The sequence below is a fragment of the Haematobia irritans genome, chromosome 1 (genome assembly GCF_050003625.1).
Source record: "Haematobia irritans isolate KBUSLIRL chromosome 1, ASM5000362v1, whole genome shotgun sequence".
In the NCBI taxonomy this organism is placed as follows: domain Eukaryota; kingdom Metazoa; phylum Arthropoda; class Insecta; order Diptera; family Muscidae; genus Haematobia; species Haematobia irritans.
This window is the reverse complement of record NC_134397.1, coordinates 223,932,512-224,004,600: the sequence shown is the minus strand read 5'-3', so window position 1 is coordinate 224,004,600 and position 72,089 is coordinate 223,932,512. Positions and strand designations below refer to the sequence as shown.

General features: G+C 36.2%; 1 protein-coding gene across 1 annotated transcript; it reads left to right on the top strand.

The window, feature by feature from the left end:
* Nucleotides 1-39,074: 39,074 nt before the first annotated feature.
* Nucleotides 39,075-44,107, top strand: LOC142235098 (uncharacterized). The gene is made up of 4 exons (XM_075306331.1): nt 39,075-40,070; nt 40,140-40,251; nt 40,325-42,552; nt 42,818-44,107. Exons 1-4 carry the CDS (start codon nt 39,075-39,077, stop codon nt 44,105-44,107), a joined length of 4,626 nt encoding a protein of 1,541 aa, XP_075162446.1.
* The last annotated feature ends 27,982 nt before the right edge of the window (nt 44,108-72,089 follow it).

Genomic DNA, 72,089 nt, shown 5'->3' with positions numbered 1-72,089 from the left:
AGCCAAATCTGGGGATCGGTTTATATGGGGGCTATATATAATTATCGACCGATGTGGACCAATTTTTGCATAATTGTTAGAGATCATATAACAACACCATATACCAAATTTCAGCCGGATCGGATGAAATATGCTTCTTTTAGAGGCTCCACAAGCCAAATCTGAGGGTCCCTTTATATGGGGGCTATACGTAAAAGTGGACCGATATGGCCCATTTTCAATACCATCCGACCTACATCGATAACAACTACTTGTGCCAAGTTGCAAGTCGATAGCGTGTTTCGTTCGGAAGTTAGCGTGATTTCAACAGACGGACGGACGGACGGACGGACATGCTTAGATCGACTCAGAATTTCACCACGACCCAGAATATATATACTTTATGGGGTCTCAGAGCAATATTTCGATGTGTTACAAACGGAATGACAAAGTTAATATACCCCCATCCTATGATGGAGGGTATAATAATTGGAAATTGTTCTAAAGGTACAACTTTAAAAGCACTACCAAAGATGTCCTCCCAAAGATGTTTTTTATTTTAATTGCACATAATGTTCTTTAACTGCAATATTTATACCCTGCGCCACACTGTGGAACAGGGTATTATAAGTTAGTGCATATGTTTATAACACCCAGAAGGAGACGAGATAGACACATGGTGTCTTTGGCAATAATGCTCAGGGTGGGTCCCTGAGTCGATATAACCATGTCCGTCTGTCCGTCCGTCCGTCTGTGAACACATTTTTGTCGCAATTTAAGTCCAATCGCTTTCAAATTTGACACATGTTCCTAATTTCGGTCAGAATAGAACTCTATTGATTTTGGTAGAAATCGGTTCAGATTTAGATATAGCTCCCATATATATCTTTCGCCCGATATGCACTAATATGGACCCAGTAGCCAGAGTTTTATACTGATTTGCTTGAAATTTTGTACAAACATAACACTTAGTCGTATAGTCAAGTGTGCAAAATTTTATTGAAATCGGTTCAGATTTAGATATAGCTCCCATATATATCTTTCGCCCGATATGGACTAATGTGGTCCTAAAAGCCAGAGTTTTGGCCCAATTTGTTTGAAATTTTGCACAGGGAGTAGATTTAGCATTGTAGCTATGCGTGCTAAATTTGGTTGAAATCGATTCAGATTTAGATATAGCTCCCATATATATCTTTCGCCCGATATGCACTTATATGGACCCAGAAGCCAGAGTTTTATCCCGATTAGCTTGAAATTTTGCACAAGGAGTACAATTTGTAGTATAGTCATGTGTGCCAAATTTGATTGAAATCGGTTCAGATTTAGATATAGCTTCCATATATATTTTTCGCCCGATATGGACTTATATGGCCCCAGAAACCAGAGTTTTGGCCCAATTTGGTTGAAATTTTGCACTAGGAGTACAATTAGTAATATAGTTATGTGTGCCAAATTTGATTGAAATCGCTTCAGATTTAGATATAGCTCCCATATATATGTTTTTCTGATTTCGACAAAAATGGTCAAAATACCAACATTTTCCTTGTTAAATCACCACTGCTTAGTCAAAAAGTTGTACAAATGACTCTAATTTTCCTAAACTTCTAATACATATATATCGAGCGATAAATCATAAATAAACTTTTGCGAAGTTTCCATAAAATAGCTTCAGATTTAAATGTTTCCCATATTTTTTTTACTAAAATTGTGTTCCACCCTAGTGCATTGGCCAACTTAAATTTTGAGTCTATAGATTTTGTAAAAGTCTATCAAATTCTGTCCAAATCGAGTGATATTTAAATGTATGTGTTTGGGACAAACCTTTATATATAGCACCCAACACATTTGACGGATTGGATATGGTATCGAAAATTTAGATCTCCAAAGTGGTGCAGGGTATAATATAGTCGGCCCCGCCCGACTTTAGACTTTCCTTACTTGTTTATAACTCGCTTTTTTTCATATTTGTAAAGGGTAATTTAAACTTTTTTGTTTCAAACATTTATTTGACAAAGGATCACAAATTCTGTGCAACGGCGGTTAAAATGATGGACATCAGTCCTATGACAAGTCCATGTTAAATCAATCGCTTCTGCGCCAATTATGCACCATATCCGAATCCAAAAAGAACATTTGAACTACTTTTTTGACGACGCTTCTTTTGCTGGGTAATTGAATCAGTAAAAGCAATGATTTAATTTTGAATAAAATATATTTTGTTATATCTAATTAACTCTGTGGTTGATAATGCCATTTTTATGATTGATGCATTTCAATTTGAAACATTAATTTTTTCTGTGTATATTACCCGGAAGACCAAATAAAATTTTTGGAAAAACAAAAACTTTAATATTTTCAATTAATTTTTAAACAAATACTTAATTCACACTCTATTGCAAATGTTTGTTTTCGTTCACACGCATACGCTCTCAAACACACATATCACCACACTCACCGATGGCATTACTGAATGCAAAACTTTCAGCTGCTGCTACTGCTACTGCTTTTCACTCACTCATCGGATATGTTCACTGGAAAAGTTCTTCCGTTTTGAGCGAGTAATGGAGAAATTTTTAAATTATGTTCACACAACATTGAGTGTCAAAAGATTTGTTCAAACTTTCTGTTACAATGTACAACAAAAGCAACAACAGCAACAACATTAACCAGTATTGGGGCCAAGAATGAAAACGCTGAACAAGTCAAAAGTTATTCTTTAGCTTTTTGTGTTGAAAACTGCAAATATTCGATGGACTTTTGATGACAGCAGCAGCAGCAGCTCTCGCTCTTGCTGCGACTAAGTCTGCCACGAAAAGTAAGTGCGTTGAAAGTGAATAAGATTTCGGTGGAAAATATTACATGACATTATGTATAATTTGCAAAGTTCTTTCTGTTTTGTATTTTTAGTAAAAAACAAAAAGCCAAACGAAACAAAAATAACGAAAATCAAGAAACTTTTTCGATTATTTACAGAATTCGCATAGTACGTAATAAAGTTTTCACTTAATTTGAGGGTGTGAAATGAATGCCATAATGAAGTGAAGTGTTGTTTTGAAGTATTAGCTAAAGCTGTCACGTTTCGCTATGCCTTGTTAAGTGATTCGCGGAATGGAATTTTATTTAAATTTTGTTTTCGTAAGAAGGCATACTATAGATGGTAGCAATATTCAGTTTTTGGACCGAAAACTACCTCGCTTTCAAAAAATTGAAATAGAGCCAAAGAAAATTTTTTCCATTGACATCGTAACGCTTTTTATTTTGGGAATGAAAGTAATACAAAAATCCCCCTAATAATAAAAAGTTTCATTGCATTTATGAAATAAACATACAGGATTGCTGATATGTATTGCTATAATTTCTAAGCCTTACCTCTGATTTAATCCAGTGATACATCGTTTTATGGCTTATGACCATACAAAAGCATTTGGGTTTATTGCATTCAGAAACAAAACTATTCCTGATGAAATTCAAGTGTGATAGAGTGATTGCTTTATATTTTGGCTCATTAGAGGCCTCCACCATTCACCCCCTCTTTCATGAAGTGCTGCGTTAGCTAACGAAACCATACTATGGACTTATCCGCCACCTTAACATACCTATGATTCGTGTCAAAATTTGACGTCTGTAAGTCAATTAGTTTGTGAGATAGAGCGTCTTTTGTGAAGCAACTTTTGTTATTGTGAAAAAAAAAAAATGGAAAAAAGGAATTTCGTGTTTTGATAAAATACTGTTTTCTGAAGGGACAAAATACGGTGGAAGCAAAAACTTGGCTTGATAATGAGTTTCCGGACTCTGCCCCAGGGAAATCAACAATAATTGATTGGTATGCAAAATTCAAGCGTGGTGAAACGAGCACGGAGGACGGTGAACGCAGTGGACGCCCGAAAGAGGTGGTGGAATCACCGTAAAATGAAGTTGATCGAGATAGCAGAGGCCTTAAAGATATCAAGGAACCTGTTGGTCATATCATTCATCAATATTTGGATATGCGGAAGCTCTGTGCAAAATGGGTGCCGCGCGAGCTAACATTTGACCAAAAACAACAATGTGTTGATGATTCTGAGCAATGTTTGCAGTTGATAACTCCTAATACACCCGAGTTTTTCCGTCGATATGTGACAATGACAACTTTTGTTATTGTGAAAAAAAAAAATGGAAAAAAGGAATTTCGTGTTTTGGAAATGGGTGCCGCGCGAGCTAACATTTGACCAAAAACAACAACGTGTTGATGATTCTGAGCGATGTTTGCAGTTGATAACTCCTAATACACCCGAGTTTTTCCGTCGATATGTGACAATAGATGAAACATGGCTCCATCACTACACTCCTGAGTCCAATCGACAGTCGGCTGAGTGGACAGCGATCGGTGAACCGTCTCCGAAGCGTGGAAAGACTCAAAAGTCCGCTGTCAAAGTAATGGCCTCTGTTTTTTGGGATGAGCATGGAATAATTTTTATCGATTATCTTGAGAAGGGAAAAACCATCAACAGTGACTATTATATGGCGTTATTGGAGCGTTTGAAGGTCGAAATCGCGGCAAAACGGCCCCATATGAAGAAGAAAAAAGTGTTGTTCCACCAAGACAACGCATCGTGCCACAAGTTATTGAGAACAATGGCAAAACTACATGAATTGGGCTTCGAATTGCTTCCCCACCCACCGTATTCTCCAGATCTGGCCCCAGCGACTTTTTCTTGTTCTCAGACCTCAAAAGGATGCTCGCAGGGAAAAATTTGGCTGCAATGAAAAGGTGATCGCCGAAACTGAGGCTTATTTTGAGGCAAAACCGAAGGAGTACTACCAAAATGGTATAAAAAAATTGGAAGGTCGTTATAATCGTTGTATCGCTCTTGAAGGGAACTACACGCAAAGAAAAAAAAACGTTTGGAAAACGTGTACCGAAAACATTTTTCTTTTGTTAGAGTTTTTTGAATTTCTTCAAAAGTTTATCAAAGTTTATCACCAAAAAAATCGTTTGTTACAAAATGTTTATTTTTTTAATAAAAAAAGTTATTTTTGAACCAAGAACACAGTCCATTTCGTTTAAATCAAACACTGTTCTTTTTTGACTTTAGGTTTTTAATAAGACACAGTTTACAGTTTATAGTAAAAATTTAATATAGTAGAATGTAATGTTGAACATTTTTTCGGAATCTTCCGACCATATCTGGAATATATGTACAAAAAATTTTTGGTCGAAACAGGGATCGAACCCACGACCCTTGGCATGCAAGTCGGACGTAGCAACCACTGCTCCACGGTGCCCAACTAAATTTATTTTTCTGTTAAACAAACTTTGTTTAATCGGCTCGTGGGCGCCGCAAGCTATGCTATATATATGTGTAATTGTCTATTGATGACAATAACGGCTACATAGCTCAGTGGCTAGTGTGTTGGCTTACAAATTGCATGGTCCGCGGTTCGATTCTCCGTCCAGGCGAAAGTTAAAAAAAATTTTAAAAATTTATAAAATCCTATAATTTCTTCTACATTGTTTGTATTACAGAAAAAGGTGCTAATAACTAAAAAACTTCGTGGAAGTGAGAAAGATGTGAGAGAAAATGCAATTAGCCAGAAAAAAATTTTTTTTTTGAGCTAGGCTTTATGAAATTGTTTTTATATCCTGGAAAAGAATAAACGTTTATCACAAAAAGTATATACTTTTCTTCCAAATACACTTCCTTTCAACGAAAAGCAAATGAGAAACGAACTTTGTTTGTCTAAAATTTCGTTTAGGAGGAAAGAATTATTTTTTGCGTGTATGTTAAATAATAAAAACGAATTTTGACAAAAAATGTGTTTTTCTTTGTTAGACCGGGGACTTATCAGCCAACCTATTACACCGAAAGAATTCTCTTCGTTAATTTTACGAAGAATTCTTCATTAACTATTCTTCCTAAATTCTTCATTAAAATAACGAAATTTTCATTCATTTTCATAAATTTTACGAAGAACATTTTACGAATGTACGAAACTTCTACGAAACATTCTACATTAACTTTTCTTCGTAAAAAGTTCGTACTTTTAACGAAACTTTCTTCATATTTCATGAATTTTGTGAAGAAGTTTTTACGAATATTTTACGAAACATTCTGCATTAAAATTTCTTCATAAAAAGTACGAAACATTTTCTTTGAAATAACGAAGAAGTTTCATTGAAATTGTAAAATTTCCGTTCGCGGCATTAAATTGTCTTTTATAATGTGCGTGAGTGTATTCCTTTATTCTTTTTTTTATGCAAGTCTATGCTACTTCTCATGTGGGTGATAGCGCGCTATGAATAAAAGTGAAGCAATAAAACTAAAAATTATTCAAAAACTTAAGATGTAAAGTAGTGATGTCATTTTTCACACTTGCAACTACAACCAAATGCACTTTCGACTATAAATTTTTTTTTCTAAAAGTTCGAACATTTTTCAGGAAAAAGTACGAAAGCTTTTCATAAAAAGTACGAACATTTTTCATAAAAACTACGAAAATTTTTCATAAAAAGTACGAAACATTTTCATAAAAAGAACGAAATTGTTTCATAAAAAGTACGAAGATTTTTCATAAAAAGTACGAAGATTCTTCATAAAAAGTACGATTTTTTTTCTTACAAACTACGAAAATTTTGGAAGAACTTTTCTTCGTAAAAAGTACGAAATATTTCGTACTTTTAATGAAAAGTTTCTTTGGTTGTAAAACAATGACAAATTTCGTACTTTTAACGAAATTTTTCGTTCTTTTTACGAAGAAAATTCTTTCGGTGTAGAATATCAACACTGCTCTCTATGCAAAATTTCACGAAAATCGGTAGTAGTAATGACCACAGAGGCCAAAGTCGTATGAGTCTAAATCGGACGAAAGATATATATGGGAGCTATATCTAAATCTGAACCGATTTGGCTGATATTTTGCAAATTTTTCGACATTCATAAAATATTCGGATGTACGGAATTTGAAGAAAATCGGTTCATAAACACGCCAACTATGACCAGATCGGGGATAAATATATATGGCAGCTATATCTAAATCTGAACCAATTTTTTTCCAAAACCAATAGCGATTGTTTCTGTCCCAAGAAATGGTCCTATGCCAATTTGGAGGACGATCGGACTTAAACTGCGACCTGTACTTTGCACACAAAAATACATGAACAGACAGACAGACAGACAGACAAGGCCGTATTCAGGGGGTGGGGATGGGGGGGATCAACCCCCTCCCCCCCCCCGAAATGAATGAATATTTTAATATAAATAAATATATATTTTTAGCTGCATAGAAAAATCTTATCGAAGATGTTGAAGAAAAGCTGGAGGTTTTATTTTGAAAAACGCTTACCTATAAAACTTGAACAAATCATAGAATACTAGTTGAAAAGCCCGTCAAACGACGGTCGAAAAAAACAAATAGTTTTTGTTCTCGCACCAGAAATTCCATTTTTGGAAAATGTCTTTCTGCTTTTTATTTGTATTTGTTGTTCTTTTTGTGAACATGACTCGCGAAACAGCCAAACACACATGTGTAAATGAAATGGCGCAAAACCTGCGAAAAGAACCTGCCTAATTCAGCGATGGAAGCACTTGGAGAGTGCAATAAAGAGATATTTCCAAACATGCATATTCTTTTAAAAATTTTGGTCACTTTGCCAGTTACTCAGGGATGGAAAATACAATTTTTAAGAAAGTACAAAAGAGGTATTTTTTGAGCGGAAAGGTACTTTTTACTAAATTTCAACAAAAGTTTCACTGGAAAATTATTGTCAAGAGACTAAATTTTAAAGAAAATAAAATTTTGACAAAATTTTCTATATAAATAAAATTTTGCAAAAATTGTCTATAGAAATAAAATTTTGCAAAAAAAATCTGTAGAAAAAAAATGTTGCAAACTTTTTTCTATAGAAATAAAATTTTGCAAAAATTTCCTATAGAAATAAAATTTGTACAAAATTTTCAATTGAAATAAATTTTTGACAAAATTTTCTATAAAAATAAAATTTTGCAAAAATTCTATATAGAAATAAAATTTTGACAACATTTTCTACCGAAATAAAAAATCGATAATATAGAATCACATTCTTTTTTCGACCAAAACATTCTTGAAGTTCAATAAAATCCGGTTTTTGACTATGTCTTTTACAAAATCGAGATTTTCTTCCCACATGAACATGTTTGTTTTGCCATATTTGTAAAAGACTATTAGCAAATAAGGTTGATAAAGACTTTCTCAAAATATTAAAATATTTTGTCAAAGCTATTGTACCATAAATCCGATATCGACTCAAAAATGTCTACACAAAAGGTACTAAATCATTCGCGGGGGTACTACGGTACTGACCGGGGTGAAAAAGTATTGAAAAAAGTACTATAGTACTGCATTTTCCATCCCTGCAGTTACTACGTACTCATCCGAACTTTCATTTTCAACAATGAAGAGATTAAAGACGTATCTTAGAAATTCGACTAGCGAGAGTAGACTCAATGGATTGGCATTAATGTCGGTTCATCGCCGAATAAATGTGCCGACTGAAGAAGTCATTGATTTATTTGCTGCCCAAAAAGCCCGTCGGCTCAATTTAATATTATAAAACAAGTAGGGAAAGTCTAAAGTCGGGCGGGGCCGACTATATTATACCCTGCACCACTTTGTAGATCTCAATTTTCGATACCATATCACATCCGTCAAATGTTTGTCCCAAATACATACATTTAAATATCACTCGATCTAGACAGAATTTGATAGACTTCTACAAATCTATAGACTCAAAATTTAAGTCGGCTAATGCACTAGGGTGGAACACAATATTAGTAAAAAAATATGTGAAACATTTAAATCTGAAGCAATTTTAAGGAAACTTCGCAAAAGTTTATTTGTGATTTATCGCTCGATATATATGTATTGGAAGTTTAGGAAAATTAGAGTCATTTTAACAACTTTTGGACTAAGCAGTGGCAATTTTACAAGGAAAATGTTGGTATTTTGACCATTTTTGTCGAAATCAGAAAAACATATATATGGGAGCTATATCTAAATTTGAACCGATTTCAACCAAATTTGGCACGCATAGCTATAATGATAATTCTACTCCCTGTGCAAAATTTCAACTAAATCGGAGTTAAAAATTGGCCTGTGTGGTCATATGAGTGTAAATCGGGCGAAAGCTATATATGGGAGATATATCCAAATCTGAACCGATTTCAACCAAATTTGGCACGCATAGTTACAATGCTAATTCTACTCCCTATGCAAAATTTCAACTAAATCGGAGCAAACAATTGGCCTCTGTGAGCAAATGAGTGTAAATCAGGCGAAAGCTATATATGGGAGCTATATCTAAATCTGAACCGATTTGGCTGATATTTTGCAAGTTTTTCGAGACCCATAAAATATTCGGATGTACAGAATTTGAGGAAGATCGGTTGATATACACGCCAATTATGACCAGATCGGTGAAAAATATATATGGCAGTTATATCTAAATCTGAACCGATTTTTTCCAAAATCAATAGGGATCGTCTTTGAGCCAAAACAGGACCCTATACCAAATTTTAGGACAATCGGACTAAAACTGCGAGCTGTACTTTGCTCACAAAAATACATCAACAGACAGACAGACGGACAGACAGACAGACAGACAGACAGACAGACAGACAGACAGACGTACATCGCAAAATCGACTCAGAATTTAATTCTAAGCCGATCCGTATACTAAAAGGTTGGTGTACGATTACTCCTTCTTGGCGTTACATACAAATGCACAAACTTATTATACCCTGTACCACAGTAGTGGTGAAGGGTATAAATATTGTATACATACCTATGCATAAATAAAATTTTCTACACATGAGATTATATGAATATTTTTTTTAAGTTGAACCCCCCCCCCACCCACGAATTAAAATCCTGGCTACGGCCTTGCAGACAGAAATCGCTAAATCGACTCAGAATTTAATTCTAAGACGATCGGTATACTAAACGATGGGTCTCAGACTTTTCCTTCATGGCGTTACATACAAATGCACAAACTTATTATACTCTGTACCACAGTAGTGGTGAAGGGTATAAATACATAGCACTTTAGAGTTTAACATTAAATATCAGCCACCTTGTCTATGTGCCACCAACATTTTATAGTAATTTATGAACATATCACCCAATCATTTCAAATTCATGTGATTTTAATATTCTCTTCATTTACCATAAATCCCTAGTCCAAAATAAAACCCAACTTGTAACCACAATCAATTCCTAATTCATTTTCGGCAATTTTCCTTTACTCATTTTATTATCGATAAAGATGTGGGCTTGCTACATTTAAATCCAACAAATCATTTTCTAAATGCTTTTTTTCGTTTTTGTTTGTTACTAAATATGTAAGTCAATTTACTTACCATTAGATTTGTTTCTTGCCTGCATTTCAGTTTTTTTTTCTCCATTGTTTGGTTTGTCCAACTTACAATGGGAATAAAATGGACCAAATGAAAAATCACAGAGTCAACTGGCATTAGCAGCCATCAATATTTGATATATTTGTATTGTGAGCAATCTTTTTCGGCTCCAATGGATAGCTAAAAGTCCAAGTCCAAGAAAGAAATATGAAACAGGACACAAGCCAAGTGCTAGTGAAAAAACGAAGGATATGTGAAAAAATGAACAATACCAACAACAGACCTAAAAAGAAATGAAACGAATCGGAAGGGAAAAATGTCACAACAAAATTGTTTACGATACCAAAAGTCAATTACTTGAAAGACAATAACAAAACAAAAAAATATACATTAGTTGTGTTCCTTTACGTACTACTAGTTACTACTTTTACTAGTTTTTACTAGAAACCGTTCCTCAACCCCAAAAAATAGTAAAAGTAGTAAACAATTTTAAGAGAACAATGTCAAAATGCATGTCTCTTTTAAAATTTTTTTACTACAAGTTACTCGACAAATTCTTTCGAGTAAAAGTTGTAGATATGTCATGACAAAAATAATTATTTGTTTTCAAATTTTCCAAACTAAAGTAGTTCCAAATCGCTTTTTTTGGAAATAATTCTGTAACTTTTTAATGGATTAAGATATCATAATAATTTTTTCTTTGTGCCAAAGCTGAAATGTTTTTCTCTATATTTAGAAGTTTGTAGGTCCCTAGTGGATTCACGGGCTGGTCTATAGACGTTGGAAGTTGGACACCTCGGATGTATGAAATTTAGTGTTACTTGGCAAACGCGCAATTATGCACCGATTTTCATGATTTTTGCTTTGCTGGATAGAACTTATAAACTAACATGAAAAGATTGTGTATGTGTGCGAATATATCTAATATATGCGAGATAGGGCCTTACAATCTATTTTTTTGCAAAATTTGAACAAAGAGGGGTCTGTATTTTGAGTCTAGAAGGACTACATTCCTTCTAAAATTCTACGTATTCTGGAGGAGAATTTTGTGCACCTTGTGCTTTAGATTTAACGTGTAGACTCCACAATTTGGAATTTCAAAACAATGCCGAACCAATACCACTTGTTTCGAAAAAAGTACCAAAATATTGACCGACTCACACCAAATTCGGCACACCCTTTAATGGACCAAAAGTACCTCTATGTTTTGAATTTCATGCAAATCGGATAAAAGTTTTAATGTCTATGTCATGAAGACCCCAATTGGGGGGTCGGTTCATATGGAAGCAAAATCGAAACTTAGGCCGAAGTAGTCCCATCTTCAAAATTGACCTGCATGTAGAAGAAAAACGTGTCTGGTAAAATTTCAGCACTATAGGTTCATTATTTAAGGAAGTAGCCTGATTACAACAGATAGCCAGACAGAGAGACATCGTCTTATAATTTCTCCCTGATCAAGACTATATATACTTTCTATAGTCAGAATTCGTTATTTGTATGTGTTACAAACGGAATGAAAAACCCCACCTTATAAGATACTGATAATATGCGCTATTACTCTACTTTATGGCCCAGAAGCCAGAGTTTTACTTTGATTAAAAATTTTGCAAAAGGAGTACTTTTTATAACAAAGTAAAAACCATAGCTTCTTTCTATCGTAATAAGGATTTCGAAGTTTCCTGCAAAAAATCTGCCATTTGTCAAAAAAATGTCGATATAAAAGTATTTAATTTACCTACATGTTTTGCAAATATTTATTCAAATCACAATGCTTCTTTTGTTTTTTATTTGACATTTTTACAAATTTTACTATATTTTCGTTCCTGTACATTTAACAAATATAGAAATCTGAGAGGATTTTCAATATTTCTCTCTTTTACTACTTTTTACTACGAGTAAAGTAAAGGAACACACCTATTATTATGTTACATTGCGAATATTTACAGATGTAGTAGTTTTGTATTTTTGTATACACTAGGGTGGATTGTAGCAATACCATATCCAAATATATGGGGTAATCGCCAATAGATGTGGTATTTTGTCAATAGATGTCGTTGGAATAGTTTATCATCACACTAATAGAAACAAGTATATACGGCCGTAAGTTCGGCCAGGCCGAATCTTATGTACCCTCCACCATGGATTGCGTAGAAACTTCTACGAAAGACTGTCATCCACAATCGAATTAATTGGGTTGTAAAGGGTGATACGGTCAAAATTTGGTCAAGGGAAAACGCGTGTAAATCGGTGAAATCGTTTATTTAAAAAATCAAATTAAATTTCTTTTTCAAGTTCAATTAGTATAAAATTCAGGAAAAATATTCAGTTAGGCTTTCGCTTTTCCAAATCCGAATTGCCGGGCCTCACGCTTGACACCTGCCATCAGATTTTGTACAGCCACCTTGTCCACCTTCTTTGCCGCAGAAAGCCAGTTTGCCTTGAACTGCTGCTCGTCCTTAGCAGTTTTTTTTGTCTTCTTTAGGTTCCGCTTGACAATAGTCCAGTATTTCTCAATTGGGCGGAGTTCTGGCGTGTTGGGAGGGTTCTTGTCCTTGGGAACCACCTGCACGTTGTTGGCGGCGTACCACTCCATGGCCTTTTTACCGTAATGACAAGATGCCAAATCCGGCCAAAACAGTACGGAAAAACCGTGTTTCTTAAGGAAAGGCAGCAGACGTTTATTCAAACACTCTTTCACGTAAATTTCTTGGTTGACAGTCCCGGAAGCTATGAAAATGCTGCTTTTCAAGCCACAGGTACAGATGGCTTGCCAAACCAGATATTTCTTTGCGAACTTTGACAGTTTTATGTGCTACCTTTCCCCTTCCTTTTGCCGTATAAAACTCCTGTCCGGAAGCTGCTTGTAGTCGGCTTTGACGTAGGTTTCGCCGTCCATTACCACGCAGTCAAACTTCGTCAGCATCGTCGTGTACAGCCTCCGGGATCGCGATTTGGCCGTCGTATTTTGTTTATCATCGTGATTTGGAGTCACTACCTTCTTGTAAGTCGATAGTACGGCTCGTTTTTTGGCTCGATGCACGGTTGTAGACGATACACCCAGCTTATTTGCGGCATCTCGGAGAGAGAGGTTAGGGTTTCGCTTGAAACTACCGGCAACTCTCTTTGTCGTCTCAGCGGCTTCTGGTTTTCGATTTCCCCCTATCCAGACTTCCTGGCTGTCGACAAACGTTCGCCAAACACTTTAATTACATTTGTAACGGTTGATTTGGCAACTTTTAGCGATTTTGCCAGCTTTGCGTGCGAGTAGCTCGGATTTTCGCGATGCGCGACCAAATTTTGATACGCTGCTCTTCTTGCTTGGACGGCATTTTGACAACTGAAGAGTGAATTCCAAAATCAAAATAGGAGCAACATTCTACATACACACACCTTCAAAAAGAGGGGTGTTCAGGTTTTTTAAATGCAAAATTGAAAGAAATACGTCAAGTTTATTTTGACCAAATTTTGACCGTATCACCCTTTATGTGGGCTATATACAATTATGAACTTGATATGGACCAATTTTGCTTCTCTTAGAGGATCGGCAAACCAATCAGTCCATAATTAAATATGTTATAGCCCCCATATAAACCGATCCCCAGATTTGACCTCCGGTGCCTTTTGAAGAAACAAAATTCTTCCGATCTATTTGAAATGTGGTACGTGGTGGTAGTATATGATATTTAACAACCATGCCAAAAGTGGTCCATATCAGTCCATAATCATATATAGCCCCCATATAAACCGATCCTGAGATTTGGTTTTGGAGCCACTTGGAGGAGCGAATTTCATCCGAGACAGTTGAAATTTGGTACATTGTGCTAGTATATGGGCGTTAAAAACCATGCCTAACTAAGTCCACATCGGTCTATAGTTATATATAGCCCTCAGATAAATCGATCCCCAATCACACAAAAATTGGTCCATATCAAGTTCATAATTGTATATAGCCCACATATAAGCGACCCCCATATTTCAATTCTGGCTCTCTACGTACCGTGCAAGTCTATATCGATTCGTAATTATTTGTAGGTTGTAGTACCAAATTTCAACCAGATCGGATGAATTTTGCTTCTCCAAGAGGAACCGGAGGTCAACACTGGGAATCGGTTTATATGGGGGCTATATATAATTATTGAACGATTTCGATTAATTTTTGCATGGGTGTTTGAGGCCATATATTAACACCACGTACCGAATATCAACTGAATCAGATGAATTTTGGTCTTTCATGAGGCTCCGGAGGTCAAATCTGGTGATCGGTTTATATGGGGGCTATATAGAATTATGTACCGATGTGGACCAATTTGTGCATGGTCATTAGAGACCGTATACTAAAAATATGTACCGAATTTCAGCCGGATCGGATGAAATTTGCTTCTCTTAGACGCTCCGCAAAACAAAAGGGGGGGGTTGTCGGTTTATATGGGGCTATATATAATTATTGACCGATTTGGACCAATTTTTGCATAGTTGTTAGAGACCATATACTAACACCATGTTCCAAATTTCAACCGGATCGTATGAAATTTTCTTCTCTTAGAGGCTCCGCATGCCAAATCTGGAGATCGGTTTATATGGGGGCTATATATAATTATGGACCGATGTGAACCAATTTTTGCTTGGTCATTAGAGAACATATACTAACACCATGTACAAAAGTTCAGCCAGATCGGATAAAATTTGCTCCTCCAAGAGGCTCCGAAAGCCAAATCTGGGAATCGGTTTTTATGGGGGCTATATATAATTATGAACCGATGTACACCAATTTTTGCATGGTTGTTAGAGACCATATACTAACACCGGATCGTATGAAATTTGCTTCTCTTAGAGCGTCTCCAAGCCAAATTTGGGGGTCCGTTTATATGGGGGCTATACGTAAAAGTGGACCGATATGGCCCATTTGCCAAGTTTCAAGTCGATAGCTTTTTTCGTTCGGAAGTTAGTGTGATTTCAACAGACGGACGGACGGACATGCTCAGATCAACTCAGAATTTCACCACGACCCAGAATATATATACTTTATGGGGTCTTAGAGCAATATTTCGATGTGTTACAAACGGAATGACAAAGTTTATATACCCCCATCCTATGGTGGAGGGTATAAAAAGTTAAAATTACCCATTAAAAGTATGCAAAAACCAAGTTATAAAAAATTGAATTAAAATAACTTTCTGGGTAGTTAAAATAAAGAACATCATTGGGAGTGCATCTTCTGGAGGTGCCTTTAAAGTTGTGCCTTTGGAAGAACTTCCAAATTTTTTTTTACTGGGTAATGATACTTTTAAGACACAATTCTCTTTTAAATTTGGGTTTTGTGTACTTTCTTCTAGGCAGAAATTTTTAATTTTTCGCTTTTTCAGCTTTATTTCTTCATATGTTATCAAAGTCCTTTAAAAACGAGTTAACGACATTTTTATTTTCCAAATTAAGTGTTGAAAAACATGTCCTATTTTTGAACGATTTTTTGCTTTGTAGTCAAGATGCAAAAAGACAATTTCATTAATTTTAAAGATTTTTTTCTGAATTTATAAAGTCAAGTTGACCTTACCCCAAAAAATTTTTCTTTCATGTTATGATATCCAGTTTTAAGTCAAATCACCTAAATATAAGGACAATACGACATCTTTGAAAAGTTTATCGACTTTTGGACAAAGAAAATAAATTTATATTAGAGAAATGCGTCTTTTATGTTAAGCAAAATTTGCATTCGTATTTTAAGGACATGAAATCTTTGACCTCATGACAATATTTTTTCAGGTAAAGAAAAAAAAAAGTTAAAGATATTATATATTTTAACGTAGTTCACCTTTGTAAGAGAATTTAAGGGTATGAGCCCGAAAGCAAACAGCATTCGACTGTTCGACATCTGAAAATTTGGTTGATATGTTCAGAATCCATATTTTTGAGCAACTCATTGAACATTGCTATGATAACTACGCCAAATACTACGAAACAGGGTGTAGTTTTTTTCGATTTTATTGATCAGTGTCATTCATTATCCTTAACGTTATGCCTTTCCAAGTTCTTCTAGCATATCGTTTCAAATGAATATATTTATTTATAGATACACATATGAATAAAAATGTCGTTGGGTTTATGCCTCTGTGACTGCAATGTAGAGCATTTTCATTTCAGTAATAATGGATGAATTGTAGCTGTATTGTAACACATTCACAGTAACGATTGCATGCATGTCGGTTTATACACACAATCTTACAATAAATATAAATCACTGATGTGGATTTGTAAACTCGAGCAAAATTTAAGTAAGGTCCCAAAAAAATTTTAAAAGAGATTCGTTGGCTCATCTTTAATAACACATTTCGTTGATATAACGAAATTTTTTCTATCAATGCGTCAACGATTGTGGACTTTAAACCTAGATATGCAGAGGTTATGAGCGGGGCCGCAATGAGAAATGATAATAGATTACAGAAAAGATAAGAAATAGACTGGAACGGTGGGTCGGTTTGTATTTTGCTTCAAGCATATACATTTTTGGGTATTGCCCAAACATTTATATGTTTGATTTCTTCCAATATATAATATGTTTGAAAGCATATTGGTCTAAACAATATAGTATGTTTGGGTAGTCTAAGTTCCAAACATTTTGTATTTTTCCATCCAAATTCAATAATGTTGTCTTCCAAAAAACTATATGTTCTTATGTGAACATATAATATGTTTGGAAACATTTTGAACCCAAAAATATTATATGCTTAGAAGAATTTTCTCCCAAAGAAGATTGATCTCAAATTTTTTTTCTGCCTAATTGTATATTCCCTCACATTTTTCTCACTTCCACGGGTTTTTTTAGTTTTTAGCACCTTTTTCTGTAATACAAACATTTTAGAAGAAATTATTATATTTTATAATTTTTTTTTTTAATTTTACCTTTTGCCGGACGGGGATTCGAACAGCGGACTACACAGTTTGTAAGCCAGCACACTAACCACTGGCCTACGTAGCTGTTATGGTCATCAAGAGATAATTATCGTTATAAGTTATATTTATATAGCATAGCTTGCGGCGCCCACAAGCCGATGCAAACATAACATTGTTTAACAACATAACATTGTTAAACATACATTTGTTGGCAGCGTGGATCAGTGGTTGGTCGTCCGCCTTGCGTGACAGGGGTCCTGGGTTCGATCCCTGCTTCGACCAACACCATTTTTTTATTTATTATTATTATTTTTTTTTTTTTTTTGATATATTTTAACATATATTCCAGATACGTTCGGAAGTTCCCGAAAAGGTGTTCAGCATTACATACTATTATATTAAATTTTTACTACGAAATTTTAAAGTGTGTTTTATAAAAGACTTAAAGTCAGAAAAGAAAAGTGCTTGATATAAACGAAATGGACTGAGTTCAAATCAAATATTATTTTTTTATTGCAAAAATAAAAATTGTGTAACAAATAAAGGTTTTTGTGTGTATACAAAAGATTTGAATTCTTTTAAACAAATCGGACTACTTTATTTTTCGTTTATAGGTACAAATACGGCGGGAGAGGGTGTGCCTTCTTCTATATTACTTGTGAATTTTAAGTGTGGTTTGTCAAGTAAAGGTATCCTTCTCCTCAACATATCTGAAAATTAAGCACTATATTATAATAACATACAAAGAATTACTGTTTCCCATCCAATAAATCGGAAAAAGCAAAAATAGTAAAAAAAATTTACCACATTAACATTTGCTAAAATGCTAGAAAATGATGCAACCTCTACGTTTGCTGCCAATTCCATGTAAATTTAAGTTCTTTACTAAAAAGAAGCCTGTGCAAAAATCATAAAATTATGTACCGAGTTCCCATTTACGGACAACCCTCTACTTTCAATTTAAGAAAAAAAAACGGACAAAAGGGAACCCTCCCCCACCTTCGCTCCACTCCGACCTGATATCGGACTATCACGTACCCTATATTAATTTAACAACTACTCAATTGTCCCTACAAATTCTATCGAAGTAAATCGACAAAGTTTATTTAAATTTTCCCCTTCCCCAACCAGATATCGAAAAATCATCTACTAATTTAAAAATCGAGTATAAATTTAATCACCTCTTCCCACGTTCCCTGTAAATTTCATGTAGATCGACGATGTTTAAATTTTGCTCTATTGTTTTAAAGGGACGTCACTTTCCCCGATACAATATCGACAAACACCGTAGTGAATAGCACCCCTAACCTTCCCTGAAAATTCTTGAAACTTTCCTTCAAGTGTGGGGGGGGGGGGGAAGGAAGTGTCCTCTTCGTTCATAACCTTCCCCCACTGCCTATGTAAATTTCAAGAGAACTTAAGAATTGTTTTTTTTTTTCAGTTTTAGAGGAGGACCTCCTCCCCGACTAAATATTGAAAAGTGATGTAGCGTATCTTTTGTAAACGCCCCAGAAAATGTCAAGCAAATTATAAGCCTAAAAGGGCGGCCTCTCTTCCGTCCAAATATCACAAAATCAAGTATCAACTATTAATATCGTAACCTCTCCCCAGTCCTCTGTAAATTTCAAGTAATTCGGTAAAAGTTTAATTGTTTCTCTGTATGTACTTAAGAGAAGCGGATTTCTCCCTATGCCCTTTTATTTTTATTAAAAAATCAAGAACCTGATATAAATTTCAAAACCCATTTTTTCCGTAAAATTTCAATCGGGGAGTTTAGTTTTGTTTGTACTTTCAAACAAAAAAATTCGGGCTAAGGGGTGGTCCCCTCCCCGACCAAATATCGAAAAATAATGTAGGGGATTTTTGTCTAGATGCCCACCCCAACATTCAATGAAAATTTCAAGCAAATCGCATAATTTTGTTTCAAGTTTCAAAAAGTAGGGCAAGGGGGAGGTCCCCCTCCCCATCCACATATGAAATCATCGGATACCCCATATTTATTCCATATCCTCATCACAAGTTCTCTGTAAATCGCAAATAATTTAGAGAATTTTAGTTTTTTCACTGTACTTAAAAAAAAAGTCGAACAAAGGGGAGGCCCCCCTCCGCCGCCAAATATCGAAATAAAAAGTAGCGGATCTCTGTCTAGATGCAAACCCCAATTTTCTATGAAAATTTCAAGAAAATCGGTCAACTTTGGTCTAATTTTCAAAAAGTCGGACAAAGGGGAGGTTCCTCTCCGCGACCATATGTCAAAAAATGAGGTACCCTATTTTCAGCACATGTGTGCACCCCACGATCTCTGAAAGTTTAAAGTAAATCAGTTCAGCCGTTTTCGCGCCAACCCGGAACATACAAATAAACAAATAAACAAACATAATTTGAATTTTATATATATATATATATATATATATATATATATATATATATATATATATATATATATATATATATATATATATATATATATATATATATATATATATATATATATATATATATATATATATATATATATATATATATATATATATATATATATATATATATATATATATATATATATATATATTTATTTATTTATTTATTCTGGGTCGTGGTGAAATTCTGAGTCGATCTTAGCATGTCCGTCCGTCTGTTGAAATCACGCTAACTTCCGAACGAAACAAGCTATCGCCTTGAAACCTGGCACAAGTAGTTGTTATTGATGTAGGTCGGATGGTATTGCAAATGGGCCTTATCGGCCCACTTTTACGTATAGCCCCCATATAAACGGACCCCCAGATTTGGTTTGCGGAGCCTCTAAGAGAAGCCTATTTCATCCGATCTGGCTGAAATTTGGTACATGACGTTGGTATATGGTCTCCAACAACTATGCAAGAATTGGTCCACATCGATTCAAAATTATATATAGCCCCCATATAAACCGATCCCCAGATTTGACCTCCGGAGCCTCTTGAAAGACCAAAATTCATCGGATCCGGTTGAAATTTGGAACATTTCGCTAGTATATGGCCGAGAACAACCATGCCAAAATTGGCTCGCATCGATCTATTATGTATAGCCCCCAAATAAACTGATCCCCAATCACAGAAAAATCACGATTGCCACTCGAGCCAAAACTAATCTACCAAAATTTTAATGTCTTAGAAAATGTTGTCAAAATTTTATATTTCTATAGAAAATTTTGTCAAAATTTTATATTTCTAAGGAAATTTTATCAACACTTTATTTCTTTAGGAAATTTTGTCAAAATATAATTTCTATACAAAATTTTGTAACAATTTTATTTCTATAGAAAATTTTTGCAAAATTTTATTATACCCTGCGCCACACTGTGGAACAGGGTATTATAAGTTAGTGCATATGTTTTTAACACCAATAATGTTCGGGGTGGTTCCCTGAGTCGATATAACCATGTCCGTCTGTCCGTCCGTCTGTCTGTGAACACATTTTTGTGATCAAAGTCTAGGTCACAGCTTCAGTCCAATCGACTTCAAATTCGGCACATGTTCCTGTTTTGGGTCAGAATAAAGCCCTATTGATTTTGGAAGAAATCGGTTCAGATTTAGATATAGCTCCCATATATATCTTTCGCCCGATATGCACTTATATGGATCCAGAAGCCAGAGTTTTATCCCGATTTGCTTGAAATTTTGCACGAGTAGTACAATTGAGAGTATAGACGAGTGTGCAAAATTTGATTGAAATCGGTTCAGATTTAGATATAGCTCCCATATATATCTTTCGCCCGATATTGACTAATATGGTCCTAGAAGCCAGTGTTTTGGCCCAATTTGGTTTAAATTTTGCACTAGAAGTACAATTTGTAGTGTAGTCATGTGTCCCAAATTTGGTTGAAATCGGTTCAGATTTAGATATAGGTCCCATATATATCTTTCGCCCGATATGGACTAATATGGTCCTAGAAGCCAGAGGTTTGGCCCTATTTGATTTAAATTTTGCACTAGGAGTACAACTAGTAGTGTAGTCAAGTAAGCTAAATTTGATTGAAATCGGTTCAGATTTAGATATATCCCCCATATATAGCTTTCGCCCGATTTACACTCATATGACCACAGAGGGCAATTTTTTACTGCGATTTAGTTGAAATTGTGCAAAGGGAGTATAATAAGCATTGTTGCTATGCGTGCCAAATTTGGTTGAAATCGGTTCAGATTTAGGTATAGCTCCCATATATATGTTTTTCTGATTTCGACAAAAATGGTTAAAATACGAACATTTCCCTTTTAAAATCGCCTCTGCTTAGTCGAAAAGTTGTAAAAATTAATCTAATTTTCCTCTACTTCTAATACATATATATCGAGCGATAAATCATAAATAAAAGTTTGTGAAGTTTCCTTAAAATTGCTTCATATTTACATCTTTCCCATATTTATACCCTGCGCCACATTGTGGAACAGGGTATTATTAGTGCATATGTTTGTAACACCCAGAAGGAGACGAGATAGACACATGGTGTCTTTGGCAATAATGCTCAGGGTGGGCCCCTAAGTCGATATAACCATGTCCGTCTGTCCGTCCGTCCGTCCGTCTGTCTGTGAAAACATTTTTGTGATCAAAGTCTAGGTCCCAATTTAAGTCCAATCGCCTTCAAATTTGGCACATGTTCCTAATTTGGGTCAGAATAGCCCCCTATTGATTTTGGAAGAAATCGGTTCAGATTTAGATATAGTTCCCATATATATCTTTCGCCCGATATGCACTAATATGGACCCAGCAGCCAGAGTTTTATACCGATTTGCTTGAAATTTTGTACAAACATAACACTTCGTATAGTCAAGTGTGCCAAATTTGATTGAAATCGGTTCAGATTTAGATATATCTCCCATATATAGCTTTCGCCCGATTTACACTCATATGACCACAGAGGCCAATTTTTTGCTCCGATTTAGTTGAAATTTTGCACAGGGAGTAGAATTAGCATTGTAGCTATGCGTGCCAAATTTGGTTGAAATCAGTTCAGATTTAGATATAGCTCCCATATATAGCTTTCGCCCGATTTACACTCATATGACCACAGAGGCCAATTTTTTGCTCCGATTTAGTTGAAATTTTGCACAGGGAGTAGAATTGGCATTGTAGCTATGGGTGCCAAATTTGGTTGAAATCGGTTCAGATTTAGATCTAGCTCCCATATATATGTTTTTCTGATTTCGACAAAAAAGGCCAAAATACCAACATTTTCCTTGTAAAATCGCCACTGCTTAGTCGAAAAGTTGTAAAAATGACTCTAATTTTCCAAAACTTCTAATACATATATATCGAGCGATAAATCATAAATAAACTTTTGCGAAGTTTCCTTAAAATTGCTTCAGATTTAAATGTTTCCCATATTTTTTTACTAACATTGTGTTCCACCCTAGTGCTTTAGCCGACATAAATTTTGAGTCTATAGATTTTGTAGAAGTCTATCAAATTCTGTCCAGATCGAGTGATATTTAAATGTATGTATTTGGGACAAACCTTTACATATAGTCCCCAACACATTTGACGGATGTGATATGGTATCGAAAATTTAGATCTACAAAGTGGTGCAGGGTATAATATGGTATAGTCGGCCCCTCCCGACTTTAGACTTTCCTTACTTGTTTTTTATTTAAAAATTTTTTAGTTTTTTAAAATCAATATTTCTGGTAGGCACATTTTTTCGCGATAAGCCGACCTCTATATGGTTTAGGGTGCTGTGCCAATTTATGTAGTCGAAAACCGATATTTCGATGTGTTGCAAAGGGAATGACAAAAGTATTCTTCACCCATCACTATCCTATAGTGCTTGACAAATATATACTCAGACAATCAACCTGTAAAATTTCTGAATGAGATGGCTGACCAGTTACCTATTTACCTAATTTGAGCAAGGGAACATGCTCAAACTAAAGTGACTTGCAAATTCAATAAGTTAGCAAGATCTCGAGCACCTCTTTTAAGCGAGGAGCTTACAAGGTTGATGATGTAGTTGGGAGGATTCAAAAGTAAAACTGGCTACATATACACTTTGCATGTATATGTAATACGTACTTTTAGTAAAAGCCATATCATAACCTTAGCCATCGCTTATTTGTTTCATTTCAGTGTTAACTATTTACGGGAATTTCTGTTTTGAGTGTACTAATGATACACCACCAATGTAAGTTTATTTCATTTCCTTTTTGTTTTGGTGTGTTGATATTATGGGTCACATGTAGATATGTTTGTCCACATGTGTATGTACAAAAACACAATAGCAGTAAGAAACATTACCAAAATACATGCAAGAGATTTATGTTATCCACCCCATTCCCCATCATGTCTTTGATATGGGGAGGTGGGGCTAATATAGAGGATAGAGGTGTGATGTATGCCCTCATGTATGTGTGTGTGCATGTTGGTCTGAGCTAAGCTCTCATAAAACAATGCCATGTGATATTTTTACAACACTTTATTATTATTATTATTTCTTAAGCACAATCAACCAAACGAACAACTCTCGAGAAACCAAAAAAGTTATAAAACACTACTCTCACTCTCTCTCTCTCTCTCCATCTCTCAGTGTGGGTACCATACAAACTCACTCACTCACTCACAACATGTATTTCGAAATATGTCGTCTTTGAAAATACACGCAGATATCCAAGGACATGAGTCAATGTTTAATGCTTACACGTACATGGACAGTTCAACAATAAAACCGAATTTATGACTCCTCTCCATAGAGAACACATGTTACTCTTCTTGCATGATTTCAGAGAAATTAGTGACATTAATGTTTTTTCGTGTTGCTATTGTTGCTATCTTTATATTGTTGTTGCAATATACTTTTTTGTTTGCTTCTTCTTGGTAGCTATAATGAAAGAAATTGAGGAGAGTTATAAACCTACAAGAATGTCATTTTACCAAATGCTTTACTGTTGCTGGCCCATAAAACTAACACAACTGTCATTATATTTCCTTCGACATGGGAGAAATTTCTAATTATCTCTTAGTCAAACTAATTGGCTCTTAGGTATGTTTTTAACTGTTGGTTAGTTGGTTGGAATGATGATACCCATTATTTTGGTGTATCTGGAATTAATTGATGTATCACGGATCTATTTCATTTTTATATCTTCAATCATAGGGTGGTTCGACAATTACTAAGCCCTTCGGAAAGGAACAGTTTGAAAAATTGGCGATTTAATTTTTAATTTACACCCCATTTAATTCAATAATTAATAAATATGAACGTCGCGATGCTCTAACTTTTTTCTCAACCCTTGTAAAATAGGCATGGGTGGCCTTCTCATTCGAGTGGTATTTGATTTCAACTATCATTCAAGTTGCTTTTATAAGTTTGGATATAAAAATTAATCGGATCAGGAGAATGCTGGCCCTGGGAACTACAAACATGATGTCAAAGGTAGTCAGCCCAGGGATGATAAATTATGTTGACGAAAAAGTTGTCAAAATTTTATTTCTGTGTAAAAAAAATATTGTAAAATTTTTATTTCTATAGAAAACTTTGTCAAAATTTTAATTCTATAGAAAATTTTATTTCTATAGAAATTTATTTATTCTATAGAAATGTTTTGTTATGTTATTGTTGGTTTCTTTCTTTACTCATTGTTGTTGTTTTTGATTTCAGCTTAAAACCATGCATTGACTAAACTACAAGTGTAACCAACAGAGGAAAAGAATGTTTGTCAAATTTATTTGGACAAAGCGCTATAGACTACAAGATGGTTGGATGGACGCACGTTTCGGAATTACCACATTCCTCATCAGCATCCTCTACTTGCAGCAAAACTATCAACCAATTATCAGAAAAAAATTCAGGCCGTTCACTAAACCCAAAAGTGAACCACACTTGAACCTTCCGAAAAAAGGGTTTACACGATAGCCGGCTTATGCCGAAATAAATTCGTACAAACATATCTCTTTTCCTTTGCCACCGTCAAATAATCGATTTGAGTGCAGTTAGCTGGGTTTATTTTGAGCGTGCTTCCTCTTTGTATACCCTGCGCCACACTGTGGAACAGGGTATTATAAGTTAGTGCATATGTTTGTAACACCCAGAAAGAGACGAGATAGACACATGGTGTCTTTAGCAATAATGCTCATAGTGGGTCCCTGAGTCGATATAACCATGTCCGTCTGTCCGTCCGTCCGTCTGTCTGTGAACACATTTTTGTGATCAAAGTCTAGGTCGCAATTTAAGTCCAATCGCCTTCAAATTTGGCACATGTTCCTAATTTGGGTCAGAATAGAACCCTATTGATTTTGGAAGATTGTGCAAAATTTGCTTGAAATCGGTTCAGATTTAGATATAGCTCCCATATATATCTTTCGCCCGATATGGACTTATTTGGCCCCAGAAGCCAGATTTTTGGCCGAATTTGGTTGAAATTTTGCACTAGGAGTACAATTAGTAGTGTAGTCAAGTGTGCAAAATTTGATTGAAATCGGTTCAGATTTAGATATAGCTCCCATATATATCTATCGCCCGATATGCACTAATATGGACCCAGCAGCCAGAGTTTTATACCGATTTGCTTTAAATTTTGTACAAACATAACACTTAGTCGTACAGTAGAGGTGTGCACGTGACATAAAATTGTCGTGACTCACGAAAATTTTTGTGACTCACGCGTGAGTCGTGATTCACGCTGATGGTGACGGCGTGAGTGTGATTAACCAACCAAATGTCGTGCGTGAGCGTGAGTCACGAAAATAATATCTTCGTGAGTGTGCGTGAGTAACGAATTTCGGAAAAACACGCTCACGAAAATAATCCAGCTTACGAACATAAAATATTTGCGAGTTGAATTTATTTATAATTTTAGTGACATCCTAAGTGTTAACGGTCTCGATTTTAATCATACACACATTTTCAGTCAGGTTCTATAGGTAAAATACTCATAAAACATTTTTCGTGAGTCACGATATTTTTCGTGAGTCACGACATTTAAAAGATTTTCGTGCGTGAGTGTGCGTGAGTACAAATTTTCTTTTCGTGAGCGTGCGTGAGCGTGAGTCATACCAAAAAATATCGTGCGTGAGTGTGCGTGAATAAGATTTCTCCGTCGTGAGTGTGCGTGAGTAAAATATTACTCACGTGCACACCTCTATCGTACAGTCAAGTGTGCAAAATTTGATTGAAATCGGTTCAGATTTAGATATAGCTCCCATATATATCTTTCGCCCGATATGGACTTAAATGGCCCCAGAAGCCAGATTTTTTGCCGAATTTGGTTCAAATTTTGCACAAGGAGTACAATTGGTAGTATAGTCATGTGTGCCAAATTTGATTGAAATCGGTTTAGATTTAGATATAGCTCCCATATATATGTTTTTCTGATTTCGACAAAAATTTTCAAAATACCAACATTTTTAAATCGCCACTGCTTAGTCGAAAAGTTGTAAAAATGACTCTAATTTTCCTAAACTTCCAATACATATATATCGAGCGATAAATCATAAATAAACTTTTGCGAAGTTTCATTAAAATTGCTTCATATTTAAATGTTTCCCATATTTATACCCTGCGCCACACTGTGTTCCACCCTAGTGCATTAGCCAACTTAAATTTTGAGTCTATAGATTTTGTAAAAGTCTATCAAATTCTGTCCAAATCGACTGATATTTAAATGTATGTATTTGGGACAAACCTTTATATATAGTACCCAACACATTTGACGGATGTGATATGGTATCGAAAATTTAGAGGTACATAGTGGTGCAGGGTATAATATAGTCGGCCCCGCCCGACTTTAGACTTTCCTTACTTGTTTTCATTCGTTTTGTTTTGTTATTGTTGGTTTCTTTCTTTAATCATTGTTGTTGTTTTTGATTTCAGCTTAAAACCATAATTATGGACCGATTTCGACCAATTTGTGCACGGATGTTTGAGGCCATATATTAATACCACGTACTAAATTTCAACTGAATCAGATGAATTTTGGTCTTCCAAGAGGCTCTGGAGGTCAAATCTGGTGATCGGTTTATATTGAGGCTATATATAATTATGGACCGATGTGAACCAATTTTTGCATGGTCATTAGAGACCATATACTTGCACCATGTACCAAATTTCAGCCGGACCGGATTAAATTTGCTTCTCTTAGATGTGAATAACGATGTGCATGTGGTTTCGATCGGACACCATGACAACACAGCAAAAAATATTTATGTGTAGGGTGACCTATTAATTATTATTAAAAATCAAATTTGACGTCGGAGTCAAAAATGACCAATGCACGAAGTATAGCCCCTGATCAACCACGAACAACGATATGCATTTCTTTTCGATCGGACTTCAAATGACGACACAGCACAATAAATTGTATTTCGGGGGGTCGTAGGGTGCACGGAAAAAAAGTTTTGGTGTTCTGAAATTGTCTTCGAATATGCTACAAAACTGGGGGTGACCGCATCAACTTTTTTTCCTTTAGGCCGTAACCCTATCTAATGGGCTTGTCATAGGACGGATGTTCACCATTTTAACAGCCGTTGCACTGAATTTGCATCACTTCTTAAAGTGTGGTGCGAATTAAGTGTTTTAGATGTGCAATAAAAAATTGTGTGATATTTTGGTAAATAAATAATTTTTTATAATTTTTTATCCATTCTAACGCTTGTCTGAAAGTTTAACTTCAAAAATTCGCAATTTTTCTAGAACGGATATTGCATTTCTTTCGACAACATTTTAATACATTGTACCATTTTATTAATTCTTACTCTGTCTTTAAACTTTTTGAATCAAAAAAGTTCAAAGTACTCATTAAAAATATGAAAAATGCTTGTTATAAAAAATTATATTTTTGCTCAGATGTTGTTACCCTATTTTCGAACAAATTTTGGACACGATGCAACACTACCAATAACGCCACGGTAACAGGCAATGCTACGGGAAACAAAGGATTTATCCACATTTAAATGATGGAAGTCTTTAACGATAGCCACATTGGGGTTTCCAGCCAAATATAAAGCAATCACACTATCACGCTTTCATTTCATCACAAAAAACATTATTTTTGAATGCAATAGATCTAAATGTTTTTGTAAGCTCGTATTCAATAAAATAAATAGTCACTGGAATAAATCTATCAACTATCAGGCGAGTTGGTTACAATAAATATCAGCCACCATGTACGTATATGATGTCCGTCTGTTCGTCCATCTGGCTGTCTCTTGTAATCACGATATTGTATATTCGTGAGTCACGATATTTCTGATCGTGCGAGTCTTTAAAAGTTTTTCGTGCTTGAGTACGAATTTTCTTTTCGTGAATGTGCGTGACCGTGAGTCCTACATATTTGACAAAATAATGTTCTAGTAAATGCTATAGCCCCCATATAAACTGATCTTCCGTTTAGACTTCTTGAGTGAATAGAGCCGCTATTTTTATCCAATTTCCTTGAAATTTAATGGACATCCATTTAGGACGACCACTCACATTTCTGTTCTCATTACTTTATCTTTGCAATATTCCCTTATACTTGTGGTTGTTAACATTTACACTCCCATCATATGCAACCTTTTGTACTTTACGAACTTTTGTAATATAAATAAAAATATCCCATTGACCACTGACCATTGATCCTTGTGGTTGCTTCAGATTTAACCACAATACAAAATCTAAAAGAAATCCTATTGGGGAAAAAATGATACCAACGTCATGACATATTTGTTGGCCTTTATCGGTTTTTTACATTTTTTTCTGTTCTTCCTTCGACCAATGAGATTTTAACTTAAATTGAATTTATGGTTTGGATTTTATGAGAGGATGTTGATGTATTAGAACAAATTTATATAGTTTTTCCCTTTTATTACCGTGTGGTTTTTTTTATGGTCAAAGGCTTGAAGAAAATAGTGGATGATATTTCAACGAAGTTGTCATATTGTTTATGGGTAAATCAATTCAATCATTGTTATTGAAGATTTAGATTTCCTGGCACACAGGGCTTTCGACGCATACGTGGGTATTATGTTCAGCGTTTGCACCAAAACGCTAAATTAAAAGTGTGAAAATATACATGATGTCAAATAAATTTTTATGCAACTTGTCAAAACTGGAAGGGAATTGTTCCAATGCATTGATTGTGTTAAATATTCCCAGCAAAAAAAGCGTCGCCAAAAAAGTAATGAAAATGTTCTTGTAGGATCCGGAAGTGGTGCAAAATTGACGCAGAAGCGATGAATTTAACATGGGTTTGTCGTAGGACAGAAGTCCTCAATTTCAACAGCCGTTGCACTGAATTTGCATCATTTTTGGACATTTGATGGGGGGAAGGGAACCTCTCCACTGCCCCACTTTAGGAAAATTGTGTCAAAACTCTCCGATACAATTTTCCTTCCCTTTCGAGTTGTAAAAATGCTAAACTTCTTCGATTTACTTGGAATTTATAGGGAACGTGGAGTGAATGTATGGGTACATGATTTTTCGATATCTTGCCAGAAAGGGGCAAGATATCCTACTTTCACGACTTTTTGAAAATTTTAAGTTTTTCGATTTTCTTGACATTCGCGGGGAAAGTAGAAGGTGTTCTCGAGAGGGAGCACCTGGGTAACACATTGTGGAAACTCGAGTTTTCCAATTCATATTTCATCAAATTTTATTGAAATTTGTATCAAAATTTAATCAAGTATCGGTCGGAGAAATTTAAATAAAATATATATGAAACACTTCCATGAGTGAATCCTCCCTTAAAAGTAAGCTATGATGCTACGGTTGACACCATTTGAAGAGAAATAAACCACAGCTGAGAGAAAAATGTTGTGCTCGCCCTGGACCAATGTATGTTACGAGAGCATTATCTTCTTCCTTCATAAAAACAAGCCGTGATCATGTGAATTTCGAAAATATCTTCAAATACGTTTGGAATACTTTGGAATACTCGGCTGATATGTCCCCGGTCTGACACATAGATGGCGTCGCTAGTGTTAAATGCATATTATTTTTATATAGTACCAACCTTTAAAGGTCCCTTGTCATTGAGCTTAACATGGAATCGGGCAGCACTCAGTGATAAGAGAGCAGTTCACCAATGTGGTATCACAATGGACTGAATAGTCTAAGTGAGCATGATATATCGGGCTGCCACCTAACCTAACCTAACCTTCAAAGGATTCGTGTCAAAATTTGACGTCTGTAAGTCAATTAGTTTGTGAGATAGAGCGTCTTTTGTGAAGCAACTTTTGTTATTGTGAAAAAAATGGAAAAAAAGGAATTTCGTGTTTTGATAAAATACTGTTCATAGTCATGGTTGCCACTGTTCTGAAGCGAAAAAATACGGTGGAAGCAAAAACTTGGCTTGATAATGAGTTTCCGGACTCTGCCCCAGGGAATCAACAATAATTGATTGGTATGCGAAATTCAAGCGTGGTGAAATGAGCACGGAGGACGGTGAACGCAGTGGACGCGCGAAAGAGGTAATTACCAACGAAAACATCAAAAAAATCCACAAAATGATTTTGAATGACCGTAAAATGAAGTTGATCGAGATAGCAGAGGACTTAAAGATATCAAAGGAACATGTTGGTCATATCATTCATCAATATTTGGATATGCGGAAGCTCTGTGCAAATTGGGTGCCGCGCGAGCTCACATTTGACCAAAAACAACAACGTGTTGATGATTCTGAGCGGTGTTTGCAGCTGTTAACTCGCAATACACCAGAGTTTTTCCGTCGATATGTGACAATGGATGAAACATGGCTCCATCACTACACTCCTGAGTCCAATCGACAGTCGGCTGAGTGGACAGCGACCGGTGAACCGTCTCCGAAGCGTGGAAAGACTGTTAACTCGTAATACACACGAGTTTTTCCGTCGATATGTGACAATGGATGAAACATGGCTCCATCACTACACTCCTGAGTCCAATCGACAGTCGGCTGAGTGGACAGCGACCGGTGAACCGTCTCCGAAGCGTGGAAAGACTCAAAAGTCCGCTGGCAAAGTAATGGCCTCTGTTTTTTGGGATGCGCATGGAATAATTTTTATCGAATATCTTGAGAAGGGAAAAACCATCAACAGTGACTATTACATGGCATTATTGGAGCGTTTGAAGGTCGAAATCGCGGCAAAACGGCCCCATATGAAGAAGAAAAAAGTGTTGTTCCACCAAGACAACGCACAGTGCCACAAGTCATTGAGAACGATGGCAAAAATTCATGAATTGGGCTTTGAATTTCTTCCCCACCCACCGTATTCTCCAGATCTGGCCACAGCGACTTTATCTTATTCCCAGACCTCAAAAGGATGCTTGCAGGGAAAAAATTTGGCTCCAATGAAAAGGTGATCGCCGAAACTGAGGCCTATTTTGAGGCAAAACCGAAGAAGTACTACCAAAATGGTATCAAAAAATTGGAAGGTCGTTATAACCGTTGTATCGCTCTTGAAGGGAACTATGTTGAATAATAAAAACGAATTTTGACAAAAAAATGTGTTTTTCTTTGTTAGACCGGGGACTTATCAGCCAATCTGTTATAGTTATATATAGCCGATCCCCAATCACACAAAAATTGGTCCATATCGGTTCATAGTCATGGTTGTCACTCGAGCCAAAAATAATCTACCAAAATTTTATTTCTATAGAAATTTTTTTCAAAATGTTATTCCTATAAAAAATTTTGTCAAACTTTATTTCTATAGAAAATTTTGGCAAAATTTTATTTCTATGGAAAATGTTGTCACAATTTTAATTCTATTGAAAATTTTGTCAAAATTTTAGTTCTATAGAAAATTTTGTCAAAATTTTACTTGAAAATGTTGTCAAATATTTATTTTTGCAAAATTTTATTTCCATAGAAACTTTTATCAAAATTTTATTTCTATACAAAATTTTGTCAAACTTAATTATATACGTATTTAATCTGCCTTTTTATACCCACCACCATAGAATGGTGACGGGGGTATAATAAGTTTGTCATTCCGTTTGTAACACATCGAAATATCGATTTCCGATTATATAAAGTATATATATTCTTGATCAGGGAGAAATTCTAGGACGATATAACGATGTCCGTCTGTCCGTGTGTCTGTCTGTTGTAATCACGCTACAGTCTTCAATAATGAAGCAATCATGCTGAAATTTTGCACAAACTCGTCTTTTGTCTGCAGGCAGGTCAAGTTCGAAGATGGGCTATATCGGTCCAGGGTTTGATATAGTCCCCATATAAACCGACCTCCCGATTTGGGGTCTTGGGCTTATAGAAATCGTAGTTTTTATCCAATTTGCCTGAAATTTGAAATCTAGAGGTATTTTATGACCATAAAGAGGTGTGCCAAAAATGGTGAGTATCGGTCCATCTTTTGGTATAGCCCCCATATAGACCGATCTCCCGATTTTACTTCTGGGGCCTATAGAAACCGCAGTTTTTATTCAATTTACCTGAAATTGGAAATCTAGAGGTATTGTAGGACCACAAATACGTGTGCCAAAAATTGTGAGTATCGGTCCATATTTTGGTATAGCCCCCATATAGACCGATCTCTCGAGTTTACTTCTTGGGCTTATAGAAACCGAAGTTTTTATTCAAATTACCTGAAATTGGAAATCTAGAGGTATTGTAGGACCACAAATACGTGTGCCGAAAATTGTGAGTATCGGTCCATGTTTTGGTATGGTCCCCATATAAAACGACCTCCCGATTTGGGGTCTTGGGCTTATAGAAACCGTAGTTTTTATCCAATTTGTCTGAAATTGGAAATCTAGAGGTATTTTAGGACCATAAAGTGGTGTGCCTAAAATGGTGAGTATCGGTCCATATTTTTGTATAGCCCCCATATAGACCGATTTCCCGATTTTACTTCTTGGGCTTCTAGAATCCGAAGTTTTTATCGTATTTGCCTGAAATTGGAAATCTAGAGGTATTTTCGGGTCATAAAGAGGTGTGCCGAAAACGGTGAGTATCGGTCCATATTTTGGTATAGCCCCCATAAGAACGATCTCCCGATTTAACTCCTTGGGTTTCTAGAAACGGTAGTTTTTATCTGATTTGCCTGAAATTGTAAATATTCTGGTATTTTAGGCTCACAAAAACGTGTATCGGATTCAGTTTTTATCGGTCCATTTGGTAATGTCTCCATATAGACCGACTTCACTTCTTGAGGGTGTAGAAGGCGCACTCAATGTAAAATTCCCAGATTTTACTTCTACAGATTTAAGATTTCAATTCAAGACGTTATTTTATAATTTTCTTGCACACTAACAAGGGGTTAATGATTCCTCTAAAACTCAAACAAAAATGGTTCTTATAAATCCAGAATCTGATATAGTCCTCATAGGTGAAATCTTTAAATTCATCTTCAGGAAGTGTCCTCAAGTCCTCAAGCCCTCCTGAAATTTCAAAGGAAACCCTAATATTTGGTTCATGGTGGTGGGTATTTAAGATTCGGCCCGGCCGAATTTACTGCTGTTTATACTTGTTTAGTTTATTATATACTACGTATGGACTACCTTGAAATTTAGAAGACGGTGTTAGGATGTTTTAAGATACCTTGCCATCGGCAAGTGTTACCGCAACCCAAGTAATTCGATTGTGGATGACAGTCTTCAGTAGAAGTTTGTACACAATCCATGGTGGAGGGTACATAAGGTTCGGCCTGGCCGAACTTACGGCCGTATATACTTGTTTACTGTTGCATATGAAGGAGCACTTTCACCTAACACATTCACCATGTAATTATGAATTTCTTGTTCCGATAAACCTTTTTTATGTAAATATTTAATGGCAGCACGCATTTCTAATTTTTCCATTGTAAAAAAATTGCGGATGCGTCTTTTTTTAACACCTGTTTCTATATGAAGGAGTTGCCAGATCGAAACAAAATTTAACATGTGTTCATAACAGAGATGGAAGTTTCCAAAACACTTAACTTTTTTCTGTTGATACCTCGCTTTTTTGTGCTAGGCTAAGAAGTTTCCGAACTGCCCTCGTAATTGAGCGATTTGCACTTATTTTAATAATGGACTCAATATTAGTGGCATACTAACTCTGTAGGTTCAGAATCAACGATAGCTCCTAATATCAAACATTACTGTTCATATTGTGATAAAACTCCCATAACTATGTACCCCTTAATATTCTCAAATATGAAAATGCGGTTTTCCCCAAACCTCTACCATTGATAGCCCATAAACAATGTTTACTAATTCAGTAGGGGTGGTTTAGGGTATGATATAGTCGGCCCCGCCCGACTTCCCTTTACTCACTTGTTTTTATTTAAGAATAACATTATGGTTTTATTTGAAAGTTAAAGTCTTTTTTTAACATCTTGTGATTAAAGTTTGTCATATTCACTTCTATCAATCAAGAATTTAAAATTATTCAGTAAAGTATGTAAAGGGTGATTTGTTAAGAGCTTGATAACTTTTTTTAAAAAAAAAACGCATAAAATTTGCAAAATCTCATCGGTTCTTTATTTGAAACGTTAGATTGGTCCGTGACATTTACTTTTTGAAGATAATTTCATTTAAATGTTGACCGCGGCTGCGTCTTAGGTGGTCCATTCGGAAAGTCCAATTTTGGGCAACTTTTTCGAGCATTTCGGCCGGAATAGCCCGAATTTCTTCGGAAATGTTGTCTTCCAAAGCTGGAATAGTTGCTGGCTTATTTCTGTAGACTTTAGACTTGACGTAGCCCCACAAAAAATAGTCTAAAGGCGTCAAATCGCATGATCTTGGTGGCCAACTTACCGGTCCATTTCTTGAGATGAATTGTTCTCCGAAGTTTTCCCTCAAAATGGCCATAGAATCGCGAGCTGTGTGGCATGTAGCGCCATCTTGTTGAAACCACATGTCAACCAAGTTCAGTTCTTCCATTTTTGGCAACAAAAAGTTTGTTAGCATCGAACGATAGCGATCGCCATTCACCGTAACGTTGCGTCCAACAGCATCTTTGAAAAAATACGGTCCAATGATTCCACCAGCGTACAAACCACACCAAACAGTGCATCTTTCGGGATGCATGGGCAGTTCTTGAACGGCTTCTGGTTGCTCTTCACTCCAAATGCGGCAATTTTGCTTATTTACGTAGCCATTCAACCAGAAATGAGCCTCATCGCTGAACAAAATTTGTCGATAAAAAAGCGGATTTTCTGCCAACTTTTCTAGGGCCCATTCACTGAAAATTCGACGTTGTGGCAGATCGTAAGTCTATTCATGATGAAATGTCAAAGCATACTGAGCATCTTTCTCTTTGACACCATGTCTGAAATCCCACGTGATCTGTCAAATACTAATGCATGAAAATCCTAACCTCAAAAGAATCACCCTTTACTTGCTACTTCTTAAACACTCTGACTGTGTCATACCTCTTTTCTAAAAATTTTCTTATAATGTGCTAAATTGAATTTCCATTGTCTCTATTGTACACCTTGGCAAATGTCTCTTCAACTGTAAGAACACTTTCATACAAAAGCAAACCAAATGAAAGGATTCGACAAACACCCACACAAATAAAAACAATAAAACGCATGCATAGTGGAAAATTGTGAAACCAAGCATTTTATCATTATGCATGCAATTCAATCCACCACCACCACCACCTCCATCACTTCCTTCAACACCAATCAACACTACAGGACAAAAAAAAGTAAACTGAAGAGTCCTTGATGTGATGAATTTTCAATAAAGCATTAAAGTCTCCTTGAACATTGGCCCTTCATAGAATAAAAGAAGCTACAAAACTTTGAGTGGCACATAGAAGAGAAGCAGAATAAGAAGAAAAACAAACCTCAACGCCAGGTTGGCAATCGGAACTTAAATTGCATTCGAAATAGATAGGATAGGGCGTTAGAAAAATAACCATGGCACCGAAAGTCATTGAACGCTGATGAATAGACTTGGCATCTAAACATTCTTGTCAGAGGAAACGGAAATCAAACAACAGGTACTACAGGTTCGCTTGTTTGCTATGTTGTGTGTTAGTGGTGAAGATGGTTTTTGATTTGGAATCCTATGACATACAAGGTCTTTGGCAGCAACATACTTAATGTGTACATTAAGGTGGTGCGGATGAAAAACAATCGAAAGGTTTTTATGTGTAGCATGCAAAGTAACGGAGTATGGGATCATTTCCACAAAAAAATATTCAGCGGTGATTTTTCTCCTTTTAGTGCACCCGGAGGAGGAATACGACCACCCAAACATGTTTCAAGAGCACCACATTACTATTTCACAGGAAATATATAAATTTTTTTCGAAAAACTATTCTTTTCTTATCAAAGATAAAATGCTTGCCGAAATCAGATATATAATTTTCGAGTACATAACATGGTTGCGACAAATATGTTACATGTTCCCCGTGAAAAAGTAACATGGTGTTCTTAAACATATTTTGGGTGACCATCCGCAGACCATTCGAAAAATATTCTTTTCTCATCAAACATAAAATGCTTGCCGAAATCAGATATATAATTTTCGAGAACATAACATGGTTGTGACAAAGATGTTACATGTTCCCCGTGAAAAATAACATGGTGCTCTTAAAACATATTTTGGGTGATCATCCGCAGCGTGGGAATATGATCACCTCAAACATGTTTTAATAGCAAAATGTTATCTTTGGCCAGGAAACATGTAATATTTTTATCTCGAAAATTCTCGCGAAAATATACATGGCTGCCCAACTGAGATACATAATTTCCGAGAAATTAACATTGTTGCGTCAAACATGTCCCATAGTCTCTGCCCAAAACTAACATTTTGTGAGTATCGGTCCATATTTTGGTATAGCCCCCATAAGAACGATCTCCCGATTTAACTCCTTGGGTTTCTAGAAACGGTAGTTTTTATCTGATTTGCCTGAAATTGTATATGTTCAGATTGAGAGAGATATGCGGCAAATTAAGAATTAACGCCATCTGTGGGAATACCTGAAATTGCTCTCTTAATTTGTTTACGTGCTGATCATTTTCCGATATGGCCACTTTACTTCATGCTTGGGATATTTTCCATTAGTTTAAGTATCTACTCGTTATTTTTAGTTGATTTTCTATGTATTATTGCTTAAGTGTTAGTTCATAAGAATACCTTCCTGGTTGAAGTCGTTTGTGAATTTATACGAAAAAAAAAAATATACTAAATTTTGTGAATTTGCACCTTGAAGTTTTTCCTTCGAATAAAGAAGATTCGTGAAGTATTATATATAAAACTGTCTAATTTCTTGACGTTTTATTTAGTGCGCGGCATCTGGATTAGACTTTGGTGTTGTAACTTTTTTTCTTATTGGTGAGCTTCAGCAGTGCTCCACCGGTGTCCAAACCCAATTTTGTCTAAATTGAACAAGGTCCTTCGAGCCGGATCCGGAGCAAGAGAAGCAAAACATTTGAAATAAAGGACAAAAAAAATAATAATAATTTAAACTAAATTGAAATGAAAAGTTTATAAAATCAAGTTTAAAAACATTTTGTATTCAGAACTGATTATCCCGTGACCAGCGACAGTGATCTGGCAACCACTGATCTTTTGACATATTACTCCCACTCTCCACCAACAACAACCATCTTCTACTGTTTTTTTTTATAAGTGAACCCCTCAACTCCATTAAAATTGTGTAATTTGGAAAGAAAAAACAAAATAAATCTAAAGATTAAAACAAAGTGCTGACTGAAAAAAATATATATATTCATATTTAAAATGAAAAGATGTGATTAATTGTAAATAAACAACAGAAAATAATCTTGTGCAGTGACATTAAGTTGTATGATTTGTGCTCTCTTTATCGTCATTTGACGTTTGTTTTTTTTTGTTGTTTTAGCACAGAGTTCAGGTATGTTGCAGTAATTCAGTTTTTTTGGCTCCAACTTATTATGTTTTTTTGTTTTTGGAAGTGATTTCAACGATATTTTACATTTCACAAATGCTTATTCTTTTTATTACATTGATTTAATATATTAATTTGATTGGTTATTGCCAAATTATAGCTGTAAAAGTGTGGTGAATAAATGTTTTAAGAGTAAAAGAGGATCTCTTGTATATCATCTCTTACTCTCCGTGTCTCTTTGAAGTTGACCATATCAGTGATGCCAATGTAGTGTTTTTGCCCGCTGTTGTTATGAATATATGAATGCTATATAAATACATTAAATATAACTTTTTGAATTTATATTACGTTAATATACATATGCCGATTTAATTAGGATCTGGTTGGTGTATTTATGAACAAACGTTCCACATAATTTGTCATATTTTCGTTTATTTTCATGAAAATTTATTTTAGCGGTTTTAATGTGGTATATTTGCAACTTTTTTTTTTCGGTTGTGAGTACATGTATCGAATAAAGAGACTTATAATACAAAGAGGTGTCGTACTGTCCTTATAATTCATGGAAATCTTACGTTTGTTATTGGGACCTACATATATTTTTGGACTCACTTTGATCGAAGTATTTTTCTTTTGATATATTTTTGTTCTGTATACTCGGAAAAAAGTAAACTCTATATGGTACTAGTGCCAATTTCACTCAATTTTAGTTAGTGGATTTTTCGGTTTGAGAAAGTTTTCTTGCCTTTAATAAATTTTTAGTGTTCGCTAATTGAGAAAAGGGAAATAATAAAAATGGAACTAAGGAATAACGATTAACTAAATTCTTGTCTAGTTTTCGCACTAATATTGACTAGACTTTTTTTTTTCGTGGAATCTAAGTGATTCCGGCGTTTGTAATAGATTGATTCTCTGATTGGGATTCTCTGAATTTGACCTAGATTTTCTGGGACTAGCAAAAACTTTCTTTCCTGGCGGGTTCACTGGTTTTTTTTGTTTAAAAACCAAGAAGAGGAGTGTGGTTTCTGATATCGATAGTTTGGGAATTGAGCTTCAGTGTTTATTTAATACTGATACAATTGTAAAAATGGCAGATCCATCGCTATTGCGAAAGTTCAAGAAATTTGCAGCGTTGTTTTTGGAATTTGAAAAGGAGAATAGTACTATGTCTAGTTCTTTAGCTACTAGTACGCAAACTATGTACACTATTGAACTTCGAAAGGAGGAATTTAAAAGCTTGTGGAACAAGGTTAAAAACTCATACGAGAAATTTAATGTTGATTGTGAATGTTTTGAGGAGCAAGAAAAGGAGGCTTCAGATCTTTTTAAACAATGTAGGGAAGCTTACATAACCTGTGCAGCAATTATGGGACAATTTTCACAATCTTTATCTGATAGGTCTGTTTTATCTTCCACTGTCCTCTCAACCAGTCAAGTTTCTCAGCAATTTCGTGAGAGCAGAGGTCATAACCATCGTTTAAGATTGCCACCTTGTACCACAGAGATCTTCCATGGTGATTATCTTTCGTGGCCGTCCTTTAGGGACATGTTTAAGGCCGTATATATAGACTGCCAGTCGATAACTCCTGTTGAGAAATTATTTTACTTACGGCAAAATACACAAGGGGAGGCTTTGGAAATTGTTAAGAAATCCCAGTTAACCAACGAGGGGTTTGAAATCGCGTGGAGTAACCTAAAGGATAGATATGAAAATAAGAGAATCCTGGTAAATAGTCAGTTGAAAATTCTTTTTAACTTGCTTCCCGTGAAATCTGAATCTGCTCAGGATATAAAAAGACTTCAGAGAGAAATAAATAATTGTATTACCTCATTGAAACTACATGATATATGCATTGAAAGTTGGGATCCCATATTTGTTTTCTTGTGCTCAACTAGGCTTCCAGTGACTACTTTATCCTTGTGGGAGCAGACTATAAAGGATAAGACTGAGATATCTAAATGGAAGGATCTGGATTATTTTTTGACTGCCCGGTTCCAATCGTTGGAAACGGTTTTTGATTTTACACATACCGGAGCGGTAGAGGCGTCCGGGAGATCGGATATGGCTGCGTCTAACAAGAAGGTAAAGACGTACCAAACGAATTCTCAGAAAATTGTGTGCTATGCGTGCTCTCAGGATCACTATTTAAAGTATTGTGAAAAATTTTTGAGAATGACTCCCGAGGAACGTTTTGCAGTAGTTAAAAGGAATAATCTTTGTTTGAATTGCTTTAGTAATAATCATAGACTGCATCAATGCACAAGCAAGTATAGTTGTGGGAAATGTAATTCCAGGCATAATTCCCTACTACATCGTGATGTGCGTGTGTCTTTGAGTACGGCGACGACTGATACTCGACCCTGGATCTCAGGCCTCCTTCATATCGGAGAGATTACGGAGACGCATAAGATTACAAACGACAAGGGTGAATGCCAGAATTTCGGGTTTAAATAACGCTTTGGCCGGATCCACTGAGAAACAATGTTCCTTCATATTATCTTCAGTAGGAGGAGACAATTTCGAAGTTGAAGTATCTGCTCTAGTACTTCCTCAGCTCACTGGAAAGCTTCCGAGTTCATCAATTTCTATACCTGAATCATTCTCTCTAGGAGACATGCCGCTTGCAGATCCTCTTTTTGGGAAGAGCGATCAAGTAGATATTTTGATCGGAGCTGATTTTTATCCACAAATCCTTTTGGATGGAGTTCAACGAAATGTTCTGGGTTCGCTTGTTGCCCAGGAGACTATATTTGGATGGGTGCTCACTGGACAAATCGATAATCAGAGAAATTCTTTTACAACACTTGTGTCTTTCTATACTGAAACTGCTTTGAATGAGCAATTGGAGAGGTTTTGGAAATTGGAGGAACCTCCATGTGTTAACAAAATGACACCGGAGGAAGAATATTGTGAAGAATTGTACCGAAGAACTACCAGACGATCCCCGAATGGTCGATTTATAGTTGGTCTCCCGTTTAGACCTCAATATATAGAAGGTAAAGGTTTGGGGTTGTCACGTACAAAGGCTGTTAGACAATTTTTGCGAAATGAGGCCTCATTGCTAAGGAAACCGGATATGAAACCAATGTATGATGCAGTGATTGAGGAGTACAAGTCTTTGGGACATATGGTTAGGATAGATAGGTCGACTGAAGGAGGTTCGGAGTTTTATTTGCCTCATCATGCGGTGATAAAACCGGAAAGAATATCAACGAAGTTGAGGGTTGTGTTTAACGCCTCATGCCCCACCTCAAGTGGATTGAGCCTAAATGATACTTTATATCCTGGACCAGTTTTGCAAAATGATCTTATGTTATTGATTATTAGGTGGAGGTTTTATCGTTACGTATTTAACGGGGACATTGAGAAAATGTATCGTCAAATTCTGTTGGACGATAGGCATACAAAATTCCAACGAATTGTATTTCGTACAGATCCTAGAGCTGATGTGCAGGATTTTGAAATGAAAACGGTTACTTTTGGCTTAAATTGTGCACCGTTTCTGGCGATCAGAACTCTATTGCAGCTGGCTTCAGAGATAGAGAAGGAGTTACCTTTGGCAGCAAAAATATTAAGACACATGATGTATGTCGACGACGCTCTTGCCGGGGCACATGAGGTTTCTTTAGCTATAAAGGCTCGAGATCAATTAATATCCGCTCTATCGTCGGCTGGATTTTCTATGAGGAAATGGACCTCAAATGATGAGCGAATATTACAAGGTTTACCAAAGGATCACCTTCTGGCAGAGAATTTTTTGGAAATTGATGCTGAGAGCAAAGCTAAGACGCTAGGAATACGATGGAATGCCAAAAGTGATAACTTTTATTTTTCTGTTAACCCCATTCTTCGGAAGGCGAATTTTACAAAACGAGAGGTTTTGTCCATTATTGCTGCTTTATTCGATCCAGCCGGCTGGTTAGGGCCTGTTATTGTTGTAGCAAAGATGTTGATGCAGCAAATATGGAATGATAAAACTGGATGGGACGAAAATTTAACTGATTCAAGTAGCATTCGATGGAATCAGTTCATAAGTGATTATGACAGTTTAAATGCCGTTAAATTGGAACGCTGGATTGGATTTGAACCATGTTGTAATTTCGAAATTCACGGATTTTCAGATGCGTCTGAAAGAGCTTACGGGGCATGTGTGTATGCAAGAATAGAATCGAATGGAGTTATTCGGACAAATTTATTGTTTGCAAAATCTAGGGTTGCCCCTTTGAAGACTGTTTCATTGCCGAGACTAGAACTGTGTGGGGCACTTTTGTTAGCAGAATTAATGGGGGCTTTACGAACAGATTTGAGTTTAGACAATAAAGATACGAAGTACTTTTGTTGGTGCGATTCTACAATAGTGCTGGCTTGGCTTCAAAAACCCCCTTCAGCTTGGGGCACGTTTGTTTCCAACAGAGTTTCAAAAATTTTAGATCTCGTCGGCAGGGACTGTTGGGGACACGTGAGATCTGATCTTAATCCTGCTGATATTATCAGCAGAGGTATCCGATCACAACAGTTAATTGATAATACTTTGTGGTGGCAAGGGCCCCCTTCGATGAGGTGTGTATGTGTATAATACTGAAGAAGAAACTCGTCGAATGAAGTCGTTTTTCGTTTATATAAAGGATTTTGAGGATGTGCTTCTAAGATTTTCTTCCTATTCTAGAGCGTTAAGAGTTATGGCATATGTTTATCGGTTTATTGGATTTTTAAGGAAAAATACAATCCCGATTATATCATCTCGAGTTTCGTTCTCTGAGTTACAAAACGTAAAGAGAAAACTTGTGATTGTTACCCAAAAGGCATATTTTTCTGAAGAATATTTTCAGTTAGCCAATGGTCGACCTATACATAGAAATAGCAACCTACTTAATTTAAATCCCTTCATTGATGAAGAAGGCTTAATGCGTATCGGAGGTAGATTATCCAACGCAAATGTTTTGTCCTTTAACGAAAAACATCCAATCATATTACCATATAATTGCAAATTTTCACAGCTCTTGGCATATTTTATTCATGAGATTACATTGCATGGAGGAATTCAATTAATGTTGCGGGTTCTTAGGTCAGAATTTTGGATACCTAGGTCAAAAAACATGATCAAATATGTTATAGGACATTGCAAGATATGCAATATTTGCGCAAAGAAATCCAGGGAGCAGATCATGTCATCCTTACCAATAGCGAGAACACTTCTGGATAGACCTTTTACACGTACAGGTGTTGACTTCGCTGGCCCATATGATATTAAAAACTATACGGGTAGAGCATGCTTGATTACGAAAGGATACGTATCTATTTTTGTTTGTTTCGCTACGAAGGCGATCCATTTGGAAGCTGTGAGCGATCTCTCTACCGTTACGTTTTTGGCAGCCTTTGCCAGATTTGTTTCTCGGCGGGGTTGTCCAAAGGACATGTACTCCGATAATGGTACAAATTTCGTCGGGGCTTCCCGAGTTTTAAGAGCAGAGTTTCGTAATTTTCTTCGAGATATTAGTTCAGAAGTTGTTCATTTGTATGTGAATAATGGTGTTAACTGGCATTTCAATCCAGTGGCAGCCCCTCATATGGGAGGACTATGGGAGGCCGGAGTAAAGTCTTTCAAGCATCATTTTAATAGAGTAGCATTTAATTTGAAGTACACTTTTGAAGAGTTTTCTACACTTTTGGCTCGGGTCGAATCATGTTTGAATTCACGACCACTTTGTCCGTTATCAGAGGACGTTTCTTGTATTGATGTGCTGACGCCGGGCCATTTTTTGATTGGTGGTCCTCTTTTATCACCACCAGAACCTCAGATCCTTGATGCTCCAATTTCTATCGTTAATCGATGGCAAAGGGTAAAGGCTATTAATCAGAATTTCTGTTTGCGTTGGAAAGAGGAGTATTTGAAGGAGATAATTAAAAGAAACAAATGGAAGACAGATGAGTTGAATTTGAAAATTAACGACATGGTTGTTGTTCGTGAAGAAAATTTACCCCCAAATGAGTGGAGATTGGGTCGAATAACGAAGGTTTTTCCTGGCGCGGATGGAAAGGTCAGGGTTGCTGAGATCCGGACAGCACGCGGTCAAATAGTGAGACCAATTGTGAAACTTGTTTTCCTTCCCGTGGATTAAATCAAGAGGAAATAAAAAAAATACCTTGTTTTAATTTTGAACTTTGTCTCCTATTTTTTTTTTATCTAGCATCATGGTTAAAGCAAAGAAATATTATCCTGAAAATCGTGGAAACAAACAAAGAATTGTATGTCGCGTCTGTTTGAAGGATCATCCTCTTCGATTTTGTCAAAAGTTCCTTGCCATGGACTATTATGAACGGATGCGAATAGTTTCTATATATAAGCATTGCGCTGGGTGTTTGGCTCATGATCACACATGGCGTACTTGCAAAAGTGAGGGAAGATGCAAGAAGTGTGGCGATATGCACCATACTCTACTCCATAAGCCGGGACCTCGTTCGTCTGGCAAAGTTGTAAAGAGTGTAGTTAAAAGGCTAGGACCTCGTTCGTCCAACCCTCTTGATGGACCTAGTTCGTCCAATACCATCACTAGCAATGGACCTAGTTCGTCCAAACCTTACTCAACAACTGGACCTAGATCGTTCACGTCCAAAAAGCGTCGTAGTTTGACAAGGCAAAGCTTGTCTAGAGATGTCGTCCCATACACTTCTGAGGAAAAAATAAGTAAAAATCGATCACAAAATCGAAGATATGAAGATCTGGTCCCAACCTATAGCCTGCAGGAATTGATTATGCTTCGACCTACCGCGGTTGTAAACATAGTGTGTGGAGATAATTATATTCAAGAAAGAGCCATTATAGATCCAACATCTGAAAAAACCATAATAGCGGAGTCACTAGTTCGAAAAATGGGCCAGAAATTGATAACAGTCGGGAATCAACGGAAATGCTTCTTGCAACTTCGAGGATGTTACGGAATGAGCAATACTGTTGAGACTTATGCTGAGGTTCGTCAGAGGTTCGACATTTTAACTCCGAAAAAATCTGTTGACATCCGAATTGTGGATGAGTATCCCGGGCTACAGTTGGCGGATCCATTGTTTTATGCATCTGGACATGTACATTTATCTTTGGGAGGTGATGTATATGCCAAGATAATACGGAATGGGATTAGCGGGGGCACCTTTGGTAAGCCACTTGCGCAATTTACAATATTTGGCTACATAATTTCTGGAACCTGTTCTCCTTAATTCAAACAGTAAGAACTTTTACAATTTTTGCTTTAACCATGATGAATGTCAGCTCCACATTAATTTTTACTTGCAGTCTGAACTACGGCCAAATGCGAGACTGAATTCTTTCTTCACCTGTATTTTATCAAATGAATTTTTGATGTTGCTAATAAATAATTTGGATTTTTGCAGAATACTGCAAGGGGGCCGGAATGTTCAGATTGAGAGAGATATGCGGCAAATTAAGAATTAACGCCATCTGTGGGAATACCTGAAATTGCTCTCTTAATTTGTTTACGTGCTGATCATTTTCCGATATGGCCACTTTACTTCATGCTTGGGATATTTTCCATTAGTTTAAGTATCTACTCGTTATTTTTAGTTGATTTTCTATGTATTATTGCTTAAGTGTTAGTTCATAAGAATACCTTCCTGGTTGAAGTCGTTTGTGAATTTATACGAAAAAAAAAAAATATACTAAATTTTGTGAATTTGCACCTTGAAGTTTTTCCTTCGAATAAAGAAGATTCGTGAAGTATTATATATAAAACTGTCTAATTTCTTGACGTTTTATTTAGTGCGCGGCATCTGGATTAGACTTTGGTGTTGTAACTTTTTTTCTTATTGGTGAGCTTCAGCAGTGCTCCACCGGTGTCCAAACCCAATTTTGTCTAAATTGAACAGTATATATTCTGGTATTTTAGGCTCACAAAAACGTGTATCGGATTCAGTTTTTATCGGTCCATTTGGTAATGTCTCCATATAGACCGACTTCACCTCTTGAGGGTGTAGAAGGCGCACTCAATGTAAAATTTCCAGATTTTACTTCTACAGATTTAAGATTTCAATTCAAGACGTTATTTTATAATTTTCTTGCACACTAACAAGGGGTGTTAATGATTCCTCTAAAACTCAAACAAAAATGGTTCTTATAAATCCAGAATCTGATATAGTCCTCATAGGTGAAATCTTTAAATTCATCTTCAGGAAGTGTCCTCAAGTCCTCAAACCCTCCTGAAATTTCAAAGGAAACCCTAATATTTGGTTGATGGCGGTGGGTATTTAAGATTCGGCCCGGCCGAATTTACTGCTGTATATACTTGTTTAGTTTATTATATACTACGTGTGGACTACCTTGAAATTTAGAAGACGGTGTTAGGATGTTTTAAGATACCTTGCCATCGGCAAGTGTTACCGCAACCCAAGTAATACATAATTTCCGAGAAATTAACATTGTTGCGTCAAACATGTCCCATAGTCTCTGTCCAAAACTAACATTTTGCTCTTGAAACATGTGTGAGGGGATCATATTCCTCTCTGGGTGCATATTAGAGGTGTGCACGTGACATGAAATTGTCGTGACTCACGCGTGAGTTGTGAGTCACGCTGACGGCAACGGCGTGAGTGTGTATGAGCGTGATTAACTAACCAAATGTCGTGCGTGTGCGTGAGTCACGAAAATAATATCTTCGTTAGTGTGCGTGAGTAACGAATTTCGGAAAAACACGCTTACGAAAATAATCCCGCTTACGAACATAAAATCCTTTACCAGTTGAATTCAATTATATTTTTGGTGATATTCTAGGTGTTAAGATTTTTATAACGCTCTCGATTTTAATCATACTCAAGTTTTCAATCAGGTTCTATAGGTAAATTACTCATGGTTAGGTTAAGTTAGGTTAGGTGGCAGCCCGATGTATCAGGCTCACTTAGACTATTCAGTCCATTGTGATACACATTGGTGAACTTCTCTCTTATCAATGAGTGCTGCCCGATTCCATGTTAAGCTCAATGACAAGGGACCTCCTTTTTATAGCGGAGTCCGGACGGCGTTCCACATTGCAGTGAAACCATTTAGAGAAGCTTTGAAACCCTCAGAAATGTCACCTGCATTACTGGGGTGGGATAATCCACCGCTGAAAAACTTTTTGGTGTTCGGTCGAAGCAGGAATCGAAACCACGACCCTGTGTATGCAAGGCGGGCATGCTAACCATTGCACCACGGTGGATCCCTAAATTACTCATAAAATTATTCGTGAGTCACGAAGTTTTTCGTGAGTTACGACATCTAAAAAATTTTCGTGCGTGAGTAAAAATGTTCTTTTCGTGAGCGTGCGTGAGCGTGAATCCTACAAAAAATATCGTGCGTGAATGAGATATCTCCGTCGTGAGTGTGAGCAAAATATTACTCACGTGCACACCTCTAGTGCATATTCCTTTTCTGTGTAGAATGGTAGCGACATTTCAAAGAATTTCAAAAGTTCTCTAAGTGACTTCTAATTTAATACGACACGCAGTTCGTATTCGGCTACAAAAGTGAGGTCCCATATCATCATTGAGGTCCCATATCATCAGGATGGCTTGCGGAGCCTCTAAGAGAAGCAAATTTCATCCGATCCGGCTGAAATTTGGTACATGGTGTTGGTATATGTTCTCTAATGACCATGCCAAAATTGATCCATATCGGTCCATAATTATATATAGCCCCCATATAGCCGATCCCCAGATTTGACCTCCGGAGCCTCTTAGAGGAGCATATTTCATCCGATCAGGCTGAAATTTGGTACATGGTGTTAGTATATGATCTCTAACAACCGTGCAAGAATTGGTCCATATCGGTCCATAATTATGTATATCCCCCATATAAACCGTTATCCTCCGGATAACGGAACCTCTAAGAGAAGCAAAATTCATCCGATCCGGTCGAAATTTGGTACGTGGTGTTAGTATATGGTCTCTAACAACCATGCAAGAATTGGTCCATATCGGATCATAAATCTATATAGCCCCCATATAAACCGATTCCCAGATTTGACCTCCGGAGCCTCTTAGAGGAACAAAAGTCATCCGATCCGATTGAAATTTGGTATGTGGTTTTAGTATATTGTCTTTAACAACCATGCCAAAAGTGGTCCATATCGGTCCATAATTATATATAGCCGCCATATAAGCCGATCCCCAGATTTGACCTCCGGAGCCTCTTAGAGGAGCAAAATTCATCCGATCCGGTTGAAATGTGGTACATGGTGTTAGTATATGGTCTCTAAAAACCATGCAAGAATTGGTCCATATCGGTCCATAATTATATAGCCCCCATATAAATCGATCCCTAGATTTGTCCTCCGGAGCCTCTTGGAGGAGCTAAATTCATCCGATCCGGTGGTCTCTAACAAACACGCAAGAATTGGTCCATATCGGTCCATAATTATATATAGCCCCCTATAAAAACCGTTCACCCGGAGCCTCTTGGAGGAGCAAAATTCATCCGTTCCGGTTGAAATTTACAACGTGGTGTTAGTATAAGGCCGCTTATAACCATGTCATAATTGGTCCATATCGGTCTATAGATATATATAGCCGATCCCCAATCACACAAAAATTGGTCCATATCAGTTCATAATCATGGTTGCCACTCGAGCCAAAAATAATCTACCAAAATTGTATTTTTATAGAAAACATTGTCAAAATTTTATTTCTATAGAAAATTTTGTCAAAATTTTATTTCTATAGAAAATTTTGTCAAAATTTTATTTCTATAGAAAATTTTGTCAAAATTTTATTTCTATAGAAAATTTTGTCAAAGTTTTATTTCTATAGAAAATTTTGTCAAAATTTTACTTCTATAGAAAATTTTGTCACAATTTTAATTCTATAGAATTTTTTTTCCAAATTTTACTTCTATAGAAAATGTTGTCAAAATTTTATTTCTATAGAAACTTTAAACTTAATTATATACGTATTTAATCGGCCTTTTTAGTTTAATATATACCACGTTTGGACTATGTGGTATATATTACGGTGTTAGGAAGTTTTAAGATACCTTGCTATCGGCAAGTGTTACCGCAACCCAAGTAATTCGATTGTGGATGACAGTCTTCAGTAGAAGTTTCTATGCAATCCATGGAGGAGAGTACATAAGATTCGGCCTGGCCGAACTTACGGCCGTATATACTTGTCTTATATTAATATACAAAACGAGAGGATAAGGTCTCCTTATTTCGGCTCATATTACGATGGACATTGTCCAGGCCAAATTTGAATTTTTAAAATTTTTCATATTTTCAGCAAATACATATATTGAATATCTTCTATGTTTTTGCAACAATGACTGCATCTACTACATGTATGTTAAAACTATTTTCGTAACTACATTTGAAATACTTCTCAACGTGAGATTAATATTTTTTGAAATATGTAATTTCATAAACACATCCAACCATCTTCACAATAGTTTCACAATCCACATGCATTTAGATTCTCATTTGTATTCCTCTCTCTCCCTCGCAATGGGACTTCGATAAATTCTTAAAAATTTTGCATAAGAAAATTGGCATAACTTTTCGCCTCGTGTCTATGCAGATTTCTATCGAACATGTTGTGATAACAACGTCACAAATCTAACAATGAAACATGTCGAAGGCAAAAGTTCACAAGGTTCCGCAAACAAAAAAAGCAGAAAACGGAAAGGAAGCTACGTTGGCAGATGTGTCAAACAAAATGCAAATAAAGAGATGTGTCGTAGATTTAGATATCGTGAAAAATATTTGTGAACACATCAAGGTGGTGGTACAAACATTACTCGCAAGCAAATCACACACACAAAGGATGTGAAAAATGAAGATGCGTGTCGACTAGTGAGGGTGTGTATGTGTATGAAGGCTAAACTGGGTCGCTATTGCCCTTGTTGCCTTGTCGTGTCAACTTACTATCGAACTATTATTCGTTTGAAAAGATGCGTGTTTGAGTTGATTGAACTTCCGTAATGGAATAATGTTTGAAAAATCCAATCTATCAAGTTCATATGTGATGTTAGGTAATATCATAAACATTTATTGAACTAATGTGATAAAAAGTAATACGAGGGCTGCCTTTTATATTTTGGGATTAGGGAACAAAAACAAATATTAATCAGCGAAAACCGTTTTATTGTTTTGACGTTCAAATGTTCATGCAATAAAGAATGTATGCTTCTCCCGCTTATGTCTAAGTTTGTCTCAATCAGACGATCTTGCAATACCAGTTGACACAGCATCAATGTTTTCCGGAAGAATAAATGATTTTTGACGACCTTCACGAAATTCGTCTTGGAGTGAACTTCGACCTCGATTGAATTCACCACAACATCGATAAACACTGGTCCTTGACGAAGTTTGTTAATCACGCTCACTCACGCTGTAGTCATGAGCGTGACTCACGACTCAAGCACGAATCACGAAAATTTTCGTGAGTCACGACAATTTCGTGTCACGTGCACACCTCTACTAAGAGGTACTTCAATTCTCTATATAAACAAAATTTTGACAAAATTTTCTATAGAAATAAGATTTTGATTAAAATTCCTATAGAAATAAAATTTTGAGAAAATTTTCAATAGAAATAAAATTTTAAGAAAATTTCCATACAACTAAAATTTTGAGAAAATATTATACAGAAAAAAATTTAATAAAATTTTCTACAGAAATAAAATTTTGAGACATTTTTTTATAAAAAATAAAATTTTAAGACAATTTTCTATAGAAATAAAATTTTGCCAAAAATTTGATGAGGAATGTGGTAATTCCGAAACGTGCGTCCATCCAACCATCTTGCAGTCTATAGGGCTTTGCCCAAATAAATTTGACAAACATTCATTTCCTCTGTTGGTCGCTTTTCCAAATCCGAATTGCCGGGCCTCACGCTTGACACCTGCCATCAGATTTTGTACAGCCACCTTGACCACCTTCTTTGAAAGCCAGTTTGCCTTGAACTGCTGCTCGTCCTTAGCAGTTTTTTGGTCTTCTTTAGGTTCCGCTTGACAATAGTCCAGTATTTCTCAATTGGGCGGAGCTCTGGCGTGTTGGGAGGGATTTTGTCCTTGGGAACCATCTGCACGTTGTTGTCGGCGTACCACTCCATGACGTTTTTACCGTAATGGCAAGATGCCAAATCCGGCCAAAACAGTACGGAACAACCGTGTTTCTTCAGGAAAGGCAGCAGACGTTTATTCAAACACTCTTTCACGTAAATTTCTTGGTTGACAGTCCCGGAAGCTATGAAAATGCTGCTTTTCAAGCCACAGGTACAGATGGCTTGCCAAACCAGATATTTCTTTGCGAACTTTGACAGTTTTATGTGCTTGAAAATATCTGCTACCTTTCCCCTTCCTTTTGCCGTATAAAACTCCTGTCCCGGAAGCTGCTTGTAGTCGGATTTGACGTAGGTTTCGCCGTCCATTACCTCGCAGTCAAACTTCGTCAGCATCGTCGCGTACAGCCTCCGGGATCGCGATTTGGCCGTCGTATTTTGTTTATCATCGCGATTTGGAGTCACTACCTTCTTGTAAGTCGATAGTCCGGCTCGTTTTTTGGCTCGATGCACGGTTGCAGACGATACACCCAGCTTATTTGCGGCATCTCGGAGAGAGAGGTTAGGGTTTCGCTTGAAACTACCGGCAACTCTCTTTGTCGTCTCAGCGGCTTCTGGTTTTCGATTTCCCCCTATCCAGACTTCCTGGCTGTCGACAAACGTTTCCCAAACACTTTAGTTACATTTGTAACGGTTGATTTGGCAACTTTTAGCGATTTTGCCAGCTTTACGTGCGAGTAGCTCGGATTTTTGCGATGCGCGACCAAATTTTGATACGCTGCCCTTCTTGCTTGGACGGCATTTTGACAACTGAAGAGTGAATTCCAAAATCAAAATAGGAGTTTCTACATACACACACCTTCAAAACGAGGGGTGTTCAGGTTTTTTTAAATGCAAAATTGAAAGAAATACGTCAAGTTTATATTGACCAAATTTTGGCCGTATCACCCTTTAGTATATGATCTCTAACAACCGTGCCAGAATTGGTCCATATCGCTCCATAATTATATATATCCCCCATATAAACCATTCTCCAGACTTGACCTCCAGAGCCTCTTGGAGGAGCAAAATTCATCCAATCCGGTTCACATGTGGAACGTGGTGTTAGTATGTGGTCTCTAATATCCATGCAAAAATTGGTTCATATCAGTCCATAATTATATATATCCCCCATATAAACCATTCTCCAGACTTGACCTCCAGATCCTCTTAAAGGAGAAAAATTCATCCGATCCGATGTTCAAATTTGGAACGTGGTGTTAGTATATGGCCGCTAACAACCATACCAAAATTGGTCCATATCGGTCTATAGTTACATATAGCCGATCTCCAATCACACAAAAATTGGTCCATATCGGTTCATAATCATGGTTGCCACTCGAGCCAAAAATAATCTACCAAAATTTTATTTCTATAGAAAATTTTGTCAAAATTTTATTTCTATAAAAAAATTTGTTAAAATTTTATTTCTATAGAAAATTTTGTTAAAATTTCATTTCTATTGAAAATTTTGTTAAAATTTCATTTCTATAGAAAATTTTGTCAAAACTTTATTTCCAGATCCTCTTAAAGGAGAAAAATTCATCCGATCCGATGTTCAAATTTGGAACGTGGTGTTAGTATATGGCCGCTAACAACCATATCAAAATTGGTCCATATCGTTCTACAGTTATATATAGCCGATCTCCAATCACACAAAAATTGGTCCATATCGGTTTATAATCATGGTTGCCACTCGAGCCAAAAATAATCTACCAAAATGTTATTTCTTTAGAAAATTTTGTCAAATTTTTATTTCTATAAAAAATGTTGTCAAAATTTTTTTTCTATAGAAAATTTTGTTAAAATTTCATTTCTATAGAAAATTTTATTAAAACTTTATTTCCAGATCTTCTTGAAGGAGCAAAATTCATCCGATCCGGTTCAAATTTGGAACGTGGTGTTAGTATATGGCCGCTAACAACCATACCAAAATTGGTCCATATCGGTCTATAGTTATATATAGCTGATCTCCAATCACACAAAACTTGCTCCATATCGGTTCATATTCATGGTAGCCACTCGAGCCAAATATAATCTACCAATATAGAAAATTTTACTATAGAAAATTTTGTCAAAATTTTATTTGTATAAAAAATGTTGTCAAAATTTTATTTATATAGAAAATTTTGTTAAAATTTTATTTCTATAGAAAATTTTGTTAAAATTTCATATCTATAGAAAATTTTGTAAAAACTTTATTTCTATAGAAAATTTTGTCAACAATTTATTTGTATAGAAAATTTTGTGAAAATTTTATTTCTATATAAAATTTTTCTAAAATTTTATTTCTATAGAAAATTTTGTCATACTGAATTATTTACGTATTTAATCGATCTTTTTTGATTTAATATATACCACGTATGGACTTACATACAATTTAGAAGACGGTGTTAGGAGGTTTTAAGATACCTTGCCATCGGCAAGCGTTACCGCAACTTAAGTAATTGTGGATGGCAGTGTTTAGAAGAAGTTTCTACGCAATCCATGGTGGAGGGTACATAAGCTTCGGCCTGACCGAACTTACGGCCGTATATACTTGTTTTTAATTGAAATGTCTTCAATCACAGAAATGATAGTATCAATTAAAAAATTAATTGAAAGTCAATTAAAAATCTAATTGGTCCAATTAAAAATTAATTGCTCCAATTAAAAATTAATTGATACTATTAATTTTTCTGATTGATATTTACCATTAAAAAATTTGTGGAATCAATTAAATTTTTATTTGAATATTTTTTAAAACTCCGGAAAATTTTCGTGAATTTTTTTTCTGTGCCGGATTTATTCCCACCCTTCCCACGTTCTCCACCTTAGCTCTCTACGAACGTAATATTTGCATGCAATAAATTTCACTTCTAAACGAAGTTAATGCCAAATTGTTTGTTTAAAATTCAACACCCATTATAAATTCACTAGCAACACAAAACAGCTGGCTGTCGAAAATGGCTTTTAATGCCAACTTCCGCTCAAAAAGGGTCATGAACTTTGTAAGAACAAACATAAATCTTATTAATAATATTATAAAAGCATAAATTGTGTTATAATTACAATTGGTATTGGTAAATTACTTGATGTACCCCCCACTCATATATCTTGGAAAATTTATGAAAGGTAAACATCTGCAAAATTTTAGCCATAACATTAAATTCAAAGTTTTCTCCAACACGGACCTGACTAAGCTGGTTCATTAAATTTTAAGGGGAGAACAAAGGAGAACCTTCAACCCTATTCGATGGCCTTCAATTGTCCTGCTTTAAGTATAATTCGATTTACTTTTGCCAACTTTAAATCGAGTCAATGTTATCAAGAGCTTTACTATGAGCTTAGTGATGCTACCCATCGACCGTTTTTAGAACATCCATTATGAAAACTCTATACGAATGTTGGTCTTGACTTATGGGGCATGGGTTGCCACACCTCCCCTAACTTTAAAAGTTTTTCTTTAGTCTAAGCAAAAAAAAAAAACAGAAAAGAAAGGCTGAAAAGAAAATGATTCTTAAACATTGTAATTATTTGAAAAAAAAAAACAAAAGAAAAGTATTTTCCTATTGAAAAACTTTAAACAATAAAATGCATCATTCTACCAAGCTCTTCAGCAATTCACTTGGCCACCAATGGAGTAGTATGTTACACAAAGTCTATAGACCGGTGAAATGTTTGAGTTTTTATTGTAAAGAAATTAAAATGAAATAAAAATCAGACGTGTTAGAAAGAAGTTTGTTTGCTTGTTTCTCTACAAAGGTTGAAAATTGATTTGATGCCCTTGCATTTTTCAGTGATACTACATTTTTCGATATTTGGTCGGGGAGGGGGGGCCTCCCTTTTGCCCTACTTTTTACAGTGAAAACAAAACTAAAATTCCTCCACTGAAATTCTACGGAAAAATAGGATGAGGTTATGAAATTTATATCAGGTTCCTGATTTTTATACCCTCCACCATAGGATGGGGGTATATTAACTTTGTCATTCCGTTTGTAAGACATCGAAATATTGCTCTAAGACCCCATAAAGTATATATATTCTGGGCGTGGTGAAATTCTGAGTCGATCTGAGCATGTCCGTCCGTCCGTCTGTTGAAATCACGCTAACTTCCGAACGAAACAAGCTATCGACTTGAAACTTGGCACAAGTAGTTGTTATTGATGTAGGTCGGATGGTATTGCAAATGGGCCATATCGGTCCACTTTTACGTATAGCCCCTATATAAACGGACCCCCAAATTTGGTTTGCGATTGCTCTAAGAGAAGCAAATTTCATCCGATCCGGCTGAAATTTGGTACATGGTGTTAGTATATGGTCCCTAACAACCATGCATAAATTGGTCCATATCGGTCCACTTTTACGTATAGCCCCCATATAAACGGACCCCCAAATTTGGATTGCGATTGCTCTAAGAGAAGCAAATTTCATCCGATCCAGCTGAAATTTGGTACATGGTGTTAGTATATTGTCTCTAACAACCATGCAAAAATTGGTCCACATCGGCCCATAATTATATATAGCCCCCATATAAACCGATCCCCAGATTTGGCTTGTGGAGCCTCAAAGAGAAGCAAATTTCATCCGATACGGCTGAAATTTGGTACATGGTATTAGTATATGGTCTCTAACAACCATGCAAAAATTGGTCCATATCGGTCATTACTATATATAGCCGCCATATAAACCGATCCCCAGATTTGAACTCCGGAGCCTTTTAGAGGAGCACAATTCATCCGATCCGGTTGAAATTTGGTACGTAGTGTTAGTATATGGTCTCTAACAACCATGCAAAAATTGGTCCATATCGGTCCATAATTATATATAGCCCCCATGTAAACCGATTCCCAGATTTCGTTTGCAGATCCTCTAAAAGAAGCAAATTTCATCCGATCCGGCTGAAATTTGGTACATGGCATTAGTATATAGTCTCTAAGAACCATTCAAAAATTGGTACATATCAGTCCATAATTATATATAGCCCCTATATAAACCGATCCCCAGATTTAAACTTCGGAGCCACTTGGACGAGCAAAATTCATCCGATCCGGTTGAAATTTGCAACGTGGTGTTAATATATAGCCGATAAAAACCAGGCAAAAATTGGTCCATATCGGTCTATAGTTATATATAGCCGATCCCCAGTCACACAAAAATTGGTCCGTATCGGCTCATAATCATGCTTGCCACTCGAGCAAAAATAATCTAGCAAAATGTTATTTCTATAGAAAACTTTGTCAAAATTTTATTTCTATAGGAAATTTTGTCGAAATTTTATTCCTATAGAAAATTTTGTCAAAATTTATTTCTATAGAAAATTTTGGCAAAATTTTATTTCTGTAGAAGATGTTGTCAAAATTTTAATCCTATAGAGAATGTTGTCAAAATTTTAAATCTTTTGAAAATTTTGTAAAAATTTTTTTTCTATAGAAAATTTTGTCAAAATGTTATTTCTATAGAAAATTTTGTTAAAATCGTATTTCTATAGAAAATTTTGTCCAAATTTTACTTCTATAGAAAATTTTGTCAAGATTTTATTTTGTCAAAATTTTATTTCTATAGAAAATTTTGTCAAACTTAATTATATACGTATTTATTTACTTATTTGGACTACGTGGTCTATATTACGGTGTTAGGAAGTTTTAAGATACCTTGTCGTCGGCAAAAGTTACCGCAACCCAAGTAATTCGATTGTGGATGACAGTCTTCAGTAGTAGAAGTTTCTACGCAATCCATGGTGGAGGGTACATAAGCTTCGGCCTGGCCGAACTTACGGCCCTATATACGTGTTTAATATTTGGTCGGGGAAAAATAAAAGGGAATAGGAGATATCCGCTTCTCCTTAAGTACATATGTTACAGAGAAACAATTAAACTCTTTTCTTGAAATTTACAAAGGCAGTACACTAATAGAAAAAAATACGTCCCAAAGTCGTTCACAAAAAATCAAAACAGAATGTTCACAATTTCATCCACGGGCGTTCACGATTTCATGAACGGCTTTTGTTTTTCTTTGGCCATGAAAAGTCTTAAAATAATCGTTAGATGTTATTGTGGCAACTCCCTCGGTGGTACAATGTGCTAAGGCGACTGTCAACGCCAGTGGTGCAGAAAACACAGGTTCGAGTCACGCTAGCGGAAGTCACGCTATTGAAATAAACTTTGTCGATTTACGTGGAATTTATAGGGACCGTTGGGTAGTTTGTGAAATAAGGTACATGATTTTCGGATATCTAGTCGGGTGGAGCGAATTTTTGAAAATTGAAAGTAGAGGGTTGTCCGAAAATGGGAACTCGGTACATAATTTTATGATTTTTGCTCAGCCTGAGTTGACGTTGAGGAGAAGGATACCTTTCTTAGACAAACCACTCTTAAAAGTCGCAGGAAATGTAGAAGATTCTCCAACGACTAAAATACAGAACATAATTTAATGAAATTGGTGGAAAGGGAACAACTTCCCCCCGACGTTCGTAAAGACTGACCATTTTACATCTGCGTATTCGCCGTATATCTACCTAAAAATCAGTGTTATTTAAGACCTAAGATAAAAAAGAATATACGGCCGTAAGTTCGGCCAGGCCGTATCTTGTGTACCCTCCACCATGGATTGCGTAGAATCTTCTACGAAAGACTGTCATCCACGATCGAATTACTTGTGTCTTAAAACTCTTAACATGGTTTTCTAAATAGGGATTTAGCCCATACGTGGTAGAGAGCCAGAATTGAAATATGGGGTCGCTTATATGGGGGCTAAAGGGTGATACGGTCAAAATTTGGTCAATATAAACTTGACGTATTTCTTTCAATTTTGCATTTAAAAAACCTGAACACCCCTCGTTTTGAAGGTGTGTGTGTGTGTAGAATGTTGCTCCTATTTTGATTTTGGAATTCACCCTTCAGTTGTCAAAATGCCGTCCAAGCAAGAAGAGCAGCGTATCAAAATTTTGCTCGCGCATCGCGAAAATCCGAGCTACTCGCACGCAAAGCTGGCAAAATCGCTAAAAGTTGCCAAATCAACCGTTACAAATGTAATTAAAGTGTTTGGGGGACGTTTGTCGACAGCCAGGAAGTCTGGATCGGGGGGAAATCGAAAACCGGAAGCCGCTGAAACGACAAAGAGAGTTGCCGGTAGTTTCAAGCGAAACCCTAACCTCTCTCTCCGAGATGCCGCAAATAAGCTGGGACTATTGACTTACAAGCCGGACTATTGACTTACAAGAAGGTAGTGACTCCAAATCGCGATGATAAACAAAATACGACGGCCAAAGCGCGATCCCGGAGGCTGTACACGACGATGCTGACGAACTTTGACTGCGTGGTAATGGACGACGAAACCTACGTCAAAGCCGACTACAAGCAGCTTCCGGGACAGGAGTTTTATACGCTAAATGGAAGGGGAAAGGTAGCAGATATTTTCAAGCACATAAAACTGTCAAAGTTCGCAAAGAAATATCTGGTTTGGTAAGCCATCTGTACCTGTGGCTTGAAAAGCAGCATTTTCATAGCTTCCCGGGACTGTCAACCAAGAAATTTACGTGAAAGAGTGTTTGAATAAACGTCTGCTGCCTTTCCTGAAGAAACACGGTTGTGCCGTGCTGTTTTGGCCGGAATTGGCATCTTGCCATGACGGTAATAAGGCCATGGAGTGGTACGCCGCCAACAACGTGCAGGTGGTTCCCGAGGACAAGAACCCTCCCAACACGCCAGAGCTCCGCCCAATTGAGAAATACTGGGCTATTGTCAAGCGGAACCTAAAGAAGCCCAAAAAAACTGTTAAGGACGAGCAGCAGTTCAAGGCAAACTGGCTTTCTGCGGCAAAGAAGGTGGACAAGGTGGCTGTACAAAATCTGATGGCAGGTGTCAAGCGTGAGGCCCGGCAATTCGGATTTGGAAAAGCGAAAGCCTAACTGAATATTTTTCCTGAATTTTATACTAATGGAACATGAAAAAGAAATTTAATTTAATTTTTTAAATAAACGATTTCACCAATTTACACGCGTTTTCCCTTGACCAAATTTTGACCGTATCACCCTTTATATACAATTAAGAACTTGATATGGACCAATTTTTGTGTGATTGGGGATCGATTTATCTGAGGGCTACATATAACTATATACCGATATGGACCTAGTTAGGCATAGTTGTTAACGTCCATACACAAGCACAACGTACCAAATTTCAACTGACTCGGATGAAATTTGATCCTCCATGAGGCTCTAAAACCAAATCTCTGGATCGGTTTATATGGGGCCATATATGATTATGGACTGATATGGACCATTTTTGGCATGACTGTTAAATATCATATACTACCACCACGTACCACATTTCAACCAGATCGGATGAATTTTGCTTCCCCAAAAGGCACCGGAGGTCAAATCTGGGGATCGGTTTATATGGGGGCTATATATAATTATGGACTGATATGAACCAATTCCGGCATGGTTGTTGGATACCATATACTAACATCACGTACCAAATTTCAAGCGAATCGGATGAATTTTGCTCTTCTAATGGGCTTCGGAGGTTAAATCTGGGGATCGGTTTATATGGGGGCTATATATAATTATGGACCGATTTCGACCAATTTTTGCATGGGTTTTTGAGGTCATATATTAGCACCACGTACCAAATTTCAAGTGAATCAGATGAATTTTAGTCTTCCAAGAGGCTCCGGAGGTCAAATCTGGTGATCGGTTTATATGGGGGCTATATATAATTATGGACCGATGGGGACTATTTTTTGCATGGTCATTAGAGACCATATAATAACACCATAACCAAATTTCAGCTGGATCGGATGAAATTTGCTTCTCTTAGAGGCTCCGCAAGCCAAAATGAGGGATCGGTTTATATGGGGGCTATATGTAATTATTGACCAAGGTGGACCAATTTTTGCATAGTTGTTAGAGACCATATACTTACACCACATACCACATTTCAGCCGGATCGGATGAAATTTGCTTCTCTTAGAGGCTCCGCAAGCCAAATCGAGGGATCGGTTTATATGGGGGCTATATAAAATTATGGACCAATGTGTTCCAAATTTTGCATGGTTGTTGGAGATCATATGCTGACACTTTGTACCAAATTTCAGCCGGATAGGATGAAATTTGCTTCTCTTAGAGTCCCCGTAAGCCAAATTTGGGGGTCCGTTTATATGGGGGCTATACGTAAAAGTGGACCGTTATGGTCCATTTGCAATACCATCCGACCTACATCAATAACAACTACTTGTGCCAAGTTTCAAGTCGATAGCTTGTTTCGTTCGGAAGTTAGCGTGATTTCAACAGACGGACGGACGGACATGCTTAGATCGACTCAGAATTTCACCACGACCCAGAATATATATATATATATATATACTTTATGGGGTCTAAGAGCAATATTTCGATGTGTTACAAACGGAATGACAAAGTTTATATACCGCCATCCTATGATGGATTGTATAAAAATAACAGGCAACAGTGCCTGATGTAACAAAAAATTGTATTTACACTCAGAGAAACAAAAACCGTTAAAATTGTATTATCTACAATTTCGTTTCGGAGCATGATTTCCATTTTAATTTTTGCATATCACAGGTTGGCTGATAAGTCCCCGGTCTAACAAAGAAAAACGCATTTTTTTGTCAAAATTCGTTGTTATTTTTCAACATAGTTCCCTTCAAGAGCGATACAACCATTGTAACGACCTTCCAATTTTTTGATACCATTTTGGTAGTACTCCTTCGGTTTTGCCTCAAAATAGGCCTCAGTTTCGGCGATCACCATCCAAATTTTTTCCCTGCGAGGATCCTTTTGAGGTCTGAGAACAAGAAAAAGTCGATGGGGGCCAGAACTGGAAAATACGGTGGGTGGGGAAGCAATTCGAAGCCCAATTCATGAATTTTTGCCATCGTTCTCAATGACTTGTGGCACGGTGCGTTGTCTTGGTGGAACAACACTTTTTTCTTCTTCATATGGGGCCGTTTTGCCGCTATTCGACCTTCAAACGCTCCAATAATGCCATATAATAGTCACTGTTGATGGTTTTCCCTTCTCAAGATAATCGATAAAAATGATTCCATGTGCATCCCAAAAAACAGAGGCCATTACTCTGCCAGCGGACTTTTGAGTCTTTCCACGCTTCGGAGACGTTTCACCGGTCACTGTCCACTCAGCCGACTGTCGATTGGACTCAGGAGTGTAGTGATGGAGCCATGTTTCATCCATTGTCACATATCGACGGAAAAACTCGGGTGTATTACGAGTTAACAGCTGCAAACACCGCTCAGAATCATCAACACGTCGTTGTTTTTGGTCAAATGTGAACTTGGGCGGCACCCATTTTGCGCAGTGGTTCCGCATATCGAAATATTGATGAATGATATGACCAACACGTTCCTTTGATATCTTTAAGGCCTCTGCTATCTCGACCAACTTCATTTTACAGTAATTCAAAATCATTTTGTGGATTTTTTTGATGTTTTCGTCGATAACCACCTCATCCGGGCGTCCACTGCGTTCACCGTCCTCCGTCCTCCATTTCACCACGCTTGAATTTTGCATACCAATCAATTATTGTTGATTTCCCTGGGGTAGAGTCCGGAAACTCATTATCAAGCCAAGTTTTTGCTTCCACCGTATTTTTCCCCTTCAGAAAACAGTATTTTATCAAAACACGAAATTCCTGTTTTCCATTTTTTTTCACAATAACAAAAGTTGCTTCACAAAAGACGCTCTATCTCATGAAACTAATTGACTTACAGACGTCAAATTTTGACAAGAATCATTTGAAGGTTGGTACTATATAAATGATAATAAATAAAACAATATGCATTTAATACTAGCGACGCCATCTATGTGTCAGACCGGAGACTTATCAGCCAACCTGTTACGAGCTCATATTTTGTATGTATGTATGTATGTATGTTTTTTTTGTTTTTTTTTTTTAACTCTCTCAATGGATTCTGTCAATAGGCAATCTCTTGTTTTTGCCTATATTTGTTTGAACAATTGTATACGTATGCGTTTGTTTAAATTATCAAAATAACGGTAGCATGAAAATTCAATTGTTATAAAAAGACAGGTGGCACATGACTAGTTTTCTCGATTGCCACTGTCATGGATTCCAATTAGAATGAGGGAGCGACTATGCGATTCAGTTGAAAAAAAAAAACAATTCAAAAATTAATTCTCAACATGTCCCGAATGCCAGCAATAGATTTTGGTCCCTTTTGTTGATATATGTCAACAAAAAAAAAAAAGAAATATTGTTGCTGTTGCTAAACAAACACAATGCCATAGCATACAAAGTAAATGTAACGGAAAGCGACATGCACCGCTCTATATCCTTGCAAATAAATTCACTTGCTATATTTCTGTTTGTGTGCGAGTGAGTGGGAGTCTGTGTGTGTGATTATATGGGACTGTATCATTCTCTAAAAATGGTCCAGCTTAAATTACATTCTATTTAGAGAAAAATCACAATTGTTCTAGTTTTTATGTGATGGCAGAACTTGGATTGTTTACTGACCCCATTCAATGGACATATGGAGGGAAATATCGAGAGACAAACAAATGTATACACTGGACATGTAATTTTAATAAAAAGTAAATACTGTAGAATAGAATACAGTATGTATTCAGAAAAAAATCCAACAATATTCCAAAATTTGGCAGTGAGGGTTCATAGATAAAGGGTGATACGGTCAAAATTTGGTCAAGGGAAAACGCGTGTTAATCGGTGAAATCGTTTATTCAAAAAATCAAATTAAATTTCTTTTTCAAGTTCAATTAGTATAAAATTCAGGAAAAATATTCAGTTAGGCTTTCGCTTTTCCAAATCCGAATTGCCGGGCCTCACGCTTGACACCTGCCATCAGATTTTGTACAGCCACCTTGTCCACCTTCTTCGCCGCAGAAAGCCAGTTTGCCTTGAACTGCTGCTCGTCCTTAGCAGTTTTTTTTTAGTCTTCTTTAGGTTCCGCTTGACAATAGCCCAGTATTTCTCAATTGAGCGGAGCTCTGGCGTGTTGGGAGGCAAGGCCGTAGCCAGGATTTTAATTAGGGAGGGGGGTTCAACTTAAAAAAAATATTCATATAATCTCATTTATACAATATTTTTATAATATTAAATTGAGCCGACGGGCTTTTTAGGCAGCAAATAAATCAATGACTTCTTCAGTCGGCACATTTATTCGGCGATGAACCGACATTAATGCCAATTCATTGAGTCTACTCTCGCTAGTCGAATTTCTAAGATACGTCTTTAATCTCTTCATTGTTGAAAAGCACGTAGTAACTGCAGGGATGGAAAATGCAGTACTATAGTACTTTTTTCAATACTTTTTCACCCAGGTCAGTACAGTAGTACCCCCGCGGATGATTTAGTACCATTTGTGTAGGCATTTTTGAGTCGATATCAGATTTATGGTACAATAGCTTTAACAAAATAGTTTAATATTTTGAGAAAGTCTTTATCAACCTTATTTGCTAATAGTCTTTTACAAATATGGCAAAGCAGACATGTTCATGTGGGAAGAAAATCTTTTGTAAAAGACATAGTCAAAAATAGGATTTTATTGAACTTCAAGAATGTTTTATTTGGAAAAGAATGCGATTCTATATTATCGATTTTTTATTTCGGTAGAAAATGTTGTCAAAATTTTATTTCTATATAGAATTTTTGCAAAATTTTATTTTTATAGAAAATTTTGTAAAAATTTTATTTCAATTGAAAATTTTGTAAAAATTTTATTTCTATAGGAAATTTTTGCAAAATTTTATTTCTATAAAAAAAATTTTGCTACATTTTTTTCTACAGAATTTTTTTTTGCAAAATTTTATTTCTATAGAAAATTTTTGCAAAATTTTATTTATATAGAAAATTTTTGCAAAATTTTATTTATATAGAAAATTTTGTCAAAATATTATTTTCTTTAAAATCCAGTCTCTTGACAATAATCTTCCAGTGAAATTTTTGTTGAAATTTAGTAAAAAGTACCTTTCCGCTCAAAAAATACCTTTTTGTACTTTCTTAAAAATTGTATTTTCCATCCCTGAGTAACTGGCAAAGTGACCAAAATTTTAAAAGAATATGCACGTTTGGAAATATCTCTTTATTGCACTCTCCAAGTGCTTCCATCGCTGAATTAGGCAGGTTCTTTTCGCAGGTTTTGCGCCATTTCATTTACACATGTGTGTTTGGCTGTTTCGCGAGTCATGTTCACAAAAAGAACAACAAACACACATAAAAAGCACAAAGACATTTTCCAAAAATGAAATTTGTGGTGCAAGAGCAAAAACAATTTGTTTTTTACGACCGTCGTTTGACGGGCTTTTCAACCAGTATTCTATGATTTGTGCAAGTTTTATAGGTAAGCGTTTTTCGAAACAAAACCTCCAGCTTTTCTTCAACATCTTCGATAAGATTTTTCTATGCAGCTAAAAATATATGTTTATTTATATAAAAATATTCATTCATTTCGGGGGGGGTTTGATCCCCCTCATCCCCCCCCTGAATACGGCCTTGTTGGGAGGGTTCTTGTCCTTGGGAACCACCTGCACGTTGTTGGCGGCGTACCACTCCATGGCCTTTTTACCGTAATGGCAAGATGCCAAATCCGGCCAAAACAGTACGGAACAACCGTGTTTCTTCAGGAAAGGCAGCAGACGTTTATTCAAACACTCTTTCACGTAAATTTCTTGGTTGACAGTCCCGGAAGCTATGAAAATGCTGCTTTTCAAGCCACAGGCACAGATGGCTTGCCAAACCAGATATTTCTTTGCGAACATTGACAGTTTTATGTGCTTGAAAATATCTGCTACCTTTCCCCTTCCTTTTGCCGTATAAAACTCTTGTCCCGGAAGCTGCTTGTAGTCGGCTTTGACGTAGGTTTCGTCGTCCATTACCACGCAGTCAAACTTCGTCAGCATCGTCGTGTACAGCCTCCGGGATCGCGCTTTTGTTTATCATCGCGATTTGGAGTCACTACCTTCTTGTAAGTCGATAGTCCGGCTCGTTTTTTGGCTCGATGCACGGTTGTAGACGATACACCCAGCTTATTTGCGGCATCTCGGAGAGAGAGGTTAGGGTTTCGCTTGAAACTACCGGCAACTCTCTTTGTCGTCTCAGCGGCTTCCGGTTTTCGATTTCCCCCCGATCCAGACTTCCTGGCTGTCGACAAACGTTCCCCAAACACTTTAATTACATTTGTAACGGTTGATTTGGCAACTTTTAGCGATTTTGCCAGCTTTGCGTGCGAGTAGCTCGGATTTTCGCGATGCGTGAGCAAATTTTTGATACGCTGCTCTTCTTGCTTGGACGGCATTTTGACAACTGAAGAGTGAATTCCAAAATCAAAATAGGAGCAACATTCTACACACACAAACCTTCAAAATGAGGGGTGTTCAGGTTTTTTAAATGCAAAATTGAAAGAAATACGTTAAGTTTATATTGACCAAATTTTGACCGTATCACCCTTTACATAAAATTCGGCCTGGACGAACTTACGGCCCTATATACTTGTTTTTTCTTTTTTTTCACAGAAGGTGTTTTTTATTTTCATCCACTTGCCTGACATAAGCTCATGATTGGTGACTATTTATATGTACTAAAATTGTAGTTATTATGACTTTCTCAAAATTGCAGTTATTTCAATTGTGGGAGTATGGGAGTTTACTAGGCTGTAACGTGACATCCATTTCACTATTTAACCACATAAACATAAAAGAGTTGGGATAAATACAATATATAGACTAGTTGAATATTCCACACACACACCCACATACAAATATACCCAGTTGGATATTACAGTCCTTATGTCTGGGAGTTCTCGCAAGCATTTTCGATACTTTGTCTTCACAAAGAAACAACGAGTTTGGAACATTTTTATACAAAAGTCACGTTTTCTTCGCGTAATTTACGTTAGCGAAACAGTTGTTGATTTTTTATTTTCACCGTTTCGTTCGTTGCCAAAATTTCATATTTTTTTTTTTTTTGAAGGCAGGATTTAAAATTTAATGTTGTTGATAGTGGATAGCTTACGTTTCCAACGATAAGAAGTTAGTAGTACATAGAATTTTTTAAAATAAGGAAAATAAATTATTTGTTCTAAAGAAGGCGAAGTTTGTTCCTTCGGAAGGAAAGATCATGGCCATCGTTTTCCGAAATTCAAAATGAGTGATCCCCTTAGGGAGTACTTAGGGAAGAGTAAAACAGTTATAGGATTATTTTATGCCTAGCTTGTTGGATATATTCTACGCTGATTTAAAGTAACACGACCCACCTCCTTATGGCAAACACCATAAGCATTTTTATACCCTCCGCCATAAGATGGGGGTATATTAACTTTGTCATTCCGTTTGTAACACATGGAAATATTGCTCTAAGACCCCATAAAGTATATATATTCTGGGTCGTGGTGAAATTCTGAGTCGATCTGAGCATGTCCATCCGTCCGTCCGTCTGTTGAAATCACGCTAACTTCCGAACGAAACAAGCTATCCACTTGAAACTTGGCACAAGTAGTTGTTATTGATGTAGGTCGGATGGTATTGCACATGGGCCATATCGGTCCTCTTTTACGTATAGCCCCCATATAAACGGACCCCCAAATTTGGTTTCAGACCCTCTAAGAGAAGCAAATTTCATCCGATCCGGCTGAAATTTGGTACATGGTGTTAGTATATGGTCTCTAACAACCATGCAAAAATTGGACTGTAATTATATATAGCCCCCATATAAACCCATCCCCAGATTTGGCTTTCGGAGCCTCTAAGAGAAGCAAATTTCATCCGATCCGGCTGAAATTTGGTACATGGTGTAAGTATATGGTCTTTAACAACCATGCAAAAATTAGTCCACATCGGTCCATATTTATATATAGCCCCCATATAAACCGATCCCCAGATTTGGCTTTCAGACCCTCTAAGAGAAGCAAATTTCATCCGATCTGGCTGAAATTTGGTACATGGTATTAATATATGCAGCGTTGCCAGAATTGTTTCACCAAAAACCGCTAGATTTGCCCAAAAAAATAGCTAAAAAATGCTAAAAAATAGCTAGAAAAAAAGCTAAATTTTTTTGTATCAAAAGTCACATATTTGATTGAAATTTAACAAATTTAAAGGCTTTATTTCACTTACAATGCATATTATTTTCATTTTAATTCCACTTCTGTGAGACTGTAACAATATCTAAGGCATATTAGCTCTGTTTGCGTATTCGATACATTTTGATTACTATCACAATTTTTTTAATGGAAGTCCTTCGTTTTGTGGGAGCTACCTTCCCAATACCTCTATTTTATTTACTTGTTATTTTAAAATATTAAATGATCTAAGCATGCTTTGGATTTGGTAAAAAAATGATTTGTCATTTTTTTAAATAAAATTTTAGTTTGGATTTGAAATTGTGAAAAATTCGAAATACATTACATTTATTTAAATTGTAGAAAATACCTATAGTTTACATTTCCCAGTAAAAACATTTTCCTTTTCTTCATGAGCTATCAAAGTGCTTTAAAAACGTGCTAACGCCCACTTAAATTTCCAAATTCAGACTCGACTTCAAGTAGAAATTATTGTATATATACGTTTTTAAAATAAAGTGTTGAAAAACATCTTCTATTATTGAACGCTTTTTTGGTTTGTGGTTAAGATGCAAAAACTCCTCACATTTAAATACTATTTCATTAATTCTTCCTTCTTTCATGAAAACATACCCATTTTTAAGTTGAATCACTTAATTATAAGGACAAAACGACTTTGTCGTCTTTTGGACAAGGAAAACAGTTTATATTAAAAGAAATTCACAAATGCTATTATAACCAAAATTAGCGTTCGTATTTTAAGGAGACGACAATATTTTTTCAGTGCACAAAGCTATTCACATCTACTATTTTAATTTAGTAATATCGTAATAACTTTAGAATATTATAATAACATAAAAAGGCTAAACGAGTCAAATGATAATATTCCCAATAATTTACTGACAGTTTATCTAACAAATTTGTATGGTAATAGTAGATTTAAAGTTTACAATAACTTTTATGTATATAATGAAAAAACTTTACCACAAGGTGTATTTGCTACAAAAATGCCCGCATAATGGCTGGACTCATTATTAATGTTTCAACTGAGCTTTGAAATATGTGGAAACCCTTATACTTGCAGCAAGGCTTAGATAAAAACGCCGATTTATCCATATTTCAATAGAAACATGTCGAAAATAAAAAAGCCAAAAATAGCTAAAAGGGTCATGAAAAAAAGCCAGAAAAAAACCTAAAAGCTAAATGCATTTTTTCCCGCTAAACGTCTTCAAAAAAAGCCAAATCTAGCGGGAAAATAGCTAAATTGGCAACGCTGAATATATGGTCTCTAACAACCATGCAAAATTTGGGTCACATCGTTGTATAATTATATATAGTCCTCATATAAACTGAACCCCCGATTTGGCTTGCGGAGCCTCTAAGAGAAGCAAATTTCATCCGCTCCGGCTGAAATTTGGTACATGGTGTTAGTATATGGTCCATAATTATATATAGCCGCCATATAAACCGTTCCCCAGATTTGATCTCCGGAGCCTCTTGGAGGAGCAAAATTCATCCGATCCGGTTGAAATTTGCAACGTGATGTTAGTATATGGTATCCAACAACCATGCAGGAATTGGTTCATATCAGTCCATAATTATATATAACCCCCATATAAACCGATCCCCAGATTTGACCTCCGGTGCCTTTTGAAGAAGCAAAATTCATCCGATCTGGTTGAAATTTGGTACGTGGTGTTAGTATATGGTCTCTAACAAACATGCAAAAATTGGTCCATATCAGTCCCTATCCCGAGATTTGGTTTTGGAGCCTCTTGGAGGAGCAAATTTCATCCGAGTCAGTTGAAATTTGATACATTGTGCTAGTATATGGCCGTTAACAACCATGCCTAACTAGGTCCATATCGGTCTATAGTTGTATATAGCCCTCAGATAAATCGATCACCAATCACACAAAAATTGGTCCATATCAAGTTCATAATTGTATATAGCCCCCATATAAGCGACCCCCATATTTCAATTCTGGCTCCCTATGTACCGTGTAAAAGTCCATATCGATTCGTAATTATTTGTAGACTTACCTACACATACCTTTTTTGTCTAATATATACCACGTATGGACTAACTCCATTAGCGTAGCTAGACAATTTTCCTAGGGGGGGCTACAGCCCCCCTAGCTAAAATTTATAGACTGAACTTATAGGTTCAATTAATGTTTTATTTCATAAAATTGAATAAAAAATTAGACATCAAAATAACTCGACAAACAATTTATAATAAAGCAACTAAAAGTAGTTCCACACTTTTCCAAGCAAAAAAATTGTGAGTTGTTCTAAAGGAACAACTTTAAAAGTACTTCCAAAAATGTCCTCAATTATTTTAACTACACAGGAAGTTTTTTTACTTCATTTTTTCATATTTTAATGTGTAATTTTTTGTTTTCTTTTTTTTCAAATTGTTTAAAAAAGAGTAAGAATAAATAAATTGGTACAAATTATTCAAATTTTGCCACAAAACTGCTAGATCCATTATAGAAAAATCGATAATTCCAGGAAAAACGTTTCAAACAAGCGTCAGAATGCATTAAAAATCATAAAAACAATATAAAAATTATTTATTTGGGAAAAAATTTTTTAATTCACATTCAAAACACTGAATTCGGATCTCACCTTACGAAGTGATGCAAATTCATTGCAACGGCCGTTGAAACGGTGGAAATTTGTCCTATGACAAGCTCATATTACATTCATTGCTTCTCCGCCAATTTTGCACCACTTCTAGACCCAAAAAGAACATTTTCACTACTTTTTTGGCAACGCTTTTTCGCAGCATTATTAAGATATTAATTTATGAAAGAATAGTTTTAATATCAATTACTATTTTTTTAATTAAATTGACTAAACTAAATCAATCATAAGTTCAACCACAGCTTTATTTCATAAATATCTGACTTCAAACATTGCCATCGGCAACTGCTACCACAACCCAAGTGATTCGATTGTTCATGAAAGTCTTTAGCGGAAATTTTTGCGATTGTATATACTTGTTTAATTTTTATAAAAATTAAAAAACTATTGACATTTATTGAAAAATGGAAAATCATAAACAGAGTTTCAAATTCTGGGGGGGCTACAATTTTTCTGGGGGGGTCTAAGCCCCCTCCCCAGAGGCCTTCCTACGCTTATGACTAACTCACAATTTAGAAAACGATTTAAGATACCGCAACCCAAGTAATTCGATTGTGGATGACAGTCTTTCGTAGAAGTTTCTACGCTATCCATGGTGGAGGATACACACGATTCGGCCTGGCCGAACTTACGGTCATATATACTTGTTTCATTTGCAATGCTTAAGGGGTTTGGTGTAATATCTCCCTTGAGTAGCAAAGGCAACAAGGTAGCGGCCAATATTACGTCATCCGCGCATCGTAATATCGGTATTGGGAAAATTCCTGGATATTATCTCGGATATGTCTTTCCGACTGGACCAGAACTTATTTTCTGTTAATTATGTAATTTTTTATGTTAAATATCCTTGAGATTCCATAGTCCTAATTGATGTCATTATGTTGACATAGGCAACTTAGAAAAGTGTCGACACCAGCGAGGTCAGTGTCACTTGCTATATTTCCTTTATATACACTGAGTAATTACAGGTGTTTTAGATGGACACCACTGCTTTGGTCAGGAAGAGATGTAAAACAATAATGTAAATTTGTAGGTACTCTGAACTCTACACTTTGCCATTGTAACCACAGAGGGGACAATGAAAACTGTTGTGATACAAAAAGTCACGTCAGTGGAATATTAAGTTTCTACCACTATGACAGGTTGAGTTGTGAGCAACATGAAATTGGTAAAAGAACTTTGAAGAAAATTAGTATTGACACATAAGTCAATAATAATTTTGCAAGAAATAAATAAAATACTTTGGTAACTAAATTTTTTTATTGGCCAGTGACTGACCCATCTGAGTAGGTCCGTCTTTTACCATTTTCCGCATTACCATCAGTTCCGGAAAGTGCATATTGTTAAACATTTATATTGTTTAAAATTCCATCGGACTCGGAGATGAGATTAGTGAGATTGTAGATTTTATGAATCGGCAGCAAATCAGGGTCGCTTGTACCGATAGTATACGGAATGGAGGTGAAGGCGAAATATTACACCGTTTCGTGTAGTATAGACCTATCTCGCTTGTGCCAGACACTAGCGACACCTTCATGGAATGTATGCGGCAAGAAGTCAAGTCTGGGGATGCCGAAATGAAGGTATACAATGTGTATATACCCTCGGTTAGTAACTGTGTTCCAGGTTACAGTCCATACATTGTGTTGCTGTTGTGTGCGCATAAACGATTGGTGCTAGGAGACTTCAATGGTCACTATGAACTTTGACACTTTCTCCTAGGTAATGACCAGAGAATGAAGCCGACCCATTTTTGTCGGCGGCGGCTGACACTAAATTTTTGCCTCCGGCGGCGGCGGCTTGACGGCTAAGCCGATAAAAAGTTGTCTATTCGGCGACGCAAAATTATCTATTATAAAATCAATTTGAAGTTTTCCGAATTGTAATGAGATTAGTTGTGCAACCAATCTTACAATCAAATTTATATTTCATTCAAATTTTTTGAGCTAAATTTTTGTAAAACTATTATAGCAACTTGATACTAATTGATTGAAGGTGGAAAGTTCAAAATTTTGGCAAAAACTATAACAAATATTATAGAATTTTTCTGTATAAATCAATATTTTAGATTAATTGGCGGCTAAATTTGAGTCGAGATGAGTCGACATATTCGGCGGCGGCGTCGACTGCTAAAAACGGGTCGGCGACGGCTAAAATCGGCGGCGCGACTCGGCGGCTTCATTCTCTGGTAATGACCAGAGAGGCATAACTTTGAGAGAGCAGATCGATGACTCCACATTTTGCACGGTGAACGAAAATGCTCCCACGAGAATTATAAGTGATTGCCAGACAAATATTAAGAGTAGCTTGACAAATGACG

Bases quoted from the DNA above. Each gene is read 5' to 3' on its own strand.
- LOC142235098 (XM_075306331.1), top strand. From the start codon at position 39,075: ATGGCAGATCCATCGCTATTGCGAAAGTTCAAGAAATTTGCAGCGTTG. The intron at 40,071-40,139 runs GTAAAGACGTAC...CACTATTTAAAG, and splicing joins TGGCTGCGTCTAACAAGAAG to TATTGTGAAAAATTTTTGAG. The intron at 40,252-40,324 runs GCAAGTATAGTT...TGTGTCTTTGAG, and splicing joins TAGACTGCATCAATGCACAA to TACGGCGACGACTGATACTC.